The sequence below is a fragment of the Humulus lupulus genome, chromosome 6 (genome assembly GCF_963169125.1).
Source record: "Humulus lupulus chromosome 6, drHumLupu1.1, whole genome shotgun sequence".
Lineage (NCBI taxonomy): Eukaryota > Viridiplantae > Streptophyta > Magnoliopsida > Rosales > Cannabaceae > Humulus > Humulus lupulus.
In genome coordinates, this window is record NC_084798.1 from 24,129,636 (window position 1) to 24,201,724 (window position 72,089).

Genomic DNA, 72,089 nt, shown 5'->3' on the forward strand with positions numbered 1-72,089 from the left:
CTTTCCCAAGATCATCATTGTGCAAGTCTCTTATCTTTGCTTCTCATTTTTTTATACATTTCTTTTTTTTTGCATGTAAGAAAACCTTTCTGGTTCCTACCAGATTCTTGAAATTTTCTTTACAAGAGGTAGTTTTTGATTGTGTAGACTTGTATTGAACATAAACATGCTTAGGGAAAAAGGTTGGTAAAAACAGATAAAAATGAAACATTTTTTAGGTTATGGGGTATTAGGTGATAGTTTTCGTGTAGCTTAAGAAAAAAGGTTCTGGATTTGGGTTTTAACGCATGTATCTCGATAATATCTCCTTTCCAGGTAACTGCCCATTTTTTTTTCTAGAAATTAAGGATTTCGAAACTAAAAATAACCATCCCACTCTCATGTGGGTACACTCTCGATGCCCCAAACTTTTTAATAATTTGGTGTTGGCATTTGAGTTAATCTCGCTATTTTGAGCCTTCAGGCTTGATTAAGGCGATCTCATTATCTCGAGCTTGTAAACTCAAATTATCGAGATTTAATATTTTCCTCTCTTTTAAATAAGGGCCCCTCACATTTTTCTTTCTTGTTAGATGTCTCAGTCTTCAAAGAATCAGTAGGGGCCCGAGCTTGCGATTCTTTACCACCCACTGTCTCCTCAACCTGAGTCATTGTTTACCTAAAATCAACGGTTGATCCAGGAGCACAAAGAACGTCTCAAACGATAAGACATCCGAGCCCACTTTCTACGTCAGATTGACAAGGTCGAAGAGGGAAAAGGAAGAGGCTTTGATTTGCCGTGTGTTCGGACCCGGACCCCAAAATCTAGCCAATTCCATTAGATCCTAAGTGTAAGGTCACAATAGCCTATTCCCCAGGTGAGCTCTCTTTTGAATTTATGGAGAGCACTTCAAACCATCCATCCACACACACAACCCCCAAAATCTCTTTGGCACCGGCTTCATAGGACTCTTTCTTCGAGGTTGAACATTACCAGAGTTATGTTACCTCTACCAGACAGATTTCATAACTCTTAGCTTGCCACAGGCTAAAGCTAACTGGGAAACTGGTGTGTCCACCCACCAATCTCGATGAAAGGAGCTACTTTACTCTAGATGAAAATGATCCTGACAAGAAGGTCCAGCTCGCGGCCTAGAGTTAGGAGCATATGCGAGTTGGGGCATTGCTGCCCCTGAAGGACTATTTCTGAAACTTCACCAACTATGTCGGTATTGCCCCCTTCCAACTTCAGTCCAACTCTTATAGGGTCTTGGTAGCCTTAAGGTCGCTCTACCACGAGATGAAGTGGGATGGCCCTTCGGTACGTGAGATCCTGTATCTCTTCTACCTCAAGAGTAATCCTTCTCGAGCTCACGGGGGATATGGTTTTTACTACCTTTCGAACTATCCCAAGGAGAGAAGGATGTTAAAGGATATCCCTAACCATCCACCAAACTTTAAGACTGTCTTCTTCTGGACCAATGGCCTCTGTCCGTCTAGATTTTATTCTATTTAGTGAATCCGAATGTAATTTGTTTCATTCCCCTTTAATTAAATTTTTCTCTTTTTTATACTCCGAGCTCACACTGCTCTTTTTATTCAACTTTCTCAGCCAACTATCATCATCCACAGCCCACTAAGGACATGAAGGACTACCAAGAGGAAATTTTCAAGCTCCCAGACGGTGTCGGGACTCGACAGTGTGGTCTCGTGGGAGAAGGTGAATCTACAGATGATGTTGGGATTCGCAAGTTTGTGAGGTGGGAAGACGTCCCACTACCAACAACCAAGCTTCCTACCATTGGGAAATGCATGAGTTTGAGCTCATGTGGCCCTGTTCCCCACTCCGTCAAACCCTCGTGTTCGGGTAATGAAGCATAAGATGAGGCCTCGATGAGCTTGTTCGATGGAGGTAAAGTTGTGCTCAACCTGTCCAAGTGGTCTCCTACCCTGCTTAGACAAGAACCCAACATCATTGTCCTATTTAACGATCCATAGAACAATTTTATGGTCTGGACAGGGGTAGATCTTAAGGTACATAGGTTTGATAGTTGGTTGGGGAAATACCAAACAATGTACAGTCTAAACGAAGTTTGGGATGGGATAGCCGTCCAATATTGGACCAACGACTATAGTGACCTTTCAAGGATGTCACCTACTTTTAGGGAGGGGACTCCCTTAGCCTCGTAAAAAGAAAGGGGGATTTCCTAGTCCCCGAGATCGAGCTCAAAGGAGTCCTCCAGTTAGGTTCCTTATACTTAGTCGTTTTCAATGTTAGACTTATATATCTTTTCTTTTCTCAACATAATCTATATTTTTCCTCTTTATCAGGCGAGGTGGATTTCAATCTAGACAACATCCTTAGGATGCCTCCCAAGGCCCGTGGCAACAAACAGGGATGCACTACCTCGAAGAAGGGTGCCCCATCTTCAAAGGTCACGTGGGTTATTGAGGACCCTCTTTCGACGACCTTGAAGGCTGCCCCCAATGAGCCCAAGGCCCAGACTCCTCCCATAGCCACGAAGGTGGTCGAGGATGCCTCTCTCGCGACCTTGAAGACCACTAGAGATGAGACCTAAGGTGCCATACCTTATCCTTAAAGAAACAAAACTCCTCCTCCTCTTCCCAGCATAGTCCCCACTAGGGACAAAGGCAAGAAGGTCGTAAACTTTACAGCCTCGAAACCTGCAGGTGCCCTGACTCTAACCGTGGTCTGAATGTTTTGTGTTGTGTCGCACATGCCAGAGTACCCCTTGCCAAACATGGTTGGGACCCTAGGGAATGACCTATGCTCGGACTTGTTGTCCCGGGCAGGCCAATCGTGCAGCAACCTCAATGCTAACGTGTAGAGGTTTCTGAAAGGAGATAACACAACGATCTTCTTTGACCAGACTATGGAGCTCAGGGTTTTCGTAAGTCTACTTTACCTAACCTTTATTTTCAAGGTTATTTCTTTACTCTCTAACTATTATAGTTTTTTCTTTCACACCCTCTTTGGATTCATACGCTAGTGCTCCCTACGTTCCTCAAAGATATCGGCTACCGAGACGTTGGTCAATGACACCCACCAAGCTTGAATTCGAGCGAGGATGACCTAAAGGAGGCCAAGGGAGCCCAGACTAAAGTCGAGGGTTTTCTCAAGCAGGCCAAGGAGGCCTAAGCCAACACCAAAACCTCCCTCTAAGGGGCCAGGGAGGCCCAAGCTAAGGCTAAGGATACCCTCAAAGCCTCCCAGGCTAAGCTCGCTTCTTCCGAGGCCGATGCTAGTCATCTCAAGGCTGAGATTGACACCAGGATGATCGACTTTGATGCTGCCAAGGCCAAGATCGATCGCCTAAAGAAGGAGAAGAGCGTCGCTAATGAAATCCTTGATGACGAGAAGAAACGCATGCTCAATGAATTCAAAGCAAGGAAGGAGTGTGCCACTGATCGAGCCATGTACAAGATGTGGTCGTTGTACCCCAAGATGGACACCTCGTTCCTTGTAGACAAGGAAGAGAAGTTTCTAACCAAGTGGAAGACTTGGTTGGCTGAGGAGGAGGTATCAAGCACTACCTTGGAGGGTGGTGGTGAAGAGGAGAAGGGCAAAGAGGCTGAGTCTACTCCTATCAGCCAGAAGTTATCTATGTTTTACAAGGGTTGCCTCCCTTATACTTTTTTTTGTAATTAATTCTTTTTGATGCCCCTCGAGCAAAGACAATTATAACTCGAAGATTGAGTTATTTGACAAATTTATATTTTAATGGTAGTTTTTTTATGCTTAAGTCCCTTTCTTGAAATCTTTATGCATGTTATATACCTTTATCGTTTTGTCCTTGATTGCATACGTCATATTTCTAGCTTCGAAATATCTCGAGTATACTATAAAGTACTTGCTTTTATATTTGTTTATTTATAGAAATATTGCCGTGCTTAAGTTCGAATTTCCATATATTCATACATAGTTCATTCGATTGCAAATTTTTTATTTTGCTATCTTCAAGGTCGAATATTACTTTTACCACGTATTTTCATTATAAAATACTTATTGGCATGTAACCTCGTGAGTCTAGTTATTTTTGGCTTATATGTAGTAACTTTTCTTATCCTCAAGCATGTTCTCGAGGTTGCAAGATTGAAACTTATTTGCAAAACTTTCCAGCTCTGTCTCGACTCATGATTTTTGTTGGTTTATCTAGAATTCAAACTTTTAATTGTGTCGATTAGAGTTTTTTGGTTTGTTCCAAACTTATTTAATCCATGTTTGGTTAATAACCTATACACTGTTATTATTTACTTCATGCTTGGTTAACAATCCATACAGTGTTATTAGAGTTTATTCTTATTGATGTTATATTTTTTCGAGCTTATGGTATGATTGTATACTTATGCCCCCATAATATCCTATGATTGTAATCTTAAGTTATTGAATTTTGAGAGCTTACAAAGTGTATAACAATAAAAATTTATAAAATTGGAATAAAAATCAGTGCTTTATTAATGAAAATTAAGAATTAAGTATAAGCTTGGTTACAACTAAATAAACATCATTCCTACATTATTGATAATAAGGTCGTAGATGTTCATCATTCCGAGCTCGTGAGACCAATTCTCCATTTAATATTGCTAGTTTATAAACACCTGGTCGAATAATGGATTCAATTTGGTAGGGTCCTTCCTAATTAGGCCCGAGCACGCCCGTAGAGGGGACTCATGTGGCCAAAAACACACGTCTAAGCATCAAATCTCCCAATACAATTTTTTTGTCTCGAACCCTCTTATTGAAGTATCTTGTACCCCTTTGCTGGTATGCAGTGATTTTAAGTTGAGCTTTTCCTCGTCTTTCTTCAATTAGGTCTAGAGTTTCTTTGAGCTGGGATTGGTTTGAGGTTTGGCCATATGCTTCGCATCTGAATGTTGGGATTTTGACCTCAATAGGCAGCATAGCTTCACAACCGTAAGCGAGGAAGAAGGGGGTGTAGCCTGTTGAGGTTTGAGTTGTTGTCCTGTAAGCCTATAAGACTTGTGGTAATTCTTCTAGCCATTTTCCTTTACCCTCTTCGGGCCTTTTCTTAATGGAGCTCTTCAGAGTCTTGTTCATAGTTTCGACCTGGCCATTTGCTTGTAGATGGGCTACTAAGGAAAAAATCTTGATTATCCCATTCTTCTCACAGAACTATGTAATCAGTTCGCTATCGAACATGGTTATGTTGTTTGATACTATTTTCCTTGGTACCCTGTTTTTCCATATTATACTTTATACCAAAAAGACCAAGACTTTCTTTTAGGTGATAGTGGCCAAAGGTTCCACCTCAGTCCACTTAGTGAAGAAATTAACAGCGACTACGACATATTTAACTCCCTCTTTTCCTGTTGGTAGGGATCCTACAAGGTCAATTCCCCTTACCACGAATGCCCACATAGAGCTCATCATGGTGAGCTCGGTCGATGCTACTCGCGGGATTGAAGTGAACCGCTGACACTTGTCACAACATTTAACGTTCTCGAACGATTCCGCTTTAACTGTAGGTCAGGAGTATCCTTGCCTAATTCTCTTTTTTGATAGAGTATACCCCCAGTGTGGTCTGCGAAAAGATAAAGTCTTGCAGAACAAGACCATTGCCTTAGTAAAAGTGTTGTGGAGGAACAACAAAGTGGAAGAGGCAACTTTGGAGCTTGAGACTGATATGCAGGATCAATATCTCTAGCAATTCAGGTGAATTTCGAGGACGAAATTTCTGTAAGGAGGGGATAGTTGTAACATCCAAAACTTGCTAATAAGGCTTCGTTACTTGATTAGCGTGTAGATTTTGATATGAACCTACTTAGGGCCGTCGTTCGTCCTGTTAAACTATAAACATGTTTATGCTTCCAAGGAGAGGGCATATCAATTAATGCCTTGATCTTATCCAAGTTTTCCTCTATGCCCTGAGAATTTACTATGAGCCTGAGAAACTTTCCCAAAGACACCCTAAATGAGAATTTAGGTGAGTTTAGTCTCATATTGTACTCTCAGAGTATGGCAAAGCATTCTACGAGATCGTCAACATGGTTGCAATTATTCTTGGACTTGACCAACATGTCATCCACATACACCATCATGTTGTTCCCTATTTGTTAGGCAAACATCTTATTTACTAATCTTTGATATGTGGCCCAGTATTCTTGAGTCCAAAAGGCAACACTTTGTAGTAGTACAAGCCTTTATCGGTAATAAAGCTTGTATGCTCCTGATCGGGTGCATGCATGGCTATCTGGTTATATCTAGAATATGTGTCCATGAATGACATGATGTCGTGATGCACAGTAGCATCCACAGGTTGATCGATAAGAGGTGGGGAAAGCCATCCTTTTTACATCCCTTGTTAAGGTCCAAATAATCAACGCAAGTTTTCCACTTGCCATTTGGCTTCAGAACTAACACTGGATTAGCTATCCAATCGCGATAGAAAGCATCTCAGATAAACCGATTTGCCTTCAGTCTTTCGACTTCCCCTTTCAAGGCCTTCTTCCTTTCATCATCTAGGAGCCTCATTTTCTATTGTTTTGGTGGGAAACCTTTTTTTGTGTTCAACACATGACTTGTAATGTTTGGGCTGATCCTAATAATATCTGAGTGCGAGCATGCGAACACATCTTGGTTTTCCCTCACTAAGCAGATTAATTGTTATCTCGCATCCTTTGGAAGGTTCTTCCCAATTTTTACCACCCTAGTGGTATCCTTATCATCGAACTCAACGTCCTCGAGCTCTTTGATCGGTCCAAGATCGGCCCTATCCTCCTCTATCTGGGGGTTGATCTCTTCTTCGTCCTCATACACCATCTCACTTATCTCTTGTATGATAATAAGCATTTGTGCACTAGTTTGGCTCTTTCCCCTCATCAAGATGTTGTAGCATTCTCATGCGGCTAGTTGGTTTCCTTTTAGCATCCCAATGCCACTGGGTGTTGGGAATTTTATGGCCAGGTGCCTCACTGACAAAATTGCCCGTAACCTAATCAGAGGTGGTCTCTTGAGCAGTACATTGTAGGATGAAGGGGTGTCTACTACAATAAAATCTAATTTCTTGCTTACTAAGATTGGATAGTCTCCCACGGATACTGGGATCTCCATAGTTACCGTACTGGCTACTCCTTCTACCAAAAATTCGTATAATGTCATCACACAGGCTTTTATGTCTCGGATGGAGAGTCCCATTTTTTCCAAAGTGGATTTATAGAGGATGTTGACCAAGCTCTCATTATTGATCAGGACTCGGTGCACCCTCTTATTGGCGAGCTGAAAAGTAATGACCATAAGGTCATTATGGGGGAATTGGATGTGCAAGGCGTCTTCTTCGGTGAATGTAATGGGTTGGGACTCAACCCTCAGTTGTTTCAGAGCTTCGGGTTCAGGTTCATAGGGAGATCCATCCCTCGTTGACATATCTTTTATGGGCATTTCTACCCGACCCTACTATATGCGGTCCCCCTGTGATGGTTATTACATCTTCTCCATCGATCGGGGGAGGTTAGTTATCCTCCTTTGCGTGTGGGGTCGTAGTTTGTTGGGCAGGATGTGTAGGAGCTGCCCTCTGCAGAGGCGAAGCTTGGGCCATATTTCTATTTCTAACATACTGCCTGAAGTATCCTCTCGAGATCAAACCTTCGATCTTGTCCTTTAACTGTCTGCACTCATCAATAGTATGACCAATGTCCCTATGAAATTTGCAGAATTTTTTTGTATCCCTCTTAGACTTTTGGTTTCGCATCGGACTAGGTCGTCTGAAAGGGACCTAGTTTTCATTTGTGATAAAAATGTTCTCCCAAGTATCTGTGACTTGGTATAGATTATGTAAATGGAGAAGTATTTTTCTCCTTTTTTTCTTACCCCATCAGCCTCCGAGTTATTCCCTTCATTCTATTTTCTTTTGGAAGGGTTATATCTTGAGGGCCGCGATGTGGAGGACGTAGCCGAGGTTGATGCTGAGTTAACGTTTGTCATTGTAGTTATTATGGGTTGAGGAGTCAGCTTGAGTGCCTACCTCGCCTCTTCTACAGTGACAAACCTCTGAGCCCGAGTATTGAACTCGGTTATGTCCTCACGTGTTTTCTTTGCATGTCGTCCCAAAGGGGACTCTCTGGCAATACTTCAGCTCGTACTACCATAAGATGACCACTTCTATGTTGAATCTCGCCAGGTAACTTTTTAACGACTCTTTTGGCTGCTGCCTAACATTAGTCAAAGTTGAGGCCTCAAGCTTGACACTCTTCACGACCTGGAATTGCTTCTTGAATTTCCATGACAGTTGTTCCCATGATGAGATCGAGTGTGTCTGTAACTTGTCAAACTAGTTATTCATTGATCCAGGGAGTGTGCTCGGAAAGAGCATACATCTTAGCTCGTATCCAAAGTTGTTGGTTCGCATTACCGTGTTAAACGTACTCATGTGGCTATATGGGTCAGAAGTCCTATCATAGGGTGCCGCATGGGGTATCTTAAAGCCTTGAGGAAATGGGGTATTCTAGATGTGGGGAGCAAAAGGCTCGAGCTCCTTGTTGGATTCGTAAGCCTTGTCCTTATTTTTTTTTCTTCTTCAAGTAGCCTGAATGCTTTTTCAAGCCGGTTGATCCTTTCTTGGACCAAATACACCGGAGGGGGAGCTTGCACTAATGATTACTGGTTATTGTTCGCAAGAACTGTAGCTCTTTGACCTAGTACTGGGTTATATTGATTCCAATGTACTGGCTGCAAAGGCTCTCTTTGGTTATTTAAATTTGTTCGTAAGTCCGGGTTTAGCAGGTTAGTCTACCCCCAGTTCTGATTTACATGATCTCAAAGATTAGGATAGTCATTCTTGTAATTCCCATTATTTCTGGGGTCGGTGTTATACAAACTCATTGACTGGCTAAGATCCAGACTTCCACTAAGGAAGTTGACATTCCTCTCTGGTTGTTGTTGTTGTGTGTCTCAATTGTTACAAGGTGGGTTTTCTACTTGGACCCTCGCCTCAGTTGTCTATGACCTCAACATATGACTTCCCGATGGTTGAGGTTCCCTATGTTCTCAATGAGCCTCTCACAGGGCCTCACCTTCACCCCCTTGCTCAGGTCGAGCCCTATGGCTTCTGTCTTGACTCCCACTTTGAGCACTCCGAGACACACTCTGGGTGCTCAATCCCTTGCCTGGTTCCCACTAAGAAATGGATGGGGTGCCTCTAAAGCTGGAGAAGGATGCCTTATTGGAGACGGTGGGTGCCTTATTGGCGAGGGTGGTGGCCTCCCGTTATTTGGACTGGAAAGTCTAGAATTGGCTTGTACAGGATCTGGGCTGTTCATGCAGGTTCCTGCAGGAGAATTTCTTGTAGGATTGTTCCTAGCAGGGTTTTGAGCGTTATCTCTAGGTCAACCGTTGCCTGTGTTTGTCCTGCGCCTCAGTTGAGGCTGTTGGGCCCTTTGCTCAGCCATCTTGGCAGCCGTACTCCCTCTAGGTTGTCCTCTGGCACTTCGAGGTAGTGCTTGTACTTCAGCGGCTTGCCTAGCCAACTCATCGTTTTTTCGTGTAGCCTCGGCCAGATGCTCACGCAATCTGTGATTCTCCAATTCCATGATTGGTGTGTACCTTTCAGGATTAAAATATAAATCTTCATCTAGCCCGGGGGTCTGAATAGGTTGCCTACTAGAGGCCGATGATGCGCTCTCCTCATCGAAGCTCTTATTTACCATGGGTTACTTCCCAGGCCTCGTGGGTGGTTCTTAGCCTGAGGGGTATGCTCCTCGATGATTTAGGGTAATGGTCGCCCACCAATTCCAGGGATGTTAAAGGCGGACATTGATGTTGTGCAAGTGGTTTGATTAAACAATACAGAGATTTTCTTAATACTTTAAATGAAAGCACCAAACTGTTGATGCCGTTTTTCGTCAACTTAATTATGAAGAGCACTAAACAATGATTTGGAAAGAATAGAAGAAATCATGGATTTTTACGTGGTTTAGTAGTTAAAATCTGCCTACGTTCACGAGTCACTGTATTATGAATCTCTCTCAAAGCTTGGAATGAAAGCAATTTGGCCGAGTTTCCTTTTAGTACAAGTTTGTCCGTGTATACATATGAATTAGTCCAGGCTATTAATAGACCTGGTTGTGGGAATATCTTCCCCCAAATTCAGGGAAGTTACAATCAAATATATAAATTTGAAGTAAATACGTTAAATGCTTTAATTAAGTAATATCCCATGATAATAGGGATTCAATACACAACTTTAACGAATCCATATGAAATAGAGATTTCCTAACAACTATTCTATGTGGTAAGCGCGTCATTGAGCTTGATCGTTGTCTTGATGCGCTTTCGAGACTAACCAATTTTCGAGCTCATCATTCTAGTTGTTGCCTCCTCCTCATCCACTAATTTGGTCGAACTCATTCCTCAGAGAAGTTTGGAATCTTCGAGCCTGTAACTCATGCTCAAACGCTGCCGCTCTTGCTCGAGCGCTGATCGCAGATCCAAAACCATTCTACAATTTGTATAAGTGTACTGCTAACACTTGATAATCTTGAGCTTAACATTTTCGAGCCTACATTTCGAGGCTATCTGTTTAATCTCGAAATTTGGATGTAACAGCTATCCTCATGGAATGAAAGCCTACACATTACTTGACATTACATCTAACAAAAAATTTCATTCACGAGATGTTATTTTTTATGAAAATATTTACCCTCTCTAGTCTCTTAATTTACAACCAGACATTGATAATATTTTTTCTCAATCTCTTTTGCCTGTTTCTTCTTCTAATGCATGTCATATATCTAACAATGCCAATCATATTAAGCAACATCATTCTCCAAAAAATAAGGATTCTATCTCCACGACCCCTGCACCAACATCAAAATCTAGGAGAATACTTAATAAACCAGCCCACTTATGTAATGTCCCGACTAATTCTATGACCTAAGACCATTAAAACAACTAAGACATAGCTACTATTTTTGGAATACATGCATAAAATAATAGAACTATATTATAAAAATCCAAAATACGGGATCCCATTTTTATTTACATAAAAACATAAAGAAAATATAACCTTTAATTAATTGTTCAAAAACTATATGCGGAAAAATAAATACATAAATTAAAACAAACTGCATCCTCGATCTTTTCCAATAGTCCATCCATTCAGTCCTCTCCCAATACACATGGTAAAGCTGCCATGAATCCATCCTGCCTTCCAAGCTTATTTTCTTGCACCATCTAAAATAAAAAGGAATGAGCCTAATGCCTAGCAAGGAAAATCTACTAAACATATCATAATTTATAAGACTAAAAACATTTATCATATGACATAAAACGTAAATCGTAAAAACATAGGACGACAATATTAATGGTCATTAATTCATTACCGTAGTATGAGATAAAACCATGCAGGTCCCCTGTTTACTAGTCGAGATAGGTTAGATCACAAAATAGTATATGATAAACCATCTAGGTCCTCTTGCTACTATTCGAGGTAGGTTTAATCATAACTCTAATCAACGATAATGATAAAAAAAAATTGGGATTTATTTGCTATATAAGCAACTATACTTCCCAAGTGACTACAACATATACATACATATATACATAGCATATAAACATAAAATAGCATATAAACATTTTATAGCACATACAATCTAACCTATTTTCCTTATGAAAAACTGGGATATTGGAGACAATAACGGGATTGGAAAACTCCTAAAACCAAACAGTAAGAATCATAAGTTTCTAAAGAAATGGAGATGAAAAGAAGATCTAAACCATCATGATAGAAACTTACCAAAAATCTTATGTTTCAAGAAACTTAAACACCTAACCAAAAGGCATAATAACAAGTTAGGATCTGAAAGAAAATAAAAGAACTATAATGAACTAAACCTGAGTATAAGAATACTTTCGATAGACTAGGACTTTGATCTACACCTCAATACTGAAATGTCACTCTATCTTACTTTCCATGTATTTAGAAAAGCTTAGATTGAAAAGCTTTTAATCTAAAAACCCTTGTGTTTTCTCTCTACAATAAACTTAGCAGCTTGGAGGCTCTGAAGAATGCTTGAATGATTAGTGAAATGGCTGAGTGAAAGGTCCAATTTATAGAGTTCAAGGAGTGAAAATAACCCTTTTTAAAAAGAATAAGTAAATGAATATTAATTGAATAAATTTCAATTTTCTGTTCAACAGATGCCTAGAACTCGATCAAAAATGTTTAGCAGCAAATCTAAGTTGTTGAGGGCTATTTCTAATTTGATTCCACAAAATTTCAAAAACACAAAAGGCAGCCGATATATCGTCTCTCTCTATATCTTGAGCCTTCGTGGTTTCGTTTGTGCGACGTCGACGCATTTTCCGTATCAACCTTAGGCGATATATCGACCCATATAGCTGCGATATATCGGCATACGCTAATATGTTTGACTAGTTTTTGCACCCATTTAGCACACTTGAAGTTTATTTAAACAACTTTGACTGAGTAAAATGTGATCCTAATAGCTGCTGAAAGGTTCCAGACCTTCTAGATCTATCCTTTATTAATGTATTCATCCAAAATGCTTAAATCCTTAACAAACATGTATATGATAAGTGTCACGTTCTTAATTATTCTATCTAAACCTAAGGTTATAATAAATATCATTTCTAGGACCACTTATATTAATCAAACCTTATCTTAAACTAATATTTCTAAACTATAGGTTAAACTTATAAAATCCATAACTATCTCTATGAGTTTCCAACTAAATCTCAGCTTGAACCAATAACCATGAAAACTAGAATACTACAAGCTACTACTACTACTACTGCTACTGCTGCTACTACTACTGCTACTGCTACTGCTACTACTGCTCCTACTAATGCTACTGCTACTGCTACTACTGCTACTGATACTGTTACTACTACTACTACTACTGCTGCTGCTACTGCTGCTGTTGCTACTACTACTGCTGCTACTGCTACTGCTCCTGCTCCTGCTCCTGCTGCTACTGCTGCTGCTGCTGCTGCTGCTCCTGCTACTACTGCTACTACTACTGCTACTACTACTACTGCTACTACTGCTACTGCTACTGCTACTACTGCTATTGCTACTATTACTACTTCTATTGCTAATTTATTCATCCCTGAAATATACTTACCAAAAAATTCTGGATACCATGCTCGAATGTCTCCATCCAAATCTACGTTGCCTCCCCTTTTGAACTATTACTCCACAGGACCTTGACTATCGGAATGAATTCCTTCATCCCCTTCTCTAGGATGCTAACCGATTGTTCCTCATAACTCAGGTTCTTCTAAAGTTCTAATGTATCGTACTTGAGAATGTGGGATGGGTCTGACACATATCTATGTAGCATCGAGATGTTAAACACATTGTGGATATCTACTAGAGCTGGCAGTAGGGCTAATCTATATACTACTGATTCCACCTTGTCCAATATCTCAATAGGACCTATAAACCAGGGACTAAGTTTTCCTTTCTTCCCAAACCTCTTCACTCCTTTCATAGGAGATATTCTTAAGAAAACTTGATCTCCGACTTTGAATTCCACATCTCGTCGCTTGGCATGCACATAACTCTTTTGTTGACTCTGAGTAATGAGCATACACTTTCTAATCAGCTCAACTGCACATTGAGCCTCTCTAACAGCTTCAGGTCCAAGAAGTTGTCTTTCTCCTACCTCATCCCAATGAAACGGCGATCGACACTTCCTTCCATAAAGTAACTCATAGGGTGCCATACCGATCGTTTCCTGGTAGCTATTATTGTAGGAGAACTCTATAAGTGGCAAATACTTACTCCACGATCCTCTGAAGTCTAGCACACAAGCACACAACATATCTTCCAAAATTTGTATGGTAACGCTCGGACTGACCGTCGATCTGAGGATGAAATGTTGTACTGAGACTTAGCTTGGTACCCATAGCTTGCTACATGCTTCCCCAAAATCTCGATGTAAACACCGATCCTTTATCAGATACTATGGTCTTAGGGATTCCATTCAGTCGTACTATTTCTTGAACATAAATGTCTACGTACTGGTCTGCAGTGTGCGTAGTCTTGAAAGGTAGGAAGTGAGCTGACTTGGTGAGTTTATCTACTACAACCCAAGCTAAGTCGTGTTGCATATTTTTTCGTGGTAATCCTATCACGAAGTCCATGGCTATGTCTTCCCACTTCCATTCAGGAATACTAAGCAGTTGCAATAAGCCTGTGGGTCGTTGATGCTTCACTTTCACTTACTAGCATATGCATTTGGACACATATTTTGCTACGTCTTTTTTCGTGCCTTGAGGTGGTGAGTCATCTTGGTCGACCTTGGGTGAATTGAGTATGGTATGGTGTGTGCTTCTTCTAAAATCTTCATCTTAATTCTATGGTCATTCGCCATGCATACTCGACCCTTATATCTCAAGAACCCATGTCTTGATATAGAGAAATTCGTAGTCTTGCCTTCTTTGACTGCAGCCATATGCGATACTAACATGTCATCATGCCCTTGCGTGATCCGTATATCTTCTAATAGCCAGTTGACCCCTGACTATTTATATTTCGGAATTAATCATCTCTTGCTGAAGCGGCTTTTCAAGTCTGGATAATGCTGCTAGATTTCCAGAACTCTTCCGACTTAACGAATCTCCATCTACATTTGCCTTTCCTGGGTGGTATAGGATTTTACAGTCATAATCCTTTAATAGTTTTAAATTCATGTGCCTCCTCATGTTGAGCTCTTTTTGTGTGAAGAAATATTTTAAGCTCTTATGGTCCATATAAATCTCACATTGTTCCCCATAAAGATAGTGGCGCCAGATTTTCAATACGAAGACCACTGCTGCCAACTCCATATCATGTGTTGGATAGCATTTCTCGTATTCCTTTAGCTGCCTTGACGCGTAGGCTATTACTTTACCATTTTTCATTAGCACACAACCCAAACCTTGCTTCGACGCATAAAAAAATACTACAAACTTGAGGATAAGAATACCTTGGATAGACTAGGACTTTGATCTACACCTCAATACTGAAATGTCACTCTATCTTACTTCCCAAGTGTTTAGAAAAGCTTAGATTGAAAAGCTTTTAAGACCAAAAACCCTAGTCTTTTCTCTCTAGAATAAACTTAGCAGCTTGGAGTCTCTGAAGAATGCTTGAATGATGAGTGAAATGTCCTATTTATAGAGTTCATAGAGTGAAACTACCCCTTTTAAAAAGAATAAATAAATGAATATTAATTGAATAAATTTGAATTTTCTACTCCACAGATGCCCAGAACTCGGTCAAAAACGTTTAGGAGCAAATCTAAGTTGTTTAGGGCTGTTTCTAATTTCAAAAACACAAAGGGCAGACGATATATCGCCTGTCCCTATATCTCAAGCCTTCGTGGTTTCGTTCGTGCGACGTCAATGTGTTTTCCTTATCAACCTTAGGCGATATATCAGCCCCTATAGCTGCGATATATCGGCATGCACTGATATTTTAAACAGGCTTTTGCATACTTTCAACACACTTGAATTTTGTTTAAACAATTTTGACTGAGTATACAAGTGTCACGTTCTTAATTATTTTATCTAAACCTTAGGTTATAATAAATATCATTTCTAGGACCAGCTATATTAATCAAACCTTATGTTAAAATTAATATTTCTAATTTATAGGTTAAACTTATAAAATCCATAACTATCTCTATGAGTTTCCAACTAAATCCTGGCTTGAACCAATAACCACGAAAACTAGAATACTACAAGCTACTACTACTACTATCTTACTAAGTAAAATTCTGAGATGCTACAATTTACAAGACTACATATGTCAATATAACACCACAGGAGCATCAACTTTTCTCCATCTTTTAGGGCTGCAATACTTGCTACCAACATGATTTCTAAACCTCAAAACTATGTCACTGCTTGCACCAAACCAGAATGGCAGCAAGTAATGCAAGCTAAATTCAACACTTTAGAAGCCAATAATAAATGGACCATTGTCTATCTTCCTAAAGACAAACATACCATAGGATGCAAATGGGTTTATAAGGTCAAATACAACTCCAAAGGAGAAGTTGATCACTACAAAGCTTGCCTTATCGCAAAAGGATACACCCAACAATAAGGTATAGATTATTCTGAAACCTTTTCCTCTGTTACTAAGTTTACTACTCTAAAGCTTTTTCTAGCCCTCGCTGCCATTCATAATTGATCACTCCATCAAATGGACATAAACAAAACCTTCTTACATGGTGATTTGTATGAACAAGTCTATATGACCATTCCAAAAGGATATACTACTAAAGGGCGATTCCAACAAATCCCATTTGTAAACTCAACAAGAGCTTATATGGCGTAAAGAAATCTTCTCGCCAATGGTATGAGAAACTCAGCTCCACACTCACTACTCTTGGTTTTCAACAATCTCCATCCGACCACTCATTATTGATTCACAAAAAAATCAGGTGTTTTCCTTGCCTTACTTATATATGTAGATGATATTATCATTTTCTAGTAATAATGATTAGGTCGTCTCTAAGTTCAAATTATAATTAAAAAAATTTTTAAACTCAAAGACTTAGGTCCTCTTCGTTTTTTTCTTAGTCTAGAAATAGGTCGTTCTTCTAATGGTATTTCAATATCACAAAGACCGTTTATATTAAAAATTCTTCATGATGCAGATTATCTTGGTGCAAAACACACCTCAACACCCATGGAACCAAATTTAAAGTTCTCAAAATGAGGAAGATCTACTCCAAAACCCAACCATCTATAGAAGAATGATTGGAAAACTAATCTATCTCACCATCACAAGGTCGGACATAACCTTCACTGTAAATTTCCTAACTTAGTTCCTATCTACTCCCCGAACACCTCACATGCAAGCTTCCATTCGAATATTACAATATCTCAAAGGCACTCCAATTCAATGCCTATTCTTCCCCTCCAAAACAAATGTTCAACTCACTGCATATGTTGAAACAAACTTCAACACTACTGCTCTTCAACTGAAAGTGTTTACTGACGCCGACTGGGGTAGTTGCATAGACACTCGACGTTCCATATTTGGTTTCTGCATCTTTCTTGGCCATTTATTGATCTCATGGAAATAAAAAAACATACTACAATCTCTTGTTCTTTCGCTGAAGCTGAATACGTGCCATGGCCAATGCAACATGTGAGACAGTTTGGATTCTTTCTTTGCTTAGATATTTTGGGGTTCCACATACAATTCCTGCCATTTTGTTTTGGGACAACACAGTTTCCATACACATATCTAAGAATCAAGTGTCCACGAGCGCACCAAACATGTTTAAATCATCACTCACATTCCATAAGCTCAACCATGTGCCTACTAAAAACAACTTGGCAGACATTCTTACAAAAGCCTTATTCCCTTCTCACTTCAAGGAATTTGTATCCATGATCAGTGTAAACAACTTATACACTCCATCTTAAAGGGGAGTATTACCATTTTGTTTCCTTTTAGTTGTATTATTAGTTAGCTTAGTTGGACCCTAACCGATTGTGGTTATTAGGTCTCCTTATTCTTGTATTGTCTTTACTAGCTATATAAAGCTAGCCCATGTACTCATTGAATAGACAACTCAGGTTTACATATTAAAATAACAACTCTATTTTAACTTTCTTGTTCTAATATATATTAACCATAAAAAAATTACTTTAACACACTATGTTTTTTATAGAAGAAATAAATTAAGATGGAAAGAAAATAAAATAAATTAAGATGGAAAGAAAATATTTAAGATGAAAAAGAAAGATGATTTCTACTCTAGTTGTTTGACTGAGAGAAAGAAAAGAAAAAATATATTTTATAATTATCTTTATATTTTTAAAATTATTAATAGAAAATTAATAAAGAGTACATTATTAATCTAATATTGTCTTCTATTTGAACAAAAAAAATTACTCACTTTTCTCTTCCCAATATGGAGAGAACCTTTTTTTCACTCCCTTTTCTCTTCCACTTTCTTTTCTCTCATGCCAAACATACAATATTTTTCTTTCTCTCCAAAATTTTCTTTTCTCTCTCTTTCCTCTTCTACCAAACATAGGTTAATTGTTAAAAATGACAAAATATTTTATTTTTTAATACATCTTTTTTTTTTATGCTAAATTTTATAAATGATAGAATATGTATACTTATTTAGCATATATGTATATATTTAGACAATAGTTATTTGTATTTATTAGGTAATATTTGTTTCCTCATTATTAGCCTAATATCACACTTGTAACCATTGGCATTTTCTTGTATATTATGAACCTTTGACTATCAATGAAAGGCAAGGAATTATATTCTTTCATGGTATCATGAGACTAAGGTTTCTTTCTCTCGCTTTTGCAACCTTACTCAGTTACCTTCCTCTTCATCCTCCCTCTTTCTTTTCATTGTGTTGATATCCACCATGGCTGAAACTTCCAAATCTCATTTAGCCTTAGCCATCACCAATGTGAAAACTCTCATCCCCATCACATTGGACTTGGAATCAGGACAGTACCATTCATGGGCGGCATTATTCAAGGTTCAAGCCAGGGTTCATAACGTGCTTGAACATATCATCCCACACACTGATGCGAAAGAGAAAGTTGCGTATGATAAGGCAAAAGCCGATGATCTCCCTCTCTGGAAACGACTTGAAGCGGCGATCTTACGATGGATTTATGCCACGGTCTCCTCCGACATCCTCTCCTCCATTCTCATCGATGACGACTCGGCTGAACATGCTTGGCACAGTGTTGCGGATCTCTTTCATGATAATAAAAACTCAAGGGCCTTGTATCTCAATAAGGCATTTACCAACACAAGTCTTGCTGATTTTTCGACGAAAAATGTGTATTGCAATCATCTCAAAAGTCTTGCCGATCAACTCGCCAATGTCGGGGCTCCCGTCAATGATCAAAGTATGGTTTTGAGAATGCTACAAGGATTGACAGAACAATATTCTAATTTTTTCATTGTGATGCAAAACAAGAAAAGCCTACTTAGTTTTGCTACAGCCCGTTCCAAACTCGCCTTGGAGGAGACCACCATTTTAGAGCGAGCAAAACAATAATCTGCTCTTGTAGCACATTCCCAAACTTTAGATGATGATATGAAACACCAAAATCCTTCTCAAGGTAATTCTAATCATAATAATCGTCATAATAATAATTACCGTGACAAAAATGGTAATAACAGAAAAAACAATAAGAATTATGGCGGTCGGAACTCCGGCAAGGGTGGTCACAACTCCGGCAGTGGTTCAACTGGTAGGTCCGGTAATGGTGGCGGACGTGGAAGACACCCACAACAGTGGCAGCCTGGGTCTTGGATGTAGTGGGCTCCATGGACTTTCCCTCCTCCATATTCTTCCTACAACAATTGGGTTAGGCCCACTTTCACTCCTCGACCACCACAGCATGGTCTTCTTTGACCAAAACATCAACAGGGAGCTTATAATGCCAATGCACCTAGCCCAACTGATATTGAAGCACCTCTTCATACTCTCAGTCTTGCTCAACCTGATCCGTCATGGTACATGGACACCGGGGAGACATCTCACATGACATCTGTGGAAGGTAATCTCCCGTCTTATTCTAATTTGAGCAAAAGTCATGGTATAATTGTTGGAAATGGCCATTCTATTCCTATTCGTGGTTTTGGTAGTGCTAATTTAGCTTATCCCCATCCTCCATTAGTGTTAAAAAATGTCCTTCATGCTCCAAATTTAATTAAAAACTTAGTTTCGGTTCGTAAATTCACCACTGATAACCAAGTTTCTGTTGAATTTGATCCCTTTGGCTTTCTGTGAAGGACTTTCAAACGGGGATGGCACTAATGAGGTGTGATAGTCAGGGAGAGCTATATCCCATCACCACCACCACCACAAATACTCAAGTCGTTTCCCCATCCACTTTTGCATCTTTGTCCTCTTCTATTTGGCATGACCGTTTAGGTCACCCAGGAGCATCTGTTTTAGACTCCTTTAGGCGAAATAAATTGATTGAATGTACTAAAACTAGAGTCTCGAGTTTTTGTCATTCATGTCTGCTTGGTAAACATGTTAAATTGTCATTTATTGATTCTCATAATTCTACCTACATGGCTTTTGATATTTTGCATAGTGATTTGTGGACATCTCCCATTTTGAGTTCTTTAGGTCACAAATATTATGTGCTCTTTTTGGATGACTATTCGAAATTTTTGTGGACTTTCCCTATCTCAAAAAAATCTAAAGTCTATTAAACCTTTCTCAAACTTAAAGCTTACATAAAAACTCAATTTGAACGAGAAATAAAAAATATCCAATGTGATAATGGTAGAGAATATGATAATGGTCCTTTTATGAGTCTTTGTGAAGCTAATGGAATTTCTTTTCATTTTTCTTGTCCTCACACTTCATCCCAAAATGGAAAAGCCGAACGAAAAATTTGTTCCATTAATAATATCATTCAAACTTTATTAGTTCATGCTTCGCTCCCTCCATCTTGTTGGCACCATGCATTGGAAATGGCAACATATCTTCTCAAGATCTCACCAAGTAAAACACTCAATTATCAATTGCCACTACAAATTCTATACCAAAAAGACCCATCATACTCTCATTTACGAGTCTTTGGTTTCTTATCTTATCCTCTATTTCCTTCTACTATGATAAATAAGCTCTAACATCATTCCACACCTTGTGTCTTTTTGGGTTATCCGCCAAATCATCGTGGTTACAAATGCTATGAGTTATCATCAAATAAAGTTATAATTTGTCGCCATGTGTTATTTAAGGAAAATGAATTTCCCTTCTCCAAGCTGCATACTTTTTCTTCCTCCACCTATGATTTTCTTGACAATGGATTATCACCTTACATGATAAACCATTTACAAAATTAGTCCACTCCTCACATTCAAGTGCAGAACCACCCTTCTCTTGCCCCAAACCCATCACCTCGCCAGCCACGCTCTCCTAATCATGCAACTCCCCAACCAACCCAACCAGCCTCCTCACCCCCCCAATCGGTCCAGTCTACCTCTACCAACCCAGAATCATCATCCTCAACTTTAGGTCAGCCAGATCTCAGCCCACATTTAGACCATACACAAAATCTTCCTCTTCATCCCATTTTCCAACCTACCTCAAGTTCCGCAAACAAATCCGTTACGAGGAGCCAACATGGTATTTTTAGACCAAATACAAAATATCACCATGGGTTAAATACTAATGTCACAAAGTCTCCTCTCCCTCGTAACCCCATGTCTGCACTCCCAGACCCAAACTGGAAAATGTCTATGGATGATGAACATATTGCTCTTATTAAGAATAAGACGTGGAATTTAGTGCCCCGTCCACCTGATGTTAATGTTATTCGGTCTATGTGGACTTTCAGACATAAAGACAAATCTGACGGTTTTTTTGAGCGGCATAAGGCCCGACTTGTATGTGATGGTGCAGGACAACAGGTTGGCGTGGATTGTGGGGAAACTTTTAGCCTGGTAGTTAAACCGACGACTATTCGAACAATGCTCAGTTTTTCTCTCTCTAAGGCTTGGCCTGGCCCATTCATCAGTTGGATGTTAAAAATGCCTTTTTACATGGTGAACTAAAAGAAACAATGTACATGCATCAACCCTTGGGTTTTAAGGATCCAGATCATCCTAATCATGTGTGCCTTCTGCGAAAATTGTTATATGGGCTCAAGCAAGCTCCTAGAGCCTGGTACAAACAATTTTCCGACTATGTTTCTTCTATTGGGTTCTCTCAAAGCAAGTCTGACAACTCTCTTTTCATATACAAGAAAGTTATGAAGATGGCTTATATTCTCCTCTATGTGGATTATATCATCCTCACTGCTTCTTCTGTTGATCTTCACAAATCTATCATGCTACTTCTCAGTTATGAATTTTCTATGAAAGACTTGGGTCCACTGAGTTCTTTTTTGGGAATTGCAGTCACTCAACATGATGGCGGTCTATTTTTTTCCTAGAAAAAGTATGCTGAAGAAATTATTGAACGCGCTGGCATGTCATCTTGTAAGCCTTGTCCAACTCCGGTTGATATTAAGCCGAAACTTAGTGCTAAAACAAGCACTCCATATGAGGATCCCTCTCACTACTGCAGCCTTGTCGGAGCTCTCCAATATCTCACTTTCACAAGATCTGACATCTCTTATGCCATACAGCAAATATGTTTATTTATGCATAATCTGATGGATGATCATATGCATGCTCTCAGGCGCTTCCTGCACTACGTTCAGGGTACTCTTCACTTTGGATTGCATCTTTATCCCTCATCAACCACTTCTTTGATTTCTTTTATAGATGCAGATTGGGGTGGTTGCCTTGATACCAGAAAAGCTAGTTCTGGTTATTGTGTATTTCTTAGAGACAACCTGCTCTCTTGGTCTTATAAACGCCAACCCACACTATCTCACTCCAGTGCTGAGGCCGAATACCGAGGTGTTGCCAATGTGGTTTCTGAGTCATGTTGGTTATGCAATCTTCTTCTGGAGTTACATTATCCTATCCATCAAGCTACATTGGTCTACTGTGATAATGTTAGTGCAATATATCTTGCTGGAAATCTAGTTCAACATCAATGCACTAAACACATCGAGATGGATATTCACTTTGTTCGTGAGAAAGTTGCCCGTGGACAAGTACGTGTCCTCCATGTCCCCTCGCGCTATCAAATTGTAGATATTTTCACGAAAGGTCTTCCTTTGGTGTTATTTCAAGATTTCAGGGACAGTCTCAGCGTACGACAACCTCCTGCTTCAACTGCGGGGGTGTGATAGAATATGTTTATATTTATTTAGCGTATATGTATATATTTAGACAATAGTTATTTGTATTTATTAGGTAATATTTGTTTCCTCATTATTAGCCTAATATCATGCTTGTAACCGTTGGCATTTTCATGTATATTATGAACCTTTGACTATCAATGAAAGGCAAGGAATTATATTCTCTCAGTAAAAGTCATCCTCAAAAATTGAAAAAACAAATCACATAAAAATAAGCAACGTATAGTTCTAATTCCATACTTTTGCTTTAATTTACTTTTTCTTTTCACTTTCTTTGTGGAAGTGGTGAATGTTCTAGATGTATTTATTACCCTTGCATATTAAAAAGAAAGGTGCTTATTTCATACCTTTATTAATTCCTTCTAGCTTTTTCAAAAGTTTGATAATATATTTCTAGCTAATTGTTTTTCATAATATATATATTTATATTTAGGGAAGTTTTATGGTGCACTCCTTAAAGGCACACTGCTGCAATCCTTCTTATTTTTATTTTTGTCCTACAGATAGTTATAATCCCATTTTTTGTGATGGTTTAAATTGTAGTTATTAGGACATTAATACAACATTCCACATCAGACAAATGGTAAGACAAAAAGTACAATTTAGATTCTGGAAGACATGTTTAGAGCGTGTGTGTTGGATTTCGGTGGATCATGGTGTAAGTACCTTCTATTGATAGAATTCTCATATAATAATAGTTATCAGTCGACTATCAGGGTAGCACTACCATACAAGATGCTTTACGGAAGGAAATGTAGATCTCAATTCATTAGGATGAGACAGATGAAAGTAATTAATTAGGTCTGGAGGTAGTACGAGAACCGAACGAAGCTATTGCCAAGATAAGAGCTCACATGATCACCTCACAGGATCGACAAAGGAGCTATGTTGATCCTAAGTGTAGGCACGTTGAGTTCCAAGTGGGAAATCATGTATTCCTTTGTGTTTTGCCTATGAAAGAAATTAAGAGATTTTGCAAGAATGGAAGTTAAGTCCTCAATTCGTTGGACCATTTGAGATTTTTAGAGAGAATTGGGAAAGTGTCTTATAGGTTTGCCATGCTTCCTACTACTTGTCAAGAGTGCATAACGTTTTTTATGTGTCTATGTTATGCAAGAATGTTTCAGACCCATCTCACATTCTTAGTTATGAGGTGTTGGATATGCAACCAGACCTATCATATGAAGAAAAGCCAATAAAGATTCTACATAAGAAGAAAAAGTATTATGGAATAAGATGATCAGGTTAGTCAAGGTCCTTTGGAAAAATGGCTCTACCGAAGACGCAAAGTCGGAGTTGGAATTAAATATGATGGACTAATTGTTGGGGATTTATGCCCTAATTAAAACCCAAATTCTTTGTAATCTCATTTTATTATCAATAAAAGAATAGAAATCTTTTTTTCACTTGGTCAATCACTTTGCTCATATGTTTTATTTTCATCAATATTTGTTTGATATAAACTTCTATTAAATCCCGAGCATATAGCTAATCTTATTTATAGTGACGTAATCATAGTGGAATATAAATATGATTATATGTTCAAAATAAGTTAGTCCTAGGATTAGTCAGTGCACAGGATTTACACTGACTTGTTAATCTACAATATGATCTCCTTACACATTACAGTGTTATGTTCTTTCCAGAACATTAGCAAAGTAGATAATATTGGATGTATTTGTTACATCGGACTGGACCGATATTGACAGTTGATAAGATAAGTAAACATACCGTTATTATCTATTCTAGTCATATCATATAGTTGACCATAGGTCAATTCAATCTCAATTCTGAGTGGTTAGTATTCTAACTAATAGTATTATTTGAGTTCTTTGACTTGTTCGTTACCAGCTTACCCTACAGACTAGCCCATACTTACATCTTGGGAACTCAGTAGTATAATTGAGTGGGAGTGTTAATCATAGATATGAACATCTATAGCTTCTGATGAAGAAGTGAAATGATGGTTTCCTTTTACTTTGGTTCAAGGTATTAAATGATAGAGATCTCATTTCAGTAATTAAATTAGTTTACTGAAATATCATTTACAAAGAACAAAGTGTTTTAAGGATAAAATACAATGAGGGGTAAAATAGTATTTTAGTCCTATCTCATTGTAGACCGTTTATAGAGGATTGAGTGAAAATTATGATTGTAACAATTGATAATTAATAGCGTATCTATATTTGTTATAGAGCGTTCTATAAATTTAAGAGTGCAATTCCGAGTCTATAGTGGAGTCACAAGGAATTAATAAGTTAGTAAATTTATTTGTTGATTTATGATAACTTATTGGAGCTTGATTTCATAGGCCCATGGTCCCCATTGTACCTTGGATAAAATCATCTAGATAGTCTCAATTAATTGATTTAATTATCAATTAGAATTATCAAAGTTGACCAGGTCAATTTGGGATAATTTCACAGAGTTGTGTAATTTAGAGAAGAAAAGAGAAATTATGGCAGATTTATTAATTAAGATAAATTGGTATTTAAATTAATAAATAAATTTAAATCAAATGTTAAAATTATAAATAATTAATTTAATAAAGGATTTAAATAATTACTTAATTAATTAAATTAATAAAAAATAATACAGGCCTTGATTTTAAGTCAATGGGCTTATAATCAAATGGGAAATTTCACGGGCCTAAAGCCCATGATAATTTCGACCTAGGGCTTTAAAATGACTATTATTTTATTGATTTTTTAATTAAATTAAATGACCTAATTGAGTCTATAAAATGAGTGCTTAGAGAGAAGTCAAAACACAAGTTTGACAAGTCACAAGTCAGATTTTCTTATATGTTTTAGATTCTCTCTAAAAACAAGTCCTTTTCTAAGCCTCTTTGTTATTTTCTCTTCTTCTCTCTGTATCTATCTCATGTGTTGAGAATTGCCCACACTATTCTAGGTGATTCTAAGGATACATTGGAAGATTGTGAAGAAAATAGAAGATCGGTTCAGTTTCTTGATAATACTCTCCGACAAAGAGGATACAAGAGTTAGAGAAACTGAAGGAATGACTCTTTCATTCCGCTGCGCATACTGTAAGTATTCTATTCTTTGTTTCTCTTTGAATTCAATTTTAGAAACATGTTTTAGGCTGTCTCGTATTAATTTGTTTAATATTAGATATACATGAAAATAAATAAAGATCATGTATAAGTTTTTCTAACAACTGGCCTCAGAGCCTTTGGTAATCTTTATTTTCATGCATGAACATGTTTAAATTGGATTATTTGATATGTTTGAATAATCATATGGTTTTCATGTTTTTATGAAGCATATTGATTTTATGTGAATTTTAGAAATTTTTAGGTTATTTTGTTGTGTTTTTTATGCTATTAACTTTTATATATGTGTTATTTTGTGTAAAACATGTTAAAAAATAATTAGAATCTTCTCCAGGTCCTGGGGATCAACCGGGATGCGCACCTCGGAGGTTGAAATGGCTGAAGTCTCGGGCTCCGCCCCTGTGTCCCGGGCGAGGGCCGGAGCTCATGGAGGGGGTGGGGGCATGTTGCTCCCCCCAGCAGCAGGAGGAACAGTTCGCACGACCTGGCCGGCTGGGGGCTGCTCTTTCTCCTATGTAGGAGACTTAGTTGGGGTTCCGGTGACTTTTTTCGATGTCCGGAGGTTCTTCATTTTTGGCCGAGAGGCCCCACCTGAGGGGTTCTCCTCGGCGAACGCAGCTCGCAGACTCCCATCGAGTTGAGACATCTCTTCTGTCAAAACAAAGACATGGTTAGTACAAGAATTAAGAGCCATTCAAAAACAAAGGGGGAAAAAGGAGAAATTCAAGTATATATATACTAAAAGGGATCCTACCCCCCGAGCTAGAAGAAGAACCTATGGTTACGACCATTGGCCCCAGAGCTCCTGTGGGAGAATCTAAGTCGATTATTTCCCGAGCTGGCGCAAGTTCTGGATCCGAATCTGGTTCCGAGCTAGATTCTTCTACATATTGCCTAAGCCTCGGAGCTACGCCACCCCTCCGGAGTGATGGTCATGACCGAAGGTTGGTCCCATACTCCTCAAATAAGATCGACCTAAAGGCTAGGGTGTTATCTACGACTATGGTACCCCTAGGCCGGCTATCTTGGTAATCCAGTACAAGCTGGTCGACACAGTGAAGCAGGGTTGTATCCAGGTCCGGATCACTTCGGCGACGTTGGACGAGCTGTCTGGGATTGAACCAAGCTAGCCGGGGGTCGGTAATGGCCCTATCTAAATTCCTAAACATATAAGGGTTACCTTGGCCAGAAGGACCCACGTCTGCTCCGGACCGGATCCTCTCCTCGTCCGTTCTCTGGGCGACCTCCAATGCCCGCTTCCTGTTCCTCACAAGGGGAGTCTCGTCCTCCTTGTCCTCCTCATCTTCGTCCACCGTGACCTCCTCCATGATGGTGGGCCTAGAATCGCGAGCTGGGGGAAGCGCTCGGGGCCTCCTTAGGTTCAGAGTCTGATTTGGGAAGATCAGCTTGCAGGCCACCATCATCTCGTCTGTCATGAGCACGCGGTAATCCTTTTCACTAGGGGGCAAGCCCGCCGGTGTCTCGTACTGGGCCCCGAGGGTCACAGATTTCTCTGTCCTCGCGAAGATAGCTATATAATAAATCTAAGTTAGAAAGGGATACTGGAGGAGCTAAATGGTACTTAACTTACGAGCTAAGGTTGAAGAGCACTTACGAGGATGATTGAAGTAGTGGAGCTCACAGTTTTGGAACCCCGTCGACATAAAGAATTGATCTTTGAAGTCGTTGGGGTGGCTGGGCAGCTCGATGACCACAGCCTTGTTGGGGAACATGGTTAAGTAATAAAACCCGTCGCCTCGCCCCCGCTGCTCCGGGCTGGCCTTGAGGCAGAAAAAGTACAAAATATCCGCAGGAGTGGGGACCTCTCACTCCTATTTCAAGAATAAATATCTTAACCCCGCCAACAGCCGATAAGAGTTGGGGGGGAGCTGGAATGGGGCCAACTTCACGTAATTAAGGATGTCAGCAAAATACTGATCCAACAGGAGGAAGGCCCCCGCCTTAAAATGTTCATCGCTCCAGGCCGCAAATGCCTCGTCAAGCGGCGCGCAGCTCCGCTCGCCCTCTGTGGGAGGTCGGGCAATCACTGATGCTCTCCCCAGCCCGATGTTGTGGGAGAGGAATATTTTGTTGACCTTCATCTGGTCGGTAATCTTTGAGACTATCCTCTCTGCCTCAAAGAACGCGTCAGGAGCCACCTCGAGCTCCTGTTCCACCGCTGACCCGAAGTTAGGGATCGGGGATTCGGCCATCACCTCCTTTCCTTTGTCCTCACGGGAGGACGAGCTTCCTACAGGCTTCTTGGGAGCGTTCTTCTTTGGTCCCATTTGATCGCCTAACGAACAAAAAGAAGAAATTTTAGAAGAAGGGGACTTAAAAATGGAGAACAATCTGTTTCCTTGACACGAGCTGAGGTAAGCCCAACTCGTGGACAGTGAGACCATGCGGTTCTAAGAACACGCGCCTGTGCTCCCAAAAAATCCCCAATTACTCAGAATTCGTGTGTCAGGAGGGTCAGGATAGAATTTGCCTTGGAAGGAAAGTTTCAGTGGGCAAGAAAGGCAAAACCGACTGTGAAGCGTGTCCCCTAAGCTAACCAGTTTTGCACCCAAAAATACTGAATACTCCATACCAACATACCAAAAATCCTAACAAGAAATCATCCCCAAAAAATGCATCCTGTAAACCATGCTCCTAAACGGTGTTCTACTACAAAGATACCCTAATCTAAAAGGCTTTAACCCTTCATTCCCGTAAAACCCAGCAAACCCTTGCATGCGGCTACAGTAAATATTTACCTAAGCTACAATAAAATATAATTTCAAAACGTGCACAGTCAAGAGACTTACAGAGTGTTTGGTTGGGAAGTGGAGGAAGGTATCCCCTGGGTTGGGGCTTCGTCGGAGCAGTTGGTTCCAAGGCTTCGAAGGAGTCTTTGCGCCTGAACTTCTTGAGCGTTAGGAATGGCGGTCGGGAAGAAGAGGGTTTTTTCTCTTGAAGATGAAGAGAGAAGAAGAAAATTTCTGAAAGTATTCAAATGAGCGGGTGGCCCGTGCGTAAGGTGGCCACCCCTTTTTATATGCGTGAAGGGTCACGTGAAGAGGGTCGTTGGATTTCCCTGATGTGGGATCCAAGGCCCTCCACTCGAAAGACGAAACAGCGGCTGGGCATAGGCTAGGCCATTAAATGCGGTTCTAGGAAGACGTACCGTCACCAACCACGGTGTTCCACGTATTTGGCGCCTGCGTAGAATGTGGAATATGAAGAGTTCATGGGGAAGCCTAAAAGCCCCTACTGTGGCCCTACACGACGTCGTGTACCATGAGCAGAGGCTTGGGGGGCAGATGTAGGCCCTTATTTTTCGACGGGCTGATTAGCGAGCTGAGATACAGCCTAGTCATGGCTACCACGTGGACATCCCCAAGACCAGAGCTGCCTTCATAAGATCCTGCCTTCTTAGCTCGAGGTAACCTAAGGGTTCACCAAGATTGCTTAAGGACTGAGCTTGGGCACTGAGGACCACAGGTCGAGGGAAGCATCCAGCTCGTTGTACGAGCTGGAGGTGGAGGCTATGACCTTTTATAAAGTCAATCACGCAAGTAAACGTGCATATATCAGACATCACATGTCTGATATACCCCTGACTTCTCGAGCACACATCAGTAACGTGCGTATTCAGACACCCATGATTGGGTTGGGCCGTGCGGCCCATTATCCCCTTACCTATTGATTTGACCACACTTATGTGTCAGGTTTAGGAATTAATCATGAATGTCACAGAGTTGACATGATAGGTAAGAAGGTCACGAGATGACCTTCTTACCAACTCCCAGGTGCCTTCTCCTATATATATGGGGACCCTGGGAGTTATAAGGGGTTGGATTCAATATTGTAAGAAAGACCCTGTAATCAAATACCCAGTATACAGCAATAATACTGACTAGTGGAGTAGAAGGATTTTAACCTTTGAACCACTTAAAAAACGTATTCTGAGTCACCATTTCATTTCAAAGATCATCTATCTATTTCGGTTCAACCTAAGCACTAATCTCTTTCTCTTCTTTTCTTAATTACCTGTTGGCGAAGAACTGCGTCAACAATAATTTTTTCAGCCAATTAATCAAATATATTTTTTTAATAAATGATATTTAAATTAACTTTGATTAATTGTTGATAAATCCTATTTAAATTAAATTAATATATTTTTTTCAAATTAACCTAAAATCAAGTTGATTCTTGATAAATGAAATTTAAAATTAACTATTGTTAATTGTTGATAAATTTCATTTAAATTGACTTATTTTTGTAAAAATTTAATTAATTTGAATTTTTTTTGATAAATTCTAGATAATTAATTGTGGTATATTTACATAAATTCATAGAATTGTTCATATAGTAACATGATTAGGCTCATCCAATTATAACATGTCTGTTTGCACTCTATGTGGTATTTTTGCAATTGGGCTTAGATGCATATAGTGGCCCATATGTTTGTTAGATATATGGTATTTTGCCAATAAAATATTCATAAAATGATAGGTTTTATTTGGGCCCATTAGAAAATGTAAAGTTTAAATTCATCTCTTGTTTTCCACTTGTGAAAGTCTATTTTCTTTGCATGACTATTGTGGGCCTAATCAATTAATAACAAATAATAAAACGAATGTTTAAATTCATGTCTTTTGGACCTTGTATGGAAGATAGGGGACCTTTGTAGTGGGAACGACATACTGGACCCAGCCCTCCTCCATACAAGCCCAATTGTTAAGGCCCATTTACCTGAGTTGGACTTAATTGTATAGGTTCATTATATTAGGTAAACCTAAATATTGATTATCAACAAATTAATTCTAAATTAATTGAATTTGTTTCAATGTGACACTTTAGAATTAATAGGAAATTATAGGACTTTGGTTTTAAAAAATTTAATCTGTTTAATTTTTTTTTTAAAACCATAGTCATTAATTTTCTAAAAATAAATAATAAAAAATACTATTTTTAATTTTATAATGAGCTTATTTTAATAATTTTATTCGATCTCCACCGTTGGTTTAACATAGTCAATAACTTAATGCGGCCTCGAGGCGCTTTGATTCGTCCCCCTACCGAAGGTGTTTATTAGTTATTTTGACAAGGTTAGATTTCGAAAGATAGATAATTATAGGTCAAATTCTACTAGACTCACCCGTACGGTGACTACTAGGACTAAATCTATGATTTTTGAAACCGTGGGTCTAGCTCATAAAATAAGAGATTTTTTTTCTTATTTTGATCGAATAGTAGGTTGTTAATATAGTGGTGTCCATTATTAAATGAGTTTACAACTCTATTTAACTAGTGGTATTTTTTACTCTCGCCAACAGAGACAAGGATATCATAGATTAGTTAAAAACCTAAAGAAATAGAGATATGAATGTTTTTGGTATTTTTTCTCATATCTTACATATTTTGATATATGTTGTGCTATTTCTTGAAATTTGTGTGAATAGAAGCTTTATTGAGTAAATGTGATTGATTTCTATTTTATTGATAATTTGTAGTTTAAGCTAAGTAGTGTTTGTGTCTACTCCCATCCTTTGTCAGCTTTTTCGATGAAGAAACACACTAGAGAAAACTTCCTTAATTAGAAGCATTATATCAACATATAGTTGATTGGTGACAACTCTGAATTCGTCATGATTGAGGAATCCCCAGAATGAGCACCCTGTTCGCACGTTAGTGATGGCACTGTCAATGCCCGTGATGGTACCGTAAATGCTTGGATAGCACCATCTCTGCATGTTCGTGATGGCACCGTAAATTCTTGGATGGCACCGTGTCTGCACGTTCGTGCTTAACTCAACTATGGTCTGAAGCATCTCATGAACGAGCTTCAGATTATTGAGCCTATCATGGGTGGACCTAGTAAAGGAGGAGAAAATAAAACTACTGCTATTGCTGTTGATCTAGCTAAGGATGAAGCTAACCAAGCTTCGTCTTTGAAAGCTGGAAACAAGAGGAAAGGTGGACAAAACAACAACCCCAAGCCCGCAAAGGCTGCAAAGGCGAGTGCACAACCAAATGCACAGGCGCCTAAGGGAAAGAACAAGAAAAACAAGAAAGGTAAAGGTAAATGTTTTCGCTGCAAAGAGAAGGGGCATTGGAAACATGATTTCCCCATGTTTCTAGCAGCTCAAAAATAAAGGTAATGATTATAGTTCATTTATCTTAGAAACATGTGTTTTAGAGAATGATAAATCCATTTGGATTATTGATTCTGGATCTACCAACCATGTTTGCAACTCTTTACAGCTTCTTGAATCGTGGGAGGAAGTGGACGAAGGCAGCTTAAAGCTTAGAGTTAGGAACAGAGCGTTCGTTACGATCCAAGCTAGAGGAATAGCTCGTCTGAAGTTTGGAAATAAATACTTAATTTTAAAAGGTGTATTTTTTACGCCTAATTTTAGTAGAAATTTAATTTCATTTTCCATGTTGCAATTAAAATAATTTGTTATGACTTTCACAAGTTCTAATATATCTATTTCCTTCAATGGATCACAATTTTGTATTGCATATTTGGAAAATGTGCTTTATATTCTGCGACCTAACGAACCCTTCGCTCTTAACAATGATTTATTCAAAGTAGCTAAACCTAAGACCAATAAACGTCAAAAGACCGATAACGATAATATGACATATTTATGGCACTTGAGACTAGGACACATTGGCTATGATAGGATTCAAAGACTTACAAAGGACGGACCTTTGAGGGAACTCACCTTAGGTGAATTACCTGTCTGTGAATCTTGTCTAGAAGGAAAACTAACCAAGCGTCCATTCTCTGCAAAGAGTGATAGGGCCAAAGAACCACTTTGTCTTGTGCATTCAGATGTTTGTCGACCTTTGAATTTGAGTATTTCATCACTTTCGTTGACGATTACTCTAGATACTCATGTCTTTACCTAATGCATAGGAAATCAGAAATATCTTCAAAGTTTCAGGAATTCCTAGAAATGGCTCAGACCCAATTAGGTAAAACGTTAAAGATCTTGCGATCTGATAGGGGTAGAGAATATTTGGATATGCAGTTCCAAGATCATTGAACTGAACTTGGTATTTTATCACAACTTAATGCCTAGGTACTCCACAACAAAATGGTGTAGCGGAACACCGGAACAGAACTTTACTGGAAATGGTTAGAAGCATGCTTAGTTAACTCTACCAACTTCATTTTGGGGACATGCAATTGAAACCGCAAATGACATTCTCAATGTCGTGCCGTCTAAATCAACCCCCAAAAACCCTTTAGAACTCTCGAATGGTCGCGAACCTAGTTTATACCATTATAGAATCTGGGGGTGTCCCGCCCACGTCCTGAGCCCAAAATACCTTTAGAACGCTGGAATGGTCGTGAACCTGGTTTACAATATTATAGAATCTAGGGGTGCCCCGCCCACGTCCTGAGGAAAAAAGAGGGAAAGCTAGAACCACGAACTGAAGCTTTCTTATTCGTTGGCTATCCTAAAGTACTTGGGGTGGACTTTTCTATAGTCATTCAGAAAAGAAAGTGTTTACTTCTACAAATGCTACTTTTCTGGAAAATGACTATGTCTGTAACTTTAAACCTCGCAACAAAGTAGTTTTAGAGGAGATTGTTAAGGAATTGACTCCAACCAATGTTCCATCATCATCAACGCGAGTTGATGATGAAATTCCCACTCTTCACGTCCAACCGACGTAAGTCGATTTAAATGTAGAAAGTACCACTGTTCCTGAGCAAATAGTCATGGAGCCTCATCATAGTGGAAGGGATTCTAGGAACCCAGTTCGCTATGGTTTGGATGGTGAAACCAATATGGTTGTTGGTGACACTAGTGATGATGATTCATTGTCTTTCAAATAGGCAATGGCTAGCCCTGAAAAGGAACTATGGCTCGAAGCCATGAAACAGGAAATTGAGTCCATGTACTCAAATATCATCTTGGATCTTGTGGAAGTACCTAGTGACTTTAGGGCCATTGGGTGCAAGTGGATCTACAAGAAGAAATGAGGAGTTGATGGAAATATCGAGACTTATAAAGCTTGATTAGTGGCAAAGGGTTATACCCAAATAGAAGGTGTGGACTATGAGGAAACTTTTAGTCCGGTAGCTATGCTCAAATCCATTCAGATCCTCCTATCCATAGCAGTCGCTCTCGACTATGAGATCTGGAAAATGGATGTCAAGACAACTTTTCTTAATGGAAAGCTTGACAAAGTCATTTATATGGATCGGCCAGGACAAGAAGGAAAATTTTGCAAGTTGAATAGGTCCATCTATGGACTTAAGCAAGCTTCTCGTTCCTGGAATCTTAGGTTTGATGAAATAATCAAGACGTATGGCTTTGAACAAAATATTGATGAGCTCTGTGTTTACCAACTGAAGGCAAATCAAATAGTGGTATTCCTGGTTCTTTATGTAGATGATATCTTACTCATTGGAAACAATGTTAAGAAATTATCAGATGTGAAGAATTGACTGAGCACTCAATTCCAGATGAAGGATTTGGGTGAAGCAAGTTATGTTCTTGGTATCCAGATCATCAGGGATAGAAAGAACAGACTCTTAGCTCTATCTCAAGCAGCTTACATAGATAAAGTGCTTGAACGTTTCTCAATGACAAATACCAAGAAAGGGCGTCTACCGTCCCACCATGAAATTCATCTTTCAAAGAAGCAGTCTCCCCAGACTCCTGAAGAGGAAGATGCAATGAGAAAAGTTCCTTACGCATTTGCAGTTGAAAGTTTGATGTATGCCATGTTGTGTACTAGACCAGATATCTGCTATGCAGCGGGAGTAGTGAGCAGGTATCAGTCAAACCCAGGACCGGAACATTGGATAGCAGTTAAGAATATCCTGAAGTATTTGAGACGGACTAGGGATTATATGTTAGTCTACAAGGGTGGTGTTCTGAACCCTGTAGGCTACACCGATTCAGATTTTCAGAATGATGTCGATGACAGGAAGTCTACTTCTGGAATGGTGTTTACTCATGGGGTGGAGCTGTGATTTGGAGAAGCGTAAAGCAATCTGAAATCTCAGATTCCACCATGGAGGCTGTAACGCCCTAACTCCAGGGACCGTTACTGTGTGCCTTGTAAACAGTGCTAAACTCGCTAATCGAGTCATTTGGCCAAAATTGTGTAACTAGATATGATTAGCGGTTCGGGGATTTAAAATTTTGGGTAAGATATAACGTTTCATTATAACGTTTATTATATACATTAGGATCCCAAAAATATAATTTAAAGGTCTATTACAAGAAAATATTTACAACAGGTCGATCTAAGCGGCAAAACAGGGTTTAACCCTAGTTCCTCCTCAAACCTCAGCCGTGATGGTTGAGCAGCTGCATATGTACACCTCGTCACCTAAACTCTCCAACTCAAAGATGGTCCAACTTTCTATTGCCTTTACCTGCACCACATAGCACCTGTGAGCCGAAGCCCAACAAGAAAACTCAATATGCTCATGAATAGTAATAACATGTCATCAAATCATAAGGCACACGCCTAGCACATATAGCCCTAGCCAAGCAGGCAAGAAAAACCATGTAGCAATGGGTATCCAGGATAAGGAATCCTACCCTCCTGAATGGACGACTATCAAGTCAGTCTCATTCAGATAAGTGATTTAACACTAGTGGTTCCGGTAACCATATCAGACTGATAGCCCTAGATAAAAGATAAATGACTGATAAGTCCATCTCGGTCAGATGACTAATAAGTCTATCCTAGTTAGATGACTGATATGTCAATCTTGATCAGATGAATGATAAGTCCATCTCGATTAGATGACTAATAAGTCCATCTTGGAGGTCCCATACCCTCCTAGCCATGTGACAAGTAGTCACCTAGGCCTTAGGCCCTGGCTCTAGTAACTAATCTTAGACTATGCAAGCGCTTATAATTTTCATCGACCTTCAGGTCGGTCCAGCATTAATACCCCATATGAGTCATTCAACGCTGATATCAATTAGATCTAATCTTCATTTGGCTCGGCGTTCATGACGCTATGCCACTTCTAACTCTTAGGTCAGTAAAACACGACCAGTGTTCAACCCATTATGAACTTGACTAGTAAATCACAGCTTCACAGATGGATCTGACACCATTGCCGATTCTGACTAATAATTCAGTGCCATACATAAGTAAGCCATGCCACCAAACATATATCATATGTCAAATAACCGAATACAGGGCATTCAATATGCTTACTTAATAATTACTAGCACAACTAGGATCATGCATAAACACAGAGACTCAAGCTCTAAATAGTATCATACTTAGTATACAAAGCATGTCCTAATCACATGTTTCTCGTGCATTACATTTAAGCATCCAACATGCCTCACAAATAGCCATGCATGTCACATATACACAGGATGCAATTTTCTTACCTCTGGTTCGAGCGAGAATTAGAACAAGAACGACCTTTGAGAGCGATCGACCCTTAATCATTTAGCGGTCACCTAGTCACAACCAAACATAACCTCTGATTAATGAAAATCATCAAAGATAGGATCTTGACCTAAACCCCACTCTCGGGACCTCGAAACATGCCCACACAGTGAGTAGATTCGAACCCGGGCCTTAAGGATTGAAACCCCGAGCCAAAAACCCTTAAAAACACCCAAAACAGAGTTATGAAGAAACAGAGTAGCACTACAGTGCTACTCAATAGCGCCCCAGCACCATACTCAGAACCAAACCACCCTAACTGAAGCCCTGTATAGCGCTATAACGCCCTCTGATGGGCGCTGTAGCGCTACCCCCAGACTGAGCCACCCCTGAAACTTTCTTCTTCGACTCTTTCAATTCTAACTTGATTCCAATGCTTCCAAACATCAATTTCAGTCCCAAATGAACCCAAATACCATCCTCACCTGTCCCAAACATCACAACCCCAAGAACCCTAGCTAAAACTCCAACCAATTCCCCACTTTCCAACCCAAAAACCAGCTGGAACGTAACTAAGAAAATAGAGCAAAACCAAAAGTTCTAATGGATAAAAACTCACCTTAATCTCATTAACACACCCTCTTCAATGGTGGAGCATAACCCTAGCTTATCCCAGCTTAGTTCCTTGGCTTGATTCCTCAAACAAAGCTTGAAAATTCAAAGAGAAATGAGGGAGAAAACCTATCGGGAGAGAAGAAGAAAAAAGACTCTGTTTTTGTTACTCTTCTACAGCCTTAATGGCTGATATAAATATCTTAGGGTGAAAAGACCTAAATGCCCTTAGGTCTAAAATAAAACCTCAACAGCCACCAAGGGTAAAACCATCCTTTCGCACCTATTTCATTAATCACAATTAACACCCTCCAATTCCCGCTATTCTCAATATTCTCAAACACCAATAATCCATATCCCATTACCCTTTAATTCCCGGTAATGCTCTAATCATTAAAATCACCCCGAGACTCACCCCGAGCCCCGAACTTAAACCCGTTATGACTAGATCGAACACTTGCATTTCATGATCGTCTCATTCTGAAAGGCTCAAACAAATCCACATATAATGTGGTACCTGTAACGACCCAAATTCACTAATAAGGCTTAAGGGCCTTGATTAGCGTGCCTGGAGGGCATAATGGGAAGTATGTGTGAATTTAACGATTGAGATGCATGATTATGATTTTAAGCATGTTATATGACTATTTGAGTATTTGAGATGCATGACTATGTGTATTATGATATGTGATAATTTTAGACCGTTGAGGGCATAAGTGTGATAATTATATGATGTGATTTGTACCACGTGGGTGTGGTGATATCAATGCGATGCACATGCTGAGACGGTTCTAGGGAGCTAGATAACTCAAAAGTCACAACGGGATTTTATACCCGGCTCAGGAGGAGCCTTGGGGTATTTTGGGGATTTTGTAATTTAGTTCTTGTGAGATATTGGTAACTGGTGGTTTGGTAACTTGTGTAACTGTTAGTAACCATAGAGAGTAACAAGTTTGGTTAAAAGAAGTGGTAGAATTGTAAGGAAGTGGGAATGATAAAAAGAGCCTTGAGGTTTAGTTGGAATGGGAAATAGATGGAAGGGTAAAATGGTCATTAGGCAAGAGTTAGGATTAATTCAGTTGAAGGAGAAGGGAATACGTATTACACTTGATCATATTTTGGTTTATGCTGAATTTGGAAGAAAGAGCTAGAAAGAAAAGGGAAATGAAGAAGGGGCTGAACCTGTGATCTAGGAGGAGATTCAAAGGAGTTTGAGGCAGCCAAAACCATATTTAAACTAGGATTGCTCAAAGGTAAGAATTGTGTTGTGTTTAAGTTGAATTTAAGTCTGAATTTTCAGAGATTGAGTGAGAAAACCTAAAGGGAATGTGGCTGGTGTTATTTGGAAATTCAACTAGGATAATCAAGAGGAAAGAGGTTGGGAGCTGGAATTGGGAGGAGTTCAAGCTGAGTTTGATTGAGGTAAGAATCTTTAGTATGTTTAATTTTTGTAATTGGTGTGGTTTAAGATTCTAGAGGCTTGATTTATAGTTTTGGAATCCATGGTTTGAGTTTTAGGAAATTTGAAACTCAAGATAGGATCTTGGGTGTGTTTGTGTGATTGGGGTTGTTTGTGATGTTTATAGGTTGTTAAAGAGTTCATTTGGGGTTTTGAATTGATTTCTGGGCTTAGGTATTTGTTTGGAATGATTTGGAATGGTTTAGGTTCGGGAAAAACGCAAGGAAAACCCAGATTTCTGGGCTGGCGAAGGAGCGCCGCGGCGCTGTTCTAGCGCGCCGCGGCGCAAGGCTGTTTCAGGGCAGGGGCGAGCTTTCTGACTTGCTGGGCGCCGCGGCCCTATAGGGCAGCGCCGCGGCGCTAGGCCATTTTCAGAACATGATATTTTGCAATTTTGAGCCTTTGCTCCGGGGGTTCGGGGGATGTCTTCGATGCATTGTTTTAGGGATTTGGGGCATTCCGAGAGTGTGGGATTGGTTCCAGGAAGTGGTTTTGGATTGGTTAGTGATAAAGGATGTTTCATTTGTGTTGGGATTAGGTCTTTGGTGAGGCTTGGGATAGAGGACCGTGCTCGCGTCTTTGGGGCATCGGAAGCTCGGGATACAAGTAAGAAAGCTGCACCTGAGTATGTGGTTAGGTTGGGACTAAGTGCTCCCTATGCATGTATGCACTGTTATGTGAATATGAATAATCATGTGGACACGATGGGACTAAGAGCTCCCTATATTTGTATATCATGTCATGGGATGGTATTATTATACCATAGGACATGCGATTATCGGCCTAAGGGTGTCGGAATCAGTATTTGTGCACTGAGGCGCGGCTCGACCACTGGTAGCTGAGGCAGCTTATTTATCACTGAGCTCGGTTAAGCTGGCCGGAGTCAGTGAGTATTACACTGGGGGCGGCCCTAATGAGCCGAAGACATTGTGTTAAATAGAGGGTGCGACTAAGGGCGCCAACCCTGAATGTTATTTGATGGATAAGACAATCTATTGGTTATGAACTTGAATATTGTGTTATGAATATAGTTGATTGACTGTCTTGATGACAAACTGTTATTACTGATTGGATAAATGTTATGAAATGTTGAATTCTTGGTTGAGCATTGTGAAATATTTGATAAGTGTTGTTGATCTTGCTATGTTATTACGCTTTCTTGCTGGGCCTCGGCTCACGGGTGCTACGTGGTGCAGGTAAAGGCAAGGGTAGGCTGAATCGACCATGAGTTGGAGAGCTCTGGGGGTGAGGTGTACATTGTCAGCTGCTCGGCTGCCACGGTCGACAAATTATACAGGGACAGAAACCTAAAATGTATATTTTGCCATTAGAGTGGCTTGAAATATTTGTAACTCTTGGAATTTGTTGTAACTAAGACATCTAAATCCTGTTTTGAGTTTCTATGTATCAAACCGTCATTTTTAATGAAAATAGCCTCTTTGTGACCAAAATATTTTATTCCTACTCTGATGGTGATATAGAGTTCACACTTTGTCTGAATGACTTGATTAGCAGGTCTTGCACTATTTTAAACACTCAGTGTAACGGTCTTGGTTATCCATGGCATTACAACTTGGTATCAGAGCCGTCTGGGTTTATGGGTTCCTGAAGATTAGCTGGACATGTACACTCGCCGCTAAAGACAAGCTTGACTCAAGGGTTTGTAGTGGAATACATGAAATTGTATGCTTAAGTGTTTGCATAAAATATGAGTGTATTAATTGGCATGATTGATAGGGAGCATAAGATACTGATAGGGCCTGGCCCTTGACTGCTGTATGATGATATTAAGGCATGCTGATTAGCATTGCTCTTGCATGTGGATGAATACATGGATAATGATGATATATGGATTGCGGGATTATTATATGCTTAAATTGAACTTATATGTTATACATGTTTATTGGCATGAAGGGTGTAGGAGGTATGAACGTATCTAGTGATAAAGAAATTTGACAATTTGTGAATAATATGGGTGTTTGGTATGCTTTATGTGTGTTTGCTTGTTATGATTATTTGGATCCACCCTTGAGATGGTTTTGGGTATAAACGTCAGGGCTAAGAAGTTTAGTCGGTGAAGATAGATTAATTCAGGGTGTATGTATTGAGAATGGTCAATCAGATTCAGTTTTGGTTTTGGTAAGGATAGAAGATGACAGTTGGGGGTTGGAATCCTCCACCTGCCCTTGAGATTCGTAACAGATGTTTGCTGATATATGAGTCAGGCTATGAGGTCTGATGGAATAGATTGGATGGATGAAAAAGGTAAGTTACTGAGGAGGAACAAACAAGAATTATTGTATGGAAGTATAATCCTCTAGTTTCGAGGAAGGTTTGGGTTTGTTCAGAAATCGATTAATGAATGGGTGTGGCTAATTTCGTTCTTAGTGACATGAGAAGGATAAATTGGGACAAAGTAGTCGTATTAGGCATTTGCGGTAAGAGGATGTCAAAAATGGTAAAATAGCGGTAGTATATATCGCTGAGTTTGGTAGGTCGGTCGATCCACTCTAGGTTATGGTACAAATGGATGAAGCCGGAGATGATAGGTCATTTGTGAGTTAAAATTTGAGATGGTTGTCTGTGCTTGGGCAGTAGAGAGAGGGCCTCATTATCTAAGATGGAAGGAATACATGTGATGATATTTTCGTTCGTGGAAATGTAGTAAGTATGGCTACTCAGTGATCGGAAGAATGAGAACCTTTGGTGGTTTTATGGCTCCAGGTTTGGACAGGAAGGGGGATTTAGTTTACAGGTTGGCCATCAAGACGGGGAAGACTGGGATATTTTATTCATCTAAAGCCCAAGGTTAGCTTCTCAGAGGTGACTAGTGGATTAGATAACCTTTGTTTTGGTTGGGGAAAAAAGCTGAAAGGATTTGGTGCTGTGCGTTTATTAGGAAGGATTCAGATGAGTATTTGTTGAGGGAAGTTAACATGTTATATAAGGGACAACTCTGGACACTCATGAGTATCCCTTGAAAAGTATTGATTGGACCGAATGGGAATTAAATTAGTCAACAAGGATGTAGATGAGAATGCAACTTTCGGGCATAGTTTGAAACTTGGGTATGGAGGAAGTTGGTATCAGGGATGCAATGAGGAAAGATATTAGGTTGGCTTAAGGAATTATCGAGTCACCTGGAAAGGTATGTGACTTATGGGTGAATCGGGTAAAGTATTGTGTCGTGGGACTCGTGGATATTGCCTATTAATTATGAAGAGTTTAAATGCCTCGTTACAAGACAGGACGATGTCTTCAGTAGTTGATTATCAGTCTGGTTATTACTAGATAAGGATCAAGGAAAGAGACATCTCAGGAAATTAATACTTGTACCAAGAGGGGTGTAATATATTAACAATAAGGGTTCCTAATCGCCTGGTACTTCAACAATATGGGCAAGTCTGACAGGCAGAGAATAGAGAAATGACATGGGTGGGTTATACTCAGATTCACTAGGATAGGGTTAACCACTCCCCAGCTAGAGGTAGAACGTGAACGACTACTATACTGATGATATCGTGACTGAAGCAGCAGGGTCAGAGGTAAGGTTTCAGAAGGTATTAACTTCATTCATTAAAGGTATTCAAGGTTAAGCTACAGGAAGAGAAGAGATCAAATATGAAGAGATTTGATTGGAAACGCACTAAGACCAATGAACATATCAGCGACTACTTGAAGTATCCTCGAAGACAGTCATAACGTGAGGATTTTAAGTATGAAGAGTTGATCAAGTATAGGGAACAGTGATGGGTTGTAAGAAAGGAGCAGTAACTCTTAAGTTTAAAAGGGGAGATCCTCGCAGTGGTTAGCATTTGTACCTGGAGTGGGGAATCTGTTGCAGGGGGAACGGTTAGAACCCTAGCTAGTGTGACGAATACTACTTGAGTGGTATCAGTGGAACAAGACAGACTGGATTAGTTTGTGGAATTCCAGATGAGTATCCAAGAAGTTTGGCATGAAGTACGTCTGCGTAAAGAAATGGAATGGTGATAAGATTGGTGTCAGGGATAGAATCAGATCTAAAGACACTGTATTGAACGGTTTCAACAAAGCGGTGAGAGTTAAGGTCTTAATTGGTGGGTAGGATGACATACCTCAGGAAGGATCTTTGATCTGGTTATTACCAGCTAGAGATCAGGAATAGTTAAGGATCTTTGATCTGGTTATTACCAGCTAGAGATCGGGTGCAGTTAGGGATCTTTGGTCTGGTTATTACCAGTTGGAGATCAGAAAAGAGGATAAGAGCACTGGATGTTGAGTTATGTGTTGAGGGTTTGATCAATGCCAAACTGTTTCCGTAAGATAGGTGAAAGAGGTACTCAAAGGTTATCTGAATTGAACTTGTGATTGCCTGGATTGACGGCGCAATGATATAATCTGGTTAGAACGTCATTAAGGTTGAAAAATGCCTTGGAAGTAAGAGTTTCCCTAGGCAAGTGTGGTGATACATGTAGTTGGGTTGAGTTCCATGTTTGTTTTACAGATTAGAATCAATTACTGAGTTGCTATGACACCTCAAGACATGAGGAAGTGATGGTCTATGCGTGACGTTGGTTAAAAGATCCGACTAGAACTAGAGTGGAGTTTCTAGTATGCTTAATAGCCAGTGGATACTTGGTGTAATGCCCCGAATTCTCCGTTGTGTTTAACGGCGTGAACAGTAGGCCGGGAGGGCCATATCTGCTTAATTATGTTATTAATTGATTAAATGCATGTATATGTTGATTATATTATTATATGATGTGAAATGCATGCATGTGAGTCCATATCTCTTTATACAGGGGTGTGATGGTAATTTGGCCCGTTAAGGGTAAATTGATTATTTATTCGCATGTTGGTGATATAATTTGAGACCACATTATAATGTGGGTATGTTCGAGCTATTTGGCATGAGACGATCAAGGAATGTTAGATATCGGTTTGGTCATAACGGGCTTAAGCTCGGGGCTTGGGGTGAGTCTCGGGGTGTTTTAATGATTAGAGTGTTACCGGGGATTAAAGGGTAACGGGATGTGAATAATTGGTGTTTGAGGATGTTGAGATTAGCGGGAATTGGGAAGCGTTAATTATGATTAACGGTATAGGTGGAAAGTACCAAAATTGCCCTTGGGTTGGCTTTAGAAACTTTTAAAGACCTAGGGGTATTTTAGTCTTTTGGTTTGGATATATGTTGAGCTTGGAAGGCTGTGGATAAAACAGAGCAAAAACAGAAGCCTTTCTTTCTCTTCCCGTACCTTCTTCTTGCTTCTTCTTCCTTGTGAGTTTTGTGAATTTGTTGAAGGTTTGAGCTTGGGAGCTAAGCCTTGGTACTTTGGGAGAGTGTTCCATTGTGGAAGAGCACCGTAACCTAAACTTGAGGTAATCGCTAAAGGACCAAAAGGTCGATCGTTCTCAAGGTCACTCTTTTATTTGTTCTTGCTCGAACCGGAGGTAAGTAAACTGCACCCCAAGTGTGTCATGCATGGATATTTGTAAGGCATGTTGATTGTGTAATATGGACATGGATTGAACATGGAATGCTTAGCATATGTTGTTCGTTTATGCATAGCACTGACTAATTAGTCAGGTTTGGCAAAGGTGCTAGTATCAGCTGTGAAGCTGTGACTGATTAGTCAGGTTCGGCAGTGGTACTGGGCACTGGTCACGTTGCACTGACTTGTCAGTCAGAATTGGCAAAGGTGTTAGTGTCAGCTGTGAAGCTGTGACTTATTAGTCAAGTTCGGCGGTGATACTGGACACTGGTCACTTAGCGCTGACTTATTAGTCAAGGATGGACTTAGCGTGGTTCACGCAAGCCAACGGAGATTAGATCTAATCGACCATTAGCATTGAATGGCTCAAAGAGCATTAATGCCTGACCGACCCTGAGGGTCGATGAACAAACAGAGCTTGGAGGCTAGTGGCTTACTTAACAGCCACTCTCCCGCTAAAATCATGTGATGTTCACTTGCTTGTTGAAAGCTTTATGTTAAGTATGATTATAATGATAATCATTTGATAATGTTTATGAGAAGTGTTATGTTTTCTTGCTGGGCTTTGGCTCATGGGTGCTATGTGGTGCAGGTAAAGGGAAAGAAAAGCTCACCTAGCCTTGAGTGGAGAGCTGATGTGGTGGTGTGTACATATGCGGCCGCTTGACCGCCACGGTCATGGTGTTCTCAGAGGAACTAGGGGGTTTACCCTATTTTTTCCGCTTAGGTCGACGGGATTGTAAATTTAAAACTGTAATGACCATTTTGTACTGAGAACCACTTGTAAATGTTTTGTTTAGCTCTGCAGGGCAGTTTGTAATAAAATCTCCACTTCCTTTTTATTGGTTTTACACCTTAACCTGTTAATTACACTTAGAGCACGTTTTTTACCAAAGGACTCGGGTAACGAGTCAAATTTCCGGTCCACCGTTCACCGTAACTGTTCTGGGGTAGCCAGGGCGTTACAACTTGGTATCAGAGCAATGCCAAGGTTAAGGTTCCTGTAGACTGGCTGGGCATGTACACACATCACTGAAGTCAAGCTCGACTCTTGGTTTGGTAACTCTTTATGTAGTTATGTGCATAACTGCCTAAACGTGGTGCAAATGCTTTACCTGTATGCATGTGATATTATGAACTGTTATGTGATACATGCTGAGTGCTGAGTGCCATGAACATGTATCTGTTTGAGCATATTGAATGACTGTGGAATATGATAATTGTCTGCTTGTTCTTGGACCGTGAGGCGGCAAGAGGTTTAGTTATTACTACCTGACTGGCTGTATTGGTTATTATAGTTTCAGTAAGGTATCAGTGACAGGATGAACACAGAACAGACAGACACTACAGCTGGCCAGAGTGGTCAGGGTCAGAATAATGACAACAGCCAGGGTCAAGAGAATGACCATTCCCAGATTCCACAGCCAGCACCTGCAAATTGGCAGCAGTTGTTTAGTGATTTGCAGGCTATAGTGTTGAAGCAAGGGGAGGAGCTTCGTCTCCTGAGGCAGCAACAAGTGCCTGCAATGGTTAATGTACCAGAGGCACCTTCTGTGTCAGTGCCAGTTATTGGGCAGCAGTCTGGGGTTGAAAACAGATTGGAACCTCTTTATGAGCGGTTCAGGAAACAGCAACCTCCAGTTTTTGAAGGCAGCGCTGATCCTATTAAAGCTGAACAATGGATGAGCATGCTTAACACTATCCTTGACTTTATGAAGGTAGTGGGTAGTGAGAGGGTGGCCTGTGTTGCCTACATGTTTCGGGAAGATGCCCGGATATGGTGGGAAGTGGTTGGTCAGACCAAAGATGTTAATCTCCTGAGCTGGGAGGAGTTTCAGACTTTGTTTAATAAGAAGTACTATAATGATGCTATAAGAGTGGCGAAGGCCGATGAGTTTATGAGGCTACTTCAGGGAAGCTTATCAGTTACTGAGTATGCCTTAAGGTTTGACCGTTTGGCAAAGTCTGCCAAAGAGCTGGTGCCCACTGATGGGACCAGGAGAGAGAGATTCCTCCAGGGACTACAGCCCAGGTTAGCTCGTGACGTTCGCATCACCACTGTGGCAGGAGTCACTACTTATGCACAGGTGGTGGAGAAGGCACTCACAGCTGAGAGTGCAGAGATTAAGATCTGGCGTGACAATGCAGCCAGAAGGGATTTCAGGAGGCCAGTTCCTCCATTTGTTGGTTCTGGTAGGGGTGTTGGCCCCAGTGATCAGAAGAGGAAGGTTCCTGATACCTTCCCAGTTCCAGGTCCTGACAGGAGACCTCGTGGTGTTACAGTAGGTCGTCCTGGGAGCAGTGAAGCCTAGAAGGCTCGTCCTGAATGCCCTAGGTGCAAGAGGCGCCATTTGGGAGAGTGTAGGGCAAAGGCCTGCTTTCTGTGTGGAGTAGTGGGTCACCTTAAGAAAGATTGCCCTCAGTTAGGGAAAGAGGAACCCAGAAAGGTGGACAGTTCGGCCCCAGCTCGAGTGTTCACGTTGACTCAAGCAGAAGTTGAGGCTTCCCTCTCAGTTGTTACAGGTCAGCTTCTTAGTGCAGGAACCCCTTATCATGTGTTAATTGATTCTAGCGCTACACATTCCTTTGTTGCTAGTAGCATTATTGATAGGTTGTGTAGACCTTGTGATTTCTATGCTGTGGGGTTTGGTACTTTGTTACCCACTGGGGAGATAGTGGTATCCAGAAGATGGGTCAGATCTTTGCCAGTGAGAGTAGAGGGCAGAGAGTTGTCAGTGGATTTGATAGAGTTAGTTATGACTGACTTTGATATGATACTGGGTATGGATTGGTTGGCAAAGTATGGGGCAACTATTGACTGCAGAAGGAAGATGGTCACCTTTGAGCCTGAAGGTGAGGATCCTTTTGTGTTTGTTGGTACTGTGCATGGACCTCGTGTACCTATGATTTCTGTGTTGAGGGCCAGGGATCTTTTGCAGAGAGGATGCATTGGATTCTTAGCCAGTGTGGTTGATACCACCCAGGTCATGCCAGTGGGACCAGAGGATACTAGACTTGTATGTGAGTTTCTGGATGTGTTCCCAGAGGATTTGCCAGGGTTGCCACCACACAGAGAGGTTGAGTTCGTTATAGAACTGGCACCAGGGACAGAGCCAGTGTCTAGAGCACCGTACAGAATGGCCCCAGCTGAGTTAAAAGAATTGAAAGTGCAGGTGCAAGAGCTGCTGGATATGGGTTTCATTAGACCTAGTTTCTCACCCTGGGGTGCGCCAGTTCTGTTTGTAAAGAAGAAAGATGGTTCTCTGAGAATGTGTATAGATTACAGGGAACTGAATAAGTTGAAAATTAAGAATCGATATCCTTTGCCGAGGATAGATGACCTGTTCGATCAGTTGCAGGGTATGAAGGTATTCTCTAAGATTGACCTTCGTTCTGGTTATCCTCAGTTGAGGGTCAAGGAGGGAGATATACCGAAGACTGCTTTTCGTACCAGGTATGGGCATTATGAGTTTCTGGTTATGTCATTTGGGTTGACTAATGCTCCTGCCGCTTTCATGGATATGATGAACAGAGTGTTCAAGGATTACTTAAACCAGTTTGTGATCGTCTTCATCGATGATATTCTGGTGTATTCTCAGACTGAGTTGGAACATGAGCAGCATCTGAGGTTGGTTCTACAGAGACTGAGAGAACATAGATTGTTTGCTAAATTCAAGAAGTGTGAGTTCTGGTTGTCTCAGGTATCCTTTCTTGGACACATTGTCAGTAAGGAGGGGATTAAGGTAGATCTAGCAAAGATCGAAGCGGTCAGAGATTGGCCACGGCCAAAGAATGCTTCTGAGGTTAGAAGTTTCCTTGGATTGGCAGGTTATTACAGATGGTTCGTGGAAGGGTTCTCAAAGATTGCTAGTGCTTTGACTGAGCTGACACGCAAGAGCCAGAAATTTGTGTGGTCAGATAAGTGTGAGAACAACTTCCAGGAACTGAAGCAGAGGTTGATTACAGCTCCGATTCTGAGTCTTCCGACAGATCAGGAGAAGTTTGTGATTTACTGTGATGCTTCTCATCAGGGTTTGGGATGTGTTCTGATGCAATCAGAGAGGGTTATTGCCTATGCTTCTCGTCAGCTGAAGGAATATGAAAAGAGGTATCCTACTCATGATCTGGAGTTGGCGGCTGTGGTTTTTGCTTTGAAGATATGGAGGCACTATCTCTATGGAGAGAAATGTGAGATCTTTACAGACCACAAGAGCCTGGAATATTTCTTCACCCAGAAAGACCTGAATATGAGGCAAAGGCGTTGGCTGGAGTTAGTGAAAGACTATGACTGTGAGATCTTGTATCACCCAGGGAAAGCCAACGTGGTAGCTGATGCTTTGAGCCGGAAGAGTCCGGGGCAGATTCATGGTATGAGGCTGATAGCCAGAGAGTTAGCAGATGATATGACCAGAGCTGGTATAGAGTTGCTGGTGGGCCAGTTGGCTAACATTATGCTACATTCTACACTGTTAGAGAGGATTAAAGAGGGTCAGCTGAGTGATCCACAGCTGATCAGGATTAGAGAGGATGTTCTGGCTGGAGCATCCAGGGATTATACAGTGTCTGAGGTAGGCTTGTTGAGATACAAAGGGCGGATATGTGTTCCGTTAGACACTGCTTTGAGGCGAGAGATTCTGGATGAATCTCATACTACACCTTACTCTTTGCATCCAGGCACCAAGAAGATGTACCAGGATGTGAGATCGCTATATTGGTGGCCGGGGATGAAGAGAGATGTAGTAGAGTATGTGGCTAAGTGCTTGACATGTCAACAGGTCAAGGCTGAGCATCAGAGGCCGGCAGGGTCACTGCAGCCTCTGGATATTCCTGAGTGGAAGTGGGAAGAAATCACGATGGATTTTGTGGTAGGCTTGCCCAGGACTACTGGTCAGCATGATTCCGTTTGGGTGATAGTGGATCGCTACACCAAGTCAGCTCACTTCTTGCCAGTGAGGACTACTTATAAAGTTGATTAGTATGCAGATCTCTATGTGAGAGAGATCGTGCGGCTCCATGGTGCGCCTAGGTCGATCGTGTCAGATCGGGACCCCACTTTTACTTCCAAGTTTTGGGGGAGTTTGCAGAAAGCCATGGGGACAAAATTGAAGTTCAGTACGGCTTATCATCCTTAGACAGATGGGAAATCTGAGAGGATGATCCAGATTTTGGAGGACATGCTAAGAGCATGTGTACTGGATTTCGGTGGGTCTTGGAGTAAGTACTTGCCTTTGATAGAATTCTCCTACAACAACAGTTACCAGTCTACCATTGGAGTAGCACCTTATGAGATGCTATATGGTAGGAAGTGTAGATCTCCTATCCATTGGGATGAGACGGGAGAAAGGAGATACTTAGGTCCTGACGCAGTTCAGAGGACCAGTGAGGCTATTGAGAAGATTAGAGCTAGAATGCTTGCATCTCAGAGTAGACAGAAGAGCTATGCAGATCCCAAGCGCAGGAACGTGGAGTTCCAGGAAAGGGGTGAGAAGGTTTGGGAAGAAAGGCAAGCTGAGTCCTAGATTTGTAGGTCCATTTGAGATCCTGGAGAGGATTGGTCAGGTGGCTTACAGATTGGCTTTGCCTCCGACGTTGTCTGCCGTGCATAATGTGTTCCATGTATCAGCTCTTCGGAGGTATGTATCTAATGTGGGCCATATTCTGAGTTATGAAGATCTGGAGCTTGAACTAGATCTCTCCTTTGAGGAGCAGCCAGTTCAGATACTTGAAAGAAAGGACAAGGTCCTCAGGAATAAGACAATACCTTTGGTTAAGGTGTTGTGGAGGAACAGCAAGGTCGAGGAGGCGACCTGGGAGCTGGAGTCAGATATGCGGAGTCAGTATCCCGAGCTGTTCAGGTAAATTTCGGGGACGAAATTTCAGTAAGGAGGGGATAGTTGTAATGCCCCGAATTCTCCGTTGTGTTTAACGGCGTGAACAGTAGGCCGAGAGGGCCATATCTGCTTAATTATGTTATTAATTGATTAAATGCATGTATATGTTGATTATATTATTATATGATGTGAAATGCATGCATGTGAGTCCATATCTCTTTATACAGGGGTGTGATGGTAATTTGGCCCGTTAAGGGTAAATTGATTATTTATTCGCATGTTGGTGATATAATTTGAGACCACATTATAATGTGGGTATGTTCGAGCTATTTGGCATGAGACGATCAAGGAATGTTAGATATCGGTTTGGTCATAACGGGCTTAAGCTCGGGGCTCGGGGTGAGTCTCGGGGTGTTTTAATGATTAGAGTGTTACCGGGGATTAAAGGGTAACGGGATGTGAATTATTGGTGTTTGAGGATGTTGAGATTAGCGGGAATTGGGAAGCGTTAATTATGATTAACGGTATAGGTGGAAAGTACCAAAATTGCCCTTGGGTTGGCTTTAGAAACTTTTAAAGACCTAGGGGTATTTTAGTCTTTTGGTTTGGGTATATGTTGAGCTTGGAAGGCTGTGGATAAAACAGAGTAAAAACAGAAGCCTTTCTTTCTCTTCCCGTACCTTCTTCTTGCTTCTTCTTCCTTGTGAGTTTTGTGAATTTGTTGAAGGTTTGAGCTTGGGAGCTAAGCCTTGGTACTTTGGGAGAGTGTTCCATTGTGGAAGAGCACCATAACCTGAACTTGAGGTAATCGCTAAAGGACCAAAAGGTCGATCGTTCTCAGGGTCACTCTTTTATTTGTTCTTGCTCGAACCGGAGGTAAGTAAACTGCACCCCAAGTGTGTCATGCATGGATATTTGTAAGGCATGTTGATTGTGTAATATGGACATGGATTGAACATGGAATGCTTAGCATATGTTGTTCGTTTATGCATAGCACTGACTAATTAGTCAGGTTTGGCAAAGGTGCTAGTATCAGCTGTGAAGCTGTGACTGATTAGTCAGGTTCGGCAGTGGTACTGGGCACTGGTCACGTTGCACTGACTTGTCAGTCAGAATTGGCAAAGGTGTTAGTGTCAGCTGTGAAGCTGTGACTTATTAGTCAAGTTCGGCGGTGATACTGGACACTGGTCACTTAGCGCTGACTTATTAGTCAAGGATGGACTTAGCGTGGTTCACGCAAGCCAACGGAGATTAGATCTAATCGACCATTAGCATTGAATGGCTCAAAGAGCATTAATGCCTGACCGACCCTGAGGGTCGATGAACAAACAGATCTTGGAGGCTAGTGGCTTACTTAACAGCCACTCTCCCGCTAGAAAAGAGAGCTTGGAGGCTAGTGGCTTACTTAACAGCCACTCTCCCGCTAAAATCATGTGATGTTCACTTGCTTGTTGAAAGCTTTATGTTAAGTATGATTATAATGATAATCATTTGATAATGTTTATGAGAAGTGTTATGTTTTCTTGCTGGGCTTTGGCTCATGGGTGCTATGTGGTGCAGGTAAAGGGAAAGAAAATCTCACCTAGCCTTGAGTGGAGAGCTGATGTGGTGGTGTGTACATATGCGGCCGCTTGACCGCCACGGTCATGGTGTTCTCAGAGGAACTAGGGGGTTTACCCTATTTTTTCCGCTTAGGTCGGCGGGATTGTAAATTTAAAACTGTAATGACCATTTTGTACTGAGAACCACTTGTAAATGTTTTGTTTAGCTCTGCAGGGCAGTTTGTAATAAAATCTCCACTTCCTTTTTATTGGTTTTACACCTTAACCTGTTAATTACACTTAGAGCACATTTTTTACCAAAGGACTCGGGTAACGAGTCAAATTTCCGGTCCACCGTTCACCGTAACTGTTCTGGGGTAGCCAGGGCGTTACACTTGGAATTATTATCGTATAAAGGAACAAGAACAACAGTTAAGGAGATCCTAGATGAAAGGAATTAAAGGCAAGTCTTAACTGATTTGGTTAAGGATTTTACAGTGTTATGTATAAGTTTATTGTGATATAAGGACCAAATCTGGACTTTGATGGACACCAAAATTACATGGAAATTCTGAATGAATCTCGTACTACTCTCTTGGTCCTTTCATCCAGACATTGGGGAAAAAGGTACAATAATTTGAAGGTTTTGTATTGGAGGCCAAGGTGGAGAGAAATATAATAAATGAGGAACAAAATTCTTAACCTGGTAGCAGTTTGTGGTAGGTATCGCAGCCTTTGAGTGCGTTATAATGGGAATAAGGAAATGTCGTGACAGGTATCATAGAGAGATTACCCAAATGGTTGGGTCATCATGGACCAGCGTCTGGGGAGAACTTGCTTCTGCCGGTAAGGAGAATTGATACAGCTGACCAGTATTCAGAACTCTAAGGGAGATGGATGGTAAGCCTCCATGGAATTTAGGGATTAATTTTATTGAGAAAGGACTTTATTTTATTCTCAGGTCTTGGGAGGATTAAGGAAAGCAATGAATAGAGAATCGGAATCTGATGAATTTTATTATTTTCAGACTGATGGTAATCAGGGAAAAAGGGGAGTTATCCAGATGTTGGAAGAGCATTTGATAAGATGGAGAATAATAAGGATTGTATACCATCCGTTCGTTGGAATGAGATAAGTGAGATGTTGTATTTGGACCTGGAAATAGTTCAGGGGATCATTGGGATTATTAAAAGGTTAGAACGTGGAAATTCACTTTTCAAAGTAAATGGAAACGCTTTACTGAATTGGGAAACTCATACATTGATTGATAAAAATTTGCAGTTAAGGTGGAGTTACTCCATGGGGAGCGACCAGTTCAGTTATGAGATAGAAAGCAAAAGGTTTGAGGAACAAGATTGTACCTTGAGTTAAGGTAACAATCTGGAACGGTAAGATCAAGGAATGACCAGAGTAGCTGGAGTCAGTTATGCGGAATTTATATTCCGGGTAGTACAGATAAAATTTCGAGGACAAAATTTCTGTAAGGAGAGGATAGTTGTAACGACCCAAATTCACTAATAAGGCTTAAGGGCCTTGATTAGCGTGCCTGGAGGGCATAATGGGAAGTATGTGTGAATTTAACGATTGAGATGCATGATTATGATTTTAAGCATGTTATATGACTATTTGAGTATTTGAGATGCATGACTATGTGTATTATGATATGTGATAATTTTAGCCCGTTGAGGGCATAAGTGTGATAATTATGTGATGTGATTTGTACCACGTAGGTGTGGTGATATCAATGCGATGCACGTGTCGAGACGGTTCTAGGGAGCTAGATAACTCAAAAGTCACAACGGGATTTTATACCCAGCTCGGGAGGAGCCTAGGGGTATTTTGGAGATTTTGTAATTTAGTTCTTGTGAGATATTGGTAATTGGTGGTTTGGTAACTTGTGTAACTGTTAGTAACCATAGAGAGTAACAAGTTTTGTTAAAAGAAGTGGTAGAATTGTAAGGAAGTGGGAATGACAAAAAGAGCCTTGAGGTTTAGTTGGAATGGGAAATAGATGGAAGGGTAAAATGGTCATTAGGCAAGGGTTAGGATTACTTCAGCTGAAGGAGAAGGGAATACGTATTACACTTGATCATATTTTGGTTTATGCTGAATTTGGAAGAAAGAGCTAGAAAGAAAAGGGAAATGAAGAAGGGGCTGAACCTGTGATCTAGGAGGAGATTCAAAGGAGTTTGAGGCAGCCAAAACCAGATTTAAACTAGGATTGCTCAAAGGTAAGAATTGTGCTGTGTTTAAGTTGAATTTAAGTCTGAATTTTCAGAGATTGAGTGAGAAAACCTAAAGGGAATGTGGCTGGTGTTATTTGGAAATTCAACTAGGATAATCAAGAGGAAAGAGGTTGGGAGCTGGAATTGGGAGGAGTTCAAGCTGAGTTTGATTGAGGTAAGAATCTTTAGTATGTTTAATTTTTGTAATTGGTGTGGTTTAAGATTCTAGAGGCTTGATTTATAGTTTTGGAATCCATGGTTTGAGTTTTAGGAAATTTGAAACTCAAGACAGGATCTTGGGTGTGTTTGTGTGATTGGGGTTGTTTGGAATGGTTTAGGTTTGGGAAAAACGCAAGGAAAAACCCAGATATCTGGGCTTGCGAAGGAGCGCCACGGCGCTGTTCTAGCGCGCCGTGGCGCAAGGCTGTTTCAGGGCAGGGGCGAGCTCTCTGACTTGCTGGGCGCCGCGGCCCTATAGGGCAGCGCCGCGGCGCTAGGCCATTTTCAGAACATGATATTTTGCAATTTTGAGCCTTTGCTCCGGGGGTTCAGAGGATGTCTTTGATGCATTGTTTTAGGGATTTGGGGCATTCCGAGAGTGTGGGATTGGTTCCGGGAAGTGGTTTTGGATTGGTTAGTGATAAAGGATGTTTCATTTGTGTTGTGACTAGGTCTTTGGTGAGGCTCGGGATAGAGGACCGTGCTCGCGACTTTGGGGCATCGGAAGCTCGGGATACAAGTAAGAAAGCTGCACCTGAGTATGTGGTTAGGTTGGGACTAAGTGCTCCCTATGCATGTATGCACTGTTATGTGAATATGAATAATCATGTGGACACGATGGGACTAAGAGCTCCCTATATTTGTATATCATGTCATGGGATGGTATTATTATACCATAGAACATGCGATTATCGGCCTAAGGGTGTCGGAATCAGTATTTGCGCACTGAGGCGCGGCTCGACCACTGGTAGCTGAGGCAGCTTATTTATCACTGAGCTCGGTTAAGCTGGCCGGAGTCAGTGAGTATTACACTGGGGGCGGCCCTAATGAGCCGAAGACAGTGTGTTAAATAGAGGATGCGACTAAGGGCGCCAACCCTGAATGTTATTTGATGGATAGGACAATCTATTGGTTATGAACGTGAATATTGTGTTATGAATATAGTTGATTGACTGTCTAGATGACAAACTGTTATTACTGATTGGATAAATGTTATGAAATGTTGAATTCTTGGTTGAGCATTGTGAAATATTTGATAAGTGTTGTTGATCTTGCTATGTTATTACGCTTTCTTGCTGGGCCTCGGCTCACGGGTGCTACGTGGTGCAGGTAAAGGCAAGGGTAGGCTGAATCGACCATGAGTTGGAGAGCTCTGGGGGTGAGGTGTACATTGTCAGCTGCTCGGCTGCCACGGTCGAGAAATTGTACAGGGACAGAAACCTAAAATGTATATTTTGCCATTAGAGTGGCTTGAAATATTTGTAACTCTTGGAATTTGTTGTAACTAAGACATCTAAATCCTGTTTTGAGTTTCTATGTATCAAACCGTCATTTTTAATGAAAATAGCCTCTTTGTGACCAAAATCTTTTATTCCTACTCTGATGGTGATATAGAGTTCACACTTTGTCTGAATGACTTGATTAGCAAGTCTTGCACTATTTTAAACACTCAGTGTAATTGTCTTGGTTATCCAGGGCGTTATAGTACCAATCAAAATTCACCCACATGCACGAAAATACACAATTATGTCCTCAACAGGCCAAATTACTAAAATGCCCTAACAATTATAAATACACCCATATGCATGCATTTATCATCATATTATAATATAATTCACATAAACATGGATATGATCATTAAATAACCTCATAATTCAATTATGGCCCTCCCGGCCTCCTAATCAAGGTCCTAACCCTTATTAGGAAATTCGGGGCATTACAACTATCCCCTCCTTACAGAAATTTCGTCCTCGAAATTTACTCAAATAGCTCAGAATAGCAATTCTGCACAATTGACTCCAATTTCCCCAGGTCACTTCCTCGACCTCACTGTCTCTATAGCATTACCTTAACCCAAAGTACACTCTGTTCAACAGAACCTTACTACTTTTACTACAATCTGAATTGGCTATTCCTTACCGGAATACTTAACCTTAACCTTCAGATTCTTATTACTCAACTCATGAGTTCCTTTAACCCATGTCTCCTGCATGGAAGTACATAACACACTGCGTTAACTGACAGTGCCAAAGATAAGGCTGAGCCAAAGTCAACCTAACCAGACCTATCCAGAATTCAACTGCCTAGATAATCTAAGGCTAACTTGCCCTTAACTCCTCACCCCTTTCTACGATGATGCTTTAAAGAAGATATATTCTTCTACCTGGAATTCCATGTTTTTACTTTTCAATTCAGTACAACTTTTCCATTTATTCTGAGTAGTGAGCATCCAAGCTCCAACCTCTAACAATCTCATTAATCCCCTGAACCACCTCAGGATCCAGATATATATTAACTCATTCATGTTATAAGATGTTCTTCCAATAGTAATTAGATAACCCTCTCTCTCTGATTTAACATCAGTATGAGAGTAATAAACTGCACGGAATTCCATCTATATTCTCATTACCTTCTTAACCCTTCCAAAACCTGGAAGTCGCAGTAGAGTCTTCATCTGGTACGACAGACCTTGAGTTTCCATGAAGGCACTCTATCCCTCTCACAAGGAGATCTGAATACTAATTAGTTGCATTACTTATCCTTTCTGTCAGAAGTGAACTCACCTCAAATACTGGTCTATAATGACCCAATGCCAACTTACACTGACCCACTAACCCAGGAAATCCCACTACGAAACCCATCACGGTGCTTTCCTTATTTCCATTATAAAACACTCAAAGCTTGCAGTGGCCTTACTGAATCCTGATACTCTGTCTTGACCTGTTAACAGGCTAAGAACTTTACCATGCATCCATTACATCCCTCTCAATCTCAGGCCATCACTACAAAGCTTTCATATATTGTTACATTCCCATGATGCCTGAATGGAAAGAATAGAAGAATAACACAAGATTCATCCATAATCTCCCATTAATCTTGGTGTCCATCAGATCCCAAATCTGATCTTCGTACCTCAATAAATTCATGTTTAACGCTGTATAACCCTTAGCTAATCCAGATAAGACATTCTCCTCAATCATTTCTATCTACGGTTCACTTAATCATCTTTCCTTTTGATCTTCCCTGAGATGATAATCTCAAACATGAAACTGGCCACCTGTCCACGAGAAACTCTACCCTAGTTCTGGTTAGATCCCTTAACCAACATGTAGCATAGGCAATCTCTTTTCTCTGTTACTGAGACGTCATAACAACCTCCAAACTAATTCTGATCTGTAAGAAGACTCAGAATTAATTCCCAAGGCACCTGAAATATCCTTACCACTGAGGGACACTCCTACCCCTAAGGTGTTTTTTTTTAACCTTGGCAAATCTCCGTAGAGATAATACTACTATACCGTCGTCCAAGATGATCACAATTCCCATTCAAATAAACCTTTGAATGTTCCGCTCACTTGATTTACAAACACTTAGCATTAGACAATTTCCTCAATTATAATTCAACACTCCGAGTGCCCTTATCTCTTATGACAGCAGATTTTTGTATAGTCCTTTCCCTGATCTCTAGCTGGTACTAACTAGATCCAAGATTCACTCTAGATAATACCTCATTACTCACTAACTGGGCCTTTTATTCTTACAACTCTGTTGAGCCATTCAAAACAGTGCCCTAAAACTTGAATCCACTCCTGGCACCAATTCACTTACTATTCCATCTCTCCATATAAAGGAGACCCTGGCAAATCCCTTGGAAACCTATTTAAAGCTCACAGACTAATCCAGCCTGCCCTGACTCCACTGGCATAAACTAAGTGGTATCCACCACACTAGCTAAGAGTTCTATGCATCTCTCTGCCATAAAAGTCTAGCTCACAATACGAATGTCATAAACATATCAAATCCTTGCATAGTGCCAATTGTCACAAGGCTTTCTATTTTTAAGCTCAAGAAACACTATTCCTTCCTTGCCATTTAAAATTTCTCCATAATTACCTAACCAATCCATACCTTGGATCAAATCAAACCCAGTCATAACCAGCTTTATCAAAATCACTGATAAGTCTTTTTTTTTCATCGCAATTCAACTCATCCCTTGGATTACCGATACGGTACCATCCTCCCATCACAACATAACCATGTGATCTGCATAGCAACTCTATACCTCTCTATATGCAACAAATAAAGGAACAGCATGGTACCAAAACCAATCAGCATAACAAAGAAATCACAACTACCGCATTGGGCAATCCTTCTTACGATGTCCAAACATATTACATGAGAAACATGCCCTTGCTCGGCATTCTCCTAGATGATGCCTTTTGCATCGAGCGCATATTGGATATGTCTTTAGGCTTTCCTTTTTACTTGCTCCAATAAGTGGAGATACCACTATCTGAGCTCCATGCTCTCTAGCACTCTGCTGCCTAATCTGTTGTCCTGCGCTCTCAACAACAAGAGCCTTCCCTACCACCTGAGCATAGGTAGAGACTTCATGCACTGGGGCAACCCTAATGCCCTGCACTATTCCAAGATTCAACCCCTGAATAAACTTTTCCTTCCGAGCTACATCTGTGGGTACCATGACAAAAGCAAACTTGGCCAACCCATAAAATTTATTAACATACTCGGCTACTGTTGCCTCTCCTTGAACGAGATTCACAAACTCATTCATCTTAGCAGTCTTGGCTACATCACAATAATACTTCTCAGTAAACAGCTGCCTGAATTCCTTCCAGTCCATCACAGCTATGTCTCGTGTCTGGGATACTACCTCCCACCATGTCCGGGCATCATCCCGCAATACATATGTCGCACAGATTACCCTATCATGACCCACCAGTCCCATAATGTCAAGAATGGAACTGATCATGCCCATCCATTGTTCAACTCTAAATGGATCGAGGCCTCCCTCGAAGACTGGAGGGTAATATTCCTGGAATCTTCCACAAATAAATTCCCATCTATTCTCAACCCTAGGCTGAGCCAAAACTGATGCCACTTCTAGTATAGCAAAGGAAAAGGTGCTTCCCAACAGATTTCAATGTTGCTTCAAACACCTAATCTCTTCCTCTTGCCTCTGCAATCTTGATTGCATATCTGTAAGCATCTGCTGAAAATTCATAGGTGCAGATGAAGAACTGATACCCTGGCTGTAATTCCCAGCCTCATTATAACCACCAGCAGGCCTCATTATCTGCCTTGACTATATGCCTACTAATTGAATCTACAGTCAATAACTTGACCCATTAAATATGATAAGCATATCGAGAGCTTCCCCTCATGGAATAAATCTTACCATACCATAATCACAAACCACTTGCAGTGCTAAAAACATGCCCATAACATTCATACATCCATCATAATCCCTACTCTTCCAACACTCATACCATGCCTCCACTCCAGCATGCAAATATCACAGCTATATATTCATAGAGCAGGTAATCATATGATCACAATCATATATATATATTCACAGAGCATATAATCATATAGTCAAGAGCCAGGCTCTATCAGAATCTCATGCTCCTAATACAATGTGTATGTAAAGCATTTATATTCTATTTAAGCAGTTAAGCACATAACTACATAAATAGTTACCATTCCCTGAGTGAAGCTATCTTTAGTGACGAGTGTACATGCCCAACTTGTCTTCAGGAACCATAAACCTTGGCTCTCTCTGATACCAAGTTGTAACACCCTAACTCCAAGGACCGTTACTGTGTGCCTTGTAAACAGTGCTAAACTCGCTAATCGAGTCATTTGGCCAAAATCGTGTAACTAGGTATGATTAGCGGTTTAAGGATTTAAAATTTTAGTAAAGATATAACGTTTCATTAGAACGTTTATTATATACATTGGGATCCCAAAAATATAATTTAAAGGTCTATTACAAGAAAATATTTACAACAGGCCGATCTAAGCGGCAAAACAGGGTTTAACCCTAGTTCCTCTTCAAACCTCAGTCGTGATGGTCGAGCAGCTGCATATGTACACCTCATCACCTAAGCTCTCCAACTCAAGGATGGACCAGCTTTCTTTTGCCTTTACCTGCACCATATAGCACCCGTGAGCCGAAGCCCAGCAAGAAAACTCAATATGCTCATGAATAGTAATAACATGTCATCAAATCATAAGGCACCGCCTAGCAGACACTACAACAATTATGCCCATATATTACATTAAAATATCACATATTTTTAAAAGTGTTATTGTCCCGTGCCAATAGAAAAAGACACAGCAAAAATGAAATATTAGGCGGCAAATATAATAGACTTAGGCGCCAAATGAAAGACAAAATCCCTTACCCTAATCTCTAAGGTTGAATCCCTAATAACCCTTTCCGCCTCCTCTCTCACATTCAGTAACTCTCTCTCGTTCAATCCTTCTTTCCTTCTCTCTGTTCTCTCTAGTCCCATTTGTTGAGCCACTTAAACACACTTCGACCAGCTACCCTGTCCTTCTCTGTGTATCTCTCCCAGTCGCTGGCTAGAAGAAAGAACCCAGGTAAACATGACCTTCGTTTGTCTCTCCCTCTCATTTTATTCCCTTTTGTTTATCTGAATTTTGCTTCTTTTTCAGGGAGTGTCGATTGCGCCGCCGTTGATATGTCTAAGCTTGGCAATTATTGGTTTGATTTTGTTTGGAAATTTTGGCTCTCTTTCCTTCTTTGTGACTCTCTCTCCATCAATCGGGTTCTTCTCATTTTCTTCTCCAGATTTAGTTCTTTCCCTCTCACCCACGATCTCATTCTCTCTTTTTCTTTCTCTGTTGTTTTAGATGTTAGCATGGAGGTGGGACTGTGGGGATGGTGTTGTAACGGCGGGGACTTCAATGGGACTAGGGTACCATTGCCGTGAAGAAAATGGTCTATTTTGATTACATCCCCAATTATCTAAAAGGGTAATGACAATTTTTTATTCATAGGCATCATCTTTGATTAATTTTTAAAATAATTATTATATATTGTTTCTGTTTTAGGGATTTATACAATTTTTAATATGAATTATTGATGATGTTTCTATTAACTTTAGGTTTGGTTTGTTTAAGGTTTTTGGATTACTAAATTTGGTGGCTTTGAGGTTTGTGGATATGCTGCTAGCTTTGGGTATTCTGTTTTTTATATTGGTTTTAGATTTAGAGTTTTTGTGTTTTATGTTTCTGTATATAGTTTGTTTGTTTATCCTAGTTGTGTTTACTGTTTCTGTATATATTGGTTTGTTTGTTTATCCTAGTTAGGTATTATGTTTTATTCAAGCTCTGTTCTGCAATTTTACTTAGGTCTCAACTTTATTTAACGAATCTAAGGTATCTGGCACTTGATTTTGTTTCATGTTTCATGTTGCAATTTGAAATTGTTTAGCTCTCATGATGGATGCTTGGTGAATGGTGAAGAGATTTTTTCTTTTTCGCAACTCAATGGGATGTGTAGGGCAATAGTGAATGGTTAGTTGTGTTTTATTTTTAAGGTGCCAGAGAACTTGGACTCTTGGTCAGAATTAGACAAAAAGACAACTATTAGTGATCTTAATGAAAGGCATGGTAAGTTATTATTTTTTTTAAGGAATCCTTTTCTTATTTTTAATCACACCTAGATAATTTTTATCTCAGTTTCTGTGTAAGAAAAACACTGAGAGACTGATGAGATTTGATTGAAAACTGTCAAGTAGATGAAAATTAATTTTCTACTTATTAACTATCATCTAGCTCAAAGATGTTTGCTTTGCATAGAATCAGAATGATTTGTTGCCACCGTAGTTGATTTTAAGACTAGTTTGGCTATTTCCCAACTATTTTATGAGTTTCATTTGACTAAGATTTTACTTTGGAATTCATATTGCATATTTATTCAGATTCCATATTTGTAGTATGTGCTAATGATTTTTGTTTTTGTGTGTTTTTGAGTGAAGCAAGAAAAGTGTTTGATGAAAGTTCTAAGTTAGATGTTGTATTTTAGAGTTCTATAATTATGGGTTTTCTAAACATAGAGAAGTTGATAAAGCTATTAGGTTGTTTGATTGGATGCCATCAAGAAATCCCATTTCTTAAATGACTTGATTGGTGGGTATTTTAGCTAGGATCCCATCAAGAAATCCATCACCTATTTGGTAAAGGTTCTAAATTGTATTTTGGATTAGTTTTCTCTGTGATAATACAAACTTTTTAAATTTACTTGAAATTAGTAATAGTAGTAGTAGTAGTAGTAGTAGTAGTAGTAGTAGTAGTAGTAGTAGTAGTAGTAGTAGTAGTAGTAGTAAACTACTATAATTTTTCTTGCTAGCTAGTTACATCATAGTAAAGTAAAATCTGGGTCTAGTTTGATTTTCTGTTTCTTTATACATTTCAAGGCCACAAGATTATTTTATTGCAAGAAGTTCTATAAAATCAAAAAATTAAATACATTTCTTTCTAGTTTTGTGTTCCCTTCCCCACCTGCAACTTTCTCATTTTGACAAATTGGTTTTTTCTACTTTGTTTGGTGAGTTGTATCTCTGTTTGTATTCATTATTCTAGTGACAAACCTCACTGAGTTGTATTATATGACCTATCAGTTCTTAAGTATAACAAATGCTTTTGTATATATGTATGTACAATATGTAATGCAAGCTTGTGTCGTTTTACATGAAAACTATACAATATGTTTGGATCATATAAATAAACTAAGTATTGGGTTTTATTGTGCAAGTAACATCGTGTCTTATGAGTATACCATTTTCCTTTATTCTTCTTTTTTTTTTGGGTATTTTCTTTGTTATAGTTCATGCTTATTTAAGAAAATTGATAACTATTGTAAAATGACATTATTTTGTCTTGAAATGGTGTGGCTAAAGGATTCTTGATGCAAACAATTTCACTGGAGGGTTCCTTCTGACTCTCACTAATCTCGTTGAACGGTAAAAGTCAATGTGTACTATAATTCTATATCTGAAATGATCAAGATATTTTCGTTGAATAATCATTAGTATTATGTCACTTTAATCTCATTGCAGAAGGATTAGTAGCGACAACTTCACAAGAAAGATACCTGAGTTTGGCAATTGGTGATACCTATGTAAAGCTTTTCCACTTGCAATGTTTTATGTTATCATTTTTAATTACCTTCTCCATTTTCTGTTTACACTTTGTAGCATTGTTAATTTTATCTTGATTTTTAGACTATCTTTTCTTAGATTCTCTTTTCTCTAACTTATTTATGTCTAATATTTTTTTTTCATTAATCTACCTTGGGTGAGGTTAGTGATGATTGGAAATCATTACTATGAAGAAAACTTGTTTCTGAGACTTAAGACTTATGTGCTGTTATACATTTGCAGTACCCTTCCTTTAAACAACTTTTTGTCTTTCTCATTTAGATTATAAATAATAGAAACTGTTCTGTATTGCTGCTTGTTGGACTTAGAAGTTATTTGTCAGTTTCAACTTTCAAGACATGCACTCTTTAAAAATTACATATTCTTTTCCATTTTTGTGAAGGTAGAAAATTATTGTTTGGACAACTTACATTAATTTTCTTTCTCATGTAATACAATCATTGCTCAAGGAAGTTATATCAATAGTTTCATAGAGAGAAAATTAGAATCAACAACAGTATATTACCTTTTTATATTACACTCATATTTTTTCTCTTCAAAAACCGAAAATTGACGTTCTTTTGCAAAATTTTCAAACCAAAAATTAATATATAGCTTAGCCTCTTAAGCTATATAGTTTTAGGCATTTCCACCATGCATAACAGCCTAGTTGACAATACATAACTCAAGTTATTCCCACTTGGCAGATGTTGAATATTTCAGTGCCATTAATCACACCAGAAGGTTCTATACGATTATAATTTTTCATAGCCAAACAAGCTTAACCATGGAATAATAATATGGGTTGACTTTTCACATCTTAAACTGAAACAAGTGGTCCTTTTGATCAATATTATTTTAGCTTTGGTATGCTCTAGTAAACTTCATCTGAAATAAGTGTTTGTTTGATGAGAAAATGAGATTTTTTTCAATGATATCTAATCGATATGTTGCTAGATTCTGAAGCATGTATTAATCTTGTCACAGTAACCCATTAACCTTTTTGTTGTATGAGATATTAGCTAGCTTCCTATTTTTTTAGTGTATACATTATATATATATATAATAATTATACTTGGGTTATAATCGGGTTTATGATTTTTTTTTCCTAATTCAAATTATGTTTTTACTTGGTGTATATTATGAGTTGTGTATAATTTTGATTGTATATTGATGGCAAAAGGACTGGCTACTGATGGGTGGCATTCGCAGTTGTAGTAGTGGACAAAATGTGCCATCCATTGGAAAGTCCAAGAAATCCTCAATGCCTTCTGGATAGGTCAAAATTTTGAATGCTGGAGGTAAGAAAGCTTAAAAGACTCGGAGTTGTATTGAAAATGCTTCTATTACTTGTATAAATAAATTAATGGTTGAATGGAGAGCTCCATGTGAGTGTTTATTGGTTGGATCATGATGCTCTCAAATGTTAAGCTGTCAATTCTTATCTAATTTAACATTTGTTACAGCTTCAACCAGGCATTTTAGTATTACAAATGCTCATTTTATTGTTTTATATTTAATGCTCAGAGTTTTTTCTTCCATTTATAATGCACTCATTTGTTTTGCTTTTTCATTTCTGTTGTAGACTTGTTTTTGCTCCCATAACTAATTCTGCTTCAAATCATGGCCTAATCCCAACAATTCTCTATGGGTGAGCAATTTTGACAGAGTAAGAATCTTGCAACTCTGACCAAGCTATGATTTGTTAACCAACCTCACTCTGTTACAGTTTGAATTTGTACTTTTATTTATAAGTAACAGATGTGCTGGGTCTTGGAAATTATGCCACTGATGATGATGATGATGATGATGATGATGATGATGAAATTCATATCTCTAGCTTGCCAAATTATAGGAATAAAAAGCTTCAGCATTCAAATTTTGAAAAATCTTCAGAAGACAAGCATGATGTTGGTGCAAATGGCAGTTTGGTAGCCCTAGTTGCAGAAAGGTGCACACAAGATGCAACTTGTCATGCTCCCCGTCACCTGGCAAGTCTAGAAGCAGAAGAAGGTATTTTTGTGAGAGTTTCATTATATTTTACTTTTTCTGTAAAGTAGTTTTAAAAATAAAATTTGATAGTGATAAGAAGGTTGCGACTTAATCTCCTTATAAGGAGGTTGTGAGTATTAGTAGACTCTGTCTTTTGTTAGCTTCAAAATAATTTAGAGTGATAACTCGAGCACTTTAGCTTTACTTATTTATTTATTTATTTTATATAATTAATTATATCTGTGCATATAGACTATATCTTTCTCTTTTCTTACTATATATCTCTAACTCAATTGTTAATACTTATTGATTTTGTGCATTGATTGCAGTCATGTTACACCATGTTTAATGGTATACTTATACTTAATTGAGTTGGCACATGTAAATTACACCCTTTAGAATCTAAAGAAATAAACATTACTATATATAATGTAAATGTTATAAAACTAATACTAATAAAAAATTAGATTTATTTTGTATAAAAGTGTTTAAAAAAATGAGATTTCTTTTTACTGGTGTATTTTGGTGTCAGTTCTAATTCCCAATACATAGACTCATAATATATATAAACAATATATATACGTACGAGATGTGAACATGCTTGGCGTTGGGTTTGGGTTCAAGAATGGAGTTGAGTTGAACGCCGGTTTGGGTTCAAGCTAGGAGATCATCTAGGCTCGACTTTAGGGGAGAAGAGGCATCTGGGCTCGACTCGGCTTTAGGACATCAGCTCGTGGTTCGCATCTGGTTTGCCTGGTTTGTGTTGGATTGCAGATTGCAGAGGAGAGGACAAGCGTAGGGAGAGAGATTGCAGAGGAGGCTGGCTCGGCGTAGGGATAAGGATATTGCAGAGGAGAGGAGAGGCGTTGGGAGAGAGAACAACTCCTTATATAACTGAGGTTTGGGTATGGGTCTCTCCATTGGGGTTTCTGTGTTTGGGGTTTGGGGGTTTCCGAGTATGGGAAATGAAATTTTTTTGGTGAGAAAGAGAGGAAGATTGAGAGGGAAATGAAATTTTTTTGGTGGTTTTTTATTTGGTTTCGCGCGAAACTCTAAAATAATTTTTATAAATATATATTTACATAATTTAGTATTTTTATTAATTTTTTTACAATATGTTTTTAATTAATAAAACAACTTTATAAATATGTTAAAGAATAATATAGTTAATTTTATAAATATATTAAAGAATAATAATTTTAAATTTTGATATAAAAATTATTATAAATACAAAAGTTAATAATATGAAAAATTTAGAAACAAAAAAAATATAGTTTTAAAAGTATTTAATAAATACATCATTTTTATAAATATATATTTACATAATTTAGTTTATTTTTAAAATTATACTATTTATTAATTATAATTTTAGATTTTTTATTTGAATTTTAGCAACATTTCATGACTCTCGGCATTGGACTTTTACTAACTATCGATGTTGGGGTCAATAGTGACACATTTTAACTGTCGGCATTGGTCTCAAATTAACTGTCGGCATTGGGGTCAATAGCGACACATTTTAACTGTCGGCATTGGCCTCAAATTAACTGTCGGCGTTGGAATCAATAGAAACACATTTTAACTGTCGGCATTGGCCTCAAATTAACTGTCGGCGTTGGAATCAATAGCGACACATTTTAACTGTTGGCATTGGACTCGAATTAACTGTCGGCGTTGGGGTCAATAATGACAGTCAAAAGCAACAGTGACATTTATTAGCTGTCGACGTTGGTCTTTATGCCTACAATTTTTAACTGTCGGCGTAAAGTCCCGCTAAGCAATTACGACAGTCAACAGAGTTGACTGTCGTGGTTGGGTGTTGGGAAAGCCCAGTTTTGTAGTAGTGATGATTTATATAATATAACAAACTAAAAACGTTATCAAAATAATCAAATGTAACAGTTCAAAAGTGTTATGCAAAAAGTATAAGATTAAATTTCAAATTTATAACCAAATACTCTAACTAAATGTTATTATTTGAATATTATAGCAACTCAAAATGTGTTATCGAATAGTTTAAGATAACATCGAACATAACATTCAAATACTGTTATAGAAAAGACAGGACTTTTAATAACAAGGCCTATGTTAGCGTTTTCAGAAGTGTTATCAATACTCCCAGTTAGCAGTTTTTAAGTGTTATGAATACTGTTTTTTCTTGTAGTGACATATAGCCCTAGCCAAGCAGGCAAGCAAAACCATGTAGCAATGGGTATCCAGGATAAAGAATCTCTCCATCCTGAATGGACGACTATCAAGCCAGTTTCATTCAGATAAGTGATTTAACACTGGTGGTTCCGGTAACCATATCGGGCTGATAGCCCTGGATAAAAGATAGATTACTGATAAGTCCATCTCGGTCAGATGACTGATAAGTCTATCCCGGTCAGATGATTGATAAGTCAATCTTGATCAGATGACTGATAAGTCCATCTCGATTAGATGACTAATAAGTCCATCTCGGAGGTCTTATACCCTCCTAGCCATGTGACAAGTAGTCACCTAGGTATTAGGCCTTGGCTCTAGTAACTAGTCTTAGACTAGGAAAGCACTTATAATTTTCATCAACCTTCAGGTCTGTCCAGCATTAATACCCCATATGAGTCATTCAACGCTGATATCGATTAGATCTAATCTTCATTTGGCTCGGCGTTCATGACGCTATGCCACTTCTGACTCTTAGGTCAGTAAAACACGACCAGTGTTCAACCCATTATGAACTTGACTAGTAAATCATAGCTTCACAGATGGATCTGACACCATTGCCAATTCTGACAAATAAATCAGTGCCATACATAAGTAAGCCATGCCACCAAACATATATCATATGTCAAATAACCGAATACACGGCATTCAGTATGCTTACTCAATAATTACTAGCACAACTAGGATCATGCTTAAACATAGAGACTCAAGCTCTGAACAGTATCAAACTCAGTATACAAAGCATGTCCTAATCACATGTTTCTCTTGCATTACATTTAAGCATCCAACATGCCTCAAAAATAGCCATGCATGTCACATATACACAGGGTGCAGTTTTCTTACCTCCGGTTCGAGCGAGAATTAGAACAAGAACGACCTTTGAGAGCGATCGACCCTTAATCCTTTAGCGGTCACCTAGTCACAACCAAACATAACCTCCGATTAATGAAAATCATCAAAGATAGGGTCTTGACCTAAACTCCACTCTCGGGACCTCGAAACATGCCCACACGGTGAGTAGATTCGATCCCGGGCCTTAAGGATTGAAACCCTGAGCCAAAAACCCTTAAAAACAACCAAAACAGGGTTATGAAGAAACAGAGTAGTGCTACAGTGCTACTCAATAGTGCCCCAGCACTATACTCAGAACCAAACCGCCCTAACTGAATCCCTGTGTAGCGCTACAGCGCCCTCTGATGGGCGCTGTAGTGCCACCCCCAGACTGAGCCACCCCTGAAACTTTCCTCTTCGAATCCTTCAATTATAACTCGATTCCAATGCTTCCAAACCTCAATTTCAGTCCCAAATGAACGCAAATACCATCCTCACCTGTCCCAAACATCACAAAGCTAAAACTCCAACCAATTCCCCACTTTCCAACCCAAAAAACAGCTGGAACTTAACTTAGAAAACAGAGCAAAACCAAAAGTTCTAATGGCTAAAAACTCGCCTCAATCTTAGCAACACACCCTCTTTAATGGTTGAGCATAACCCTAGCTTATCCCAGCTTAGTTCCTTGGCTTGATTCCTCAAACAAAGCTTGAAAATTCAGAGAGAAATGAGGGAGAAAAGAGAAGGAGAAAAAAGACTCTGTTTTTGTTACTCTTCTACAGCCTTAATGGCTGATATAAATCTCTTAGGGTGAAAAGACCTAAATGCCCTTAGGTCTAAAATAAAACCTCAATAACCACCAAGGGAAAAACCGTCCTTTCGCACCTATTTCATTAATCACAATGAACACCCTCAAATTCCCGCTATTCTCAATATTTTCAAACACCAATAATCCATATCCCATTACCCTTTAATTCCCGTTAATGCTCTAATCATTAAAATCACCCTGAGACTCACCCCGAGCCCCGAACTTAAACTCGTTATGACTAGACCGTACACTTGCATTTCATGATCGTCTCATGCCGAAAGGCTCGAACCAATCCACATATAATGTGGTACCAATCAAAACTCACCCACATGCACAAAAATACACAATTATGCCCTCAACAGGCCAAATTACCAAAATGCCCTAATAATTATAAATACACCCATATGCATGCATTTATCATCATATTATAATATAATTCACATAAACATGAATATGATCATTAAATAACATCATAATTCAATTATGGCCATCCCTGCCTCCTAATCAAGGTCCTAACCCTTAATAGGAAATTCAGGGCATTACAGAGGCTGAGTACATAGCCGCGTCAGAAGCAGCTAAGGAAATAGTCTGGCTAAAGAAGTTCTATTCAGATCTTGGTGTTATTCTAGAAATGGATAAACTGCTTGTGTTGTTTTGTGACAATACAGGAGCGATAGCCAACTCGAAACAACCTCAAAGTCACAAGAAGAGTAAGCATATAGAAAGGAAGTATCACATTATTCGAGAATATGTGGCCAAGGGAGATGTGAAGGTTATGAAGATTGCAACTGAAGACAATCTTGCGGATCCGTATACAAAGACACTACCAGAAGCTACATTTGATAAGCATATCAAGGAGATGGGATTAGTAGAATTAAGGCATTAGTTTCAATTAGTGCAAGTGAGAGTTTGTTGGGGTTTTATGCCATAACTAAAACCCAAATTCTTTGTAATATCATTTTATTATCAATAAAAGAATAGAGATCATTTTTTGACTTGGTCAATCATTTTGCTCACATGTTTTATTTTCATGATTATTTGTTTAATATAAACTTCTATTAAATCCCAATCATATAGCTAATCTTATTTATCGTGACGTAATCACTGTGGAATATAAATTTGATTATATGTTCAAAATAAGTTAGTCCCAGGATTAATCAGTGCACAGGATTTACACTGACTTGTCAATCTACAATATGATCTACTTACACATTACAGTGTTATGTTCTTTCCAGAACATTAGCAAAGTAGATAAGATCGGATGTATTTGTTACATCGGACTGGACCGATATTGACAGTTGATGAGATAAGTAAACATACCGTTATTATCTATTCTAGTCATATCATATAGTTGACCATAGGTCAATTCAATCTTAATTTTGAGTGTTTATTATTCTAACTGATTGTATATGAGTTCTTTGACTTGTTCATTACCAGCTTACCCTATGGACTAGCCCATACTTACATCTTGGGAACTTGGTAGTATAATTGAGTGGGAGTGTTAATCATAGATATGAACATCTATAGCTTCTGATGAAGAAGTGAAATGATGGTTTCCTTTTAGTTTGGTTCAAGGTGTTTAATTATAGAGATCTCATTTCAGTAATTAAATTAGTTTACTGAAATATCATTTACAAGGAACTAAGTGTTTTAAGGATAAAATACAATGAGGGGTAAAACAATATTTTAGTCCTATCTCATTGTAGACTGTCTATAGAGGACTGAGTGAAGATTATGGTTGTAACAATGGATAATTAATAGCGCATCTATATTTGTTATGGAGTGTTCTATAAATTCAAGAGTTCAATTCCGAGTCTATAGTGGAGTCACGAGGAATTAATAAGTTAGTAAATTTATTTGTTGATTTATGATAACTTATTGGAGCTTGATTTCATAGGTCCATGGTCCCCATTGTACCTTGGATAAAATCATCTAGATAGTCTCAATTAATTGATTTAATTATCAATTAGAATTCTCAAAGTTGACCAGGTCAATTTTGGATAATTTCACAGAGTTGTGTAATTTTCAGAATAAAAGAGAAATTATGGCAGATTTATTAATTAAAATAAATTGGTATCTAAATTAATAAATAAATTTAAAACAAATGTTCAAATTGTAAATAATTAATTTGATAAAGGATTTAAAAAATTATTTGATTAATTAAATCAATAGAATATAATATAGGCCTTGACTTTAAGTCCAATGGGCTTATAATCAAATGGGAAATTTCACGGGCATAAAACCCATGATAATTTTGACCTAGGGATTTAAAATGACTATTATTTTATTGATTTTTTAATTAATTAAATGGCCTAATTGAGTCTATAAAATGGGTGCTTAGAGAGAAGTCAAAACATAAGTTTGATAAGTCACAAGTCAGATTTTCTTATATGTTTTAGATTCTCTCTAAACACAAGTCCTTTTCTAAGCCTCTTTGTTATTTTATCTTCTTCTCTCCATATCTATCTCATGTGTTGAGAATTTCCCACACTAGTCTAGGTGATTCTAAGGATACATTAGAAGACTGTGAAGAAAATAGAAGATCGATTCAATTTCTTGATAAAACTCTGCGACAAAGAGGATACAAGAGTTAGAGAAACTGAAGGAATGACTCTTTCATTCCGATGCGCATACTGTAAGTATTCTATTCTTTGTTTCTCCTTGAATTCAATTTTATAAACATGTTTTAGGCTATCTCATATTAATTTGTTTAATATTAGATATACTTGAAAATAAATAAAGATCCTGTATAAGTTTTTCTAACAGTAATATCCAGAGTTGTTAATTTTGAGGACAAAATTTCTTTTTGGAGCGGATAGTTGTAATATTCGTTTCTACTTGTAAGGGTATTTTGGTAATCTGGCTTAGGTGAGGGTATTATGGTAAATTGCATGAATTATGATGTATGTTTATTTATATGTTCCATCAAGCAATCCACACATTAGTTTCTTCAAGTACTAGGGGCCAAAGTGTGATAGAAGTTTATTTATGGGGGTCAAAGTAGAATTATGGGTTTTATAATAGGAAGTGTAATTATGAAAAGTTAAAACTATTAGTTTTGGATGACATTTACAATAAGGGGCTTAAATGATTATTAAGGAAAAATTAGAGGTTGGGGATAGTCATTGTAATTTGGTTTTTATACAATTACAATAAGATTAAGTAAATAAATAATGAAAGAATAGTTTAGATGTGCGAAATCTTCAGACATTTAAGTTAGCGATATACGAAAGGTAGACAGACCAAGAACAATTCTCCCATTCTTGATCCGAATCTTGAATCCTAAGTTGTTGGAGGAGATGATCAATTTGAGTTATTGAAGGGCTAGGAGATTTCTTAGACGACAAGGATCTAAGTTTATGTGGCTAAAATTTGGTTTGTAAATATTCAAATCTTACTCTTTAAAGTTTTTGTTAGATCTAGGTTTTGAAGTTTTGAGAGTGCTTTAATTGTTTCTAGAGTTATGAATGTTTACTATAGGTTTAGGATTGATAATATTTGGGTTCCAAGGGATAGAAACAGGTTAGGATAGCTGATTTGATAACTTGGGGTCGATTCCTTGGTTTAAAAATTGCATCTGCGATTTCAAGAAAAAGGGCCTAGCACGACCGCGCTACCTGGCTTAATAGCCCTGGTGCTCTATGAGCACGACCACGCCCAGGCACTGGCGCGATTGCGCTAATTGCCTAGAAACACGTAATTTTAGGATTTTTATGCATC

The 72,089-nt window shown here is 39.2% G+C and overlaps 1 protein-coding gene across 1 annotated transcript; it reads left to right on the top strand.

The window, feature by feature from the left end:
- Positions 1-18,378: 18,378 nt before the first annotated feature.
- On the top strand, positions 18,379-19,026 carry LOC133784858 (uncharacterized). Its single transcript, XM_062224131.1, has one exon. The coding sequence runs from the start codon at positions 18,379-18,381 to the stop codon at positions 19,024-19,026; it is 648 nt and encodes a 215-aa protein (XP_062080115.1).
- Positions 19,027-72,089: the final 53,063 nt, after the last annotated feature.

Coding starts and splice junctions, on each gene's coding strand:
- LOC133784858 (XM_062224131.1), top strand. CDS start 18,379: ATGGCTGAAACTTCCAAATCTCATTTAGCCTTAGCCATCACCAATGTG.